General features: G+C 33.2%; 4 protein-coding genes and 2 long non-coding RNA genes across 7 annotated transcripts in view; 3 read left to right on the forward strand and 3 right to left on the reverse strand.

The window, feature by feature from the left end:
• The window catches only part of LOC131661452 (ras-related protein RABH1e-like), a 4388-nt gene extending 2232 nt beyond the window's left edge, over positions 1-2156 (forward strand). The window contains exons 4-6 of the mRNA XM_058930993.1: positions 654-765; positions 1369-1459; positions 1742-2156. Of these exons, the coding sequence (XP_058786976.1) occupies positions 654-765; positions 1369-1459; positions 1742-1885 (347 nt within the window). The 3' untranslated portion in view covers positions 1886-2156. The remainder of the gene's footprint in view (positions 1-653; positions 766-1368; positions 1460-1741) is intronic.
• Positions 2157-3525: 1369 nt separating this feature from the next.
• LOC131661453 (uncharacterized) lies at positions 3526-7213 on the reverse strand. Of its 2 annotated transcripts, none has more exons than XM_058930994.1 (7): positions 6975-7213; positions 6365-6479; positions 6229-6287; positions 5436-5720; positions 5196-5274; positions 4388-4496; positions 3526-3871 (listed from the first exon to the last, which is right to left on the reverse strand). In XM_058930994.1, the coding sequence occupies exons 1-7, from the start codon at positions 7005-7007 to the stop codon at positions 3793-3795; spliced, it is 759 nt and encodes a 252-aa protein (XP_058786977.1). In that variant the 5' UTR covers positions 7008-7213; the 3' UTR covers positions 3526-3792. The 2 variants fall into 2 exon arrangements, with proteins under 2 accessions (XP_058786977.1, XP_058786978.1); XM_058930995.1 differs by lacking the exon at positions 6975-7213 and adding an exon at positions 6616-6912.
• An 11167-nt stretch (positions 7214-18380) lies between these two features.
• On the forward strand, positions 18381-19301 carry LOC131655750 (uncharacterized). Its single transcript, XR_009299873.1, has 3 exons — positions 18381-18557; positions 18749-18827; positions 18957-19301. It is a non-coding gene; the product is annotated as an uncharacterized LOC131655750 (long non-coding RNA).
• A 7280-nt stretch (positions 19302-26581) lies between these two features.
• LOC131661454 (ubiquitin carboxyl-terminal hydrolase 4-like) lies at positions 26582-31653 on the reverse strand. The gene is made up of 6 exons (XM_058930997.1): positions 31291-31653; positions 30554-30670; positions 29494-29592; positions 28484-28675; positions 28117-28298; positions 26582-27696 (listed from the first exon to the last, which is right to left on the reverse strand). The coding sequence occupies exons 1-6, from the start codon at positions 31405-31407 to the stop codon at positions 27300-27302; spliced, it is 1104 nt and encodes a 367-aa protein (XP_058786980.1). The 5' UTR covers positions 31408-31653; the 3' UTR covers positions 26582-27299.
• An 8374-nt stretch (positions 31654-40027) lies between these two features.
• LOC131655751 (uncharacterized) lies at positions 40028-41670 on the reverse strand. The gene is made up of 4 exons (XR_009299874.1): positions 41525-41670; positions 41319-41390; positions 40557-41013; positions 40028-40285 (listed from the first exon to the last, which is right to left on the reverse strand). It is a non-coding gene; the product is annotated as an uncharacterized LOC131655751 (long non-coding RNA).
• Positions 41671-42651: 981 nt separating this feature from the next.
• On the forward strand, positions 42652-44130 carry LOC131655752 (zinc finger protein STOP1 homolog). Its single transcript, XM_058925560.1, has one exon. The coding sequence runs from the start codon at positions 42797-42799 to the stop codon at positions 43772-43774; it is 978 nt and encodes a 325-aa protein (XP_058781543.1). The 5' UTR covers positions 42652-42796; the 3' UTR covers positions 43775-44130.
• Positions 44131-72089: the final 27959 nt, after the last annotated feature.

Consider the following 72089-nt stretch of genomic DNA (forward strand, 5'->3'; position numbering starts at 1 on the left):
ATTTTCCCATAGTTAACACTTCTTTCAGGAAAAAAAGAAAAAGAACATGAACTACAAAGTCGTATTAGAAGAGAGTTTGACCATCCAACATATGGTTTTACTTATGAATAGCTTAGTATAGGGAAAATGATAATAAGGATAGTCAAGTTAACATATCCAAAGTGAGAATACAGAAAATCTCTTTATGACTATAGGTGTGCTCCAAGAATCAAATCTTGTATTTCTATGTTGATTCTGGATATGCTTACTGAACACATCCAAGCGACAGTGTCATTGTGCTTTATTGTGTGTGGATAATTAGTTGGAGACTCAAGAAGAAATTGATAGGATGTCAGTGATATGGAGTCAGTATTAGAAACACAAGGCTTCCTCCAAAGTTAAAATAAGTTTATGGCATACAAGTTTAGCAAGAAGAGGCATGAGTCTAGCTTAATGTGAAAATTGGAGAAAATAAAATACTTTAAGTCTCACTATAAGTATCAGAAAACCGTTGAAAACGTCAGCTCCCCAGTCTCTACCTCTCTTACCATGTTTTCTCTTGTACACCCTTTCTTTATGATTAGTTTACTTGTGATATCAGATGTGCTTAGCTTTTTTAGCTGCATAAATCAAATTATAATCATTAAATTTCTCAGCAAGTTGTTCTGATGCAGACCGGCAATCATTTCTTAACACTAGCAAGTGGGTTGAGGAGGTACGTACAGAACGAGGCAGTGATGTTGTTATCGTTTTGGTTGGAAACAAAACTGATCTTGTTGAAAAAAGGTGAGCAGGGTGTCTACCAGTCTGGTCTTTGTGTTTTTCTTGTAAGTTACATATCAGCCGGTTTGTTAATGCTAACTTGACTTGATTTTTTAGACAGCTTTTTCTTAATAATGTTAAGACACTTGATTTATATCTTACTGTTTCCATAATGTGTTTGTAATAATTCTTGTTTGTTTTTTGAAATTTTTGGAAAAAAAATTTGTTAATTTTGGAAATAATTTTTATTCTGTTTGCATACTATTTTGCTAGTAAATAGATTATGTAACACTCAAAACTAGGACAAGTTTATCCAAATTGTCCTACCTTGAAGTTGTTTTATTCAAAAACCATGTTTAAAAGGCAAATTTATAGGTACATGATGATAAAATTTCTTTATTGTGTAAATGACATTTCCAATTAACTTACACATGATGTTTGCAATTTTCCTTAGACTAGATCTCCACTTATGTTGTTAGGAAATTACAATGTTTGTCTTTTCTTTCACTTTTCTTCTCATCATATTGTCTTTTTTCTCCTCTTCTGTCACATGTCCATACAATTTTTCTAATACTAAATGACAATGTTTTTATTACACTCATAATTCAATTATAATGCTTTAAATAGGCAAGTCTCTATAGAGGAAGGAGATGCCAAGTCACGCGAGAGCGGTATCATGTTTATCGAAACCAGTGCAAAAGCAGGATTTAACATCAAGGTGAGATTTGATTAATTCTCCAAGTCACCCCGTAATTTTTACTATTGGTTGCTTTTGAATTCTGAGCTATGTCTTCTAAACATATATATCATTCTGAGAAAAACCTAGAATGGTTCGCTGCTGCATTTTCATAAAATGCAAAAGCACTCCATTCAGGGATTTCAAATTTGTAGTTGGCTGGCTGTCTTTCTCTTTGACAAGTTTGTCTCATTTCACATATTTAGTTAGTTCTTGTCATAGTTTATCGTGTCCATATTAACACAAGTGAATAAAATGTCGCAGCCTTTATTTCGTAAGATTGCTTCCGCTCTGCCCGGGATGGAAACTCTTTCTTCAACAAAGCAAGAAGATATGGTTGATGTAAATTTAAAATCCACCGTGAATTCATCCCACACAGAGCAGCAGGGAGGAGGTTGCGCGTGCTAAACAAGTGCGCCATTCATAAGGCCAATATTAGTCTCTGTTCATTTGGCCCAATTATTGGTTTGGCTACTAAAATGGAAAGATGCATCTAGGCAAAACGTGTTTTTGTATTAAGTTTAGTTTGGTAGGGGCTAGCATTTCAGCAGTAACGGTTTCCATGTAAGATAAAAAAAGAATTTGGTAATTACTTGCTGTATTTTATTTTCTTATACAGTTAGTCCTTTTATGTAAGAATGCAGATAATAAAAGGATTTAAACATTATTTACCAGTTGACATGGAGGAAAAACAGAGTTTTAAAACCCGGACCGGACCGGCCGGTCGAACCGGTCCGACCGAAAACCGGTGACATGAGCGGTTTGATCAAAGTATAAGACCTTAAACCGGTATAACCGGCCGGTTTTTATCAAACCAGTGAACCGGTCAGACCATTAGCTTGTTACTACTTCAATATTTAATTAAAAAATTTAAAAGCCCAACAGAGAATCGAACACACTACCTGTCTTTCATATGTCAAGGTTTCAACAGTTTGGTCAATAATATTTCTTTGTTTAGAATAAGATAATTTATATATAATTTCATATCCGAAAATATATACCATATATAATACTATATAAAAAAATAATAGTAGTATACTATTTTGCTTTTCTTTTTTATATATAGACATATAAAATAATATTTTAGTTAAATCTAATATATTAAAATATAATATTATTTTTAAATAAATTATAATATAGCATACATGTATATTTATAAATATAAGTATTAAATTTAAATATATTAAGATACTATATAGATCAATTATATTTTGAATTAATTATTATTAAGTTTAATATGTTTAAATTGTATATGCACATGTTTTATTATTTTAATTTTTTAAAGAGACCGGTCAATAAACATGCGGGTTAATTAGTGACCCGCTGGTTCGACCACTAACCCAGTGACCCAGTGCATTGTCCGGGTCAATCACCGGTTCGGGTTTTAAAACACCGGAGGAAAGGCATCATTAATTTCTGAGGTACTGGATGTTTAGATAAAGCTTCAAATTGTCCGAAGCATTTTAACATCTAAACGATTACATGCTTGTTGTAGAAACAGTATTTGTACTGACATTATATACAATCTTGTTTTCTTTTTTGGATTAGAAAAAAAAAACTATTTTGTACTAACAAATTCCCTTTTAAATTACACACCAATTTGTTTCAACTAATTTTTGTTATATAAAGTAATTATTACTTTAATATTTAGCTTGTATTTTTAAGAAAAAAAATTTCTTATTTTCTTTATCATGGTTTCATCAAGGCGAGTTTCAATTTCAATAAAGGATGGCCGCACGCCGTTCATTCCTTCTTGCACCTCAAGTCCGAATAAAGGTTGTCTTTTTTTGGGTAGGTTTCCATTTAATGATCCAGGCATGAATCCCTACTCTACTATAAATCAATAGATTGTCTAGCTTGGCGGGAAATTTATTACACATGCTTGTCTGTCGTTTGCAATTATGTACACTTTTCAGGTAAAAAGAGTTTAAGGGTAATTTTAAGAATAATTTTTGGTGTCACTTGTAATGATAAAATAATTTTCATTGACCAAAATACTTGTTAGTATAATACTAGTTAGTATTAGGCAAAGTCTTGATGAAAAAATATAAGTAGTAATATTTTGTTAGTATATTAAAATTATACAATTTAGAATATGAAACCACTTAATACAAAAAATGACACTGAAGGAGTAAATAACATAAGGAGCTTTAGGATAAACGTAATCTACATTTATGTGCCAAATAGCAGCATTTCCCAAATCCAATCTTCAACATCAGAAGGAGCTCTATTACAATTCAAGCATGCTAAAATTAAACAACCGTAGAAACGTAGAAGTATACACTTAAAGACACAAGGCGGCGATGACTGAGCCTTTAAACAAGAACAAACCCATCAGCCTTTTGTCTGACCCTCAATGTCAGATATATCAATACCAATGTTCCCAAACTTGACCTGCAGAGTAATTGATCTATTTAGTAAATTCGTCAAATCTAGAAAAAAATTAAGAATGCCCATCTTAAACAAAATCAGAAAATAGACACTGGAGAAACATGGCAACAGTATGTTTTTATTGCTGTTTCATTTTCTTGCAAACTTTCTTCTAAGATGAATATTTTAGTTAGGACTAAGCACACAGGTAAAGTTGATGCGATCCTTTTATAAAATAATAAAGATTTAAGTGGTATGTTCTTGGTGTAAAACTTTATTACGTATGCATTCAATCAAATCTCTTCATATAGATATTTACCCAGATATTTTAGAAATTACCATAACAAAGTGGCATTATCATATGATTTGATTGAATGTTTTGCAAAACAATTTTATACTATCGATGCATAATAATTAATTTCAAATAATAATAGTAAAGTAAAATAGACAATAACTAAGATAAAATGTGGATGGTACTATGGGAGTGTGTATAGCTATGCGCATATGACAAGCTTTACTTTTTGATCTGCTGTAACTTACAATATTGAAAACAGGAGAGCAACTTTTCTAGAATCGAATGAGGTAGAGCGCTTATATCTTCTCCATTTGTTACTCGGCAAATCATGTAACTTTTCAGTGACTGGTTTATCTGTGAAATAAGAAATTTAATTAAAAATGTAACTAGATCCCAAACCTGCTTGGTTCTGGACACAATTATGAGCACAAGTCAAGAAAAAGAAGATAACAAATGATATTTTAATTGGGGCAAAATGAATTCAAGATAAAATATAAAGAATTATCATAAAATAGCATGTTAGGTAATGAAGTCTTATCAATGGGATTAGCAATGGAAAACAAACAGATAATGGTGGACAATTTGAATTTTGATTGGAAGATACCCTTCTCTTCAAGTTCAAATAAACCATTCTACTACAAGTATTTCATACGCTTTATCTATTGCATTAGCCAATGCAAGAACAAAACCTACTTATAATACTTTTGAAAATGCGAAGAAACCAGAAATATTATAGTTGATTAACAGGACCGGACAGAAATTATCCAATTAGCTAAAAACATGCTTTAATTCTTTAATATGACATAGAGCAGAAGGTTAGCTATTCCTCATCTATATTTCTTTTAGCTGTTTGTAATGGTTGGACAATATTTCTTTCATCTATATTTCTTTTAGCTGTTTGTAATGGTTGGACAATATTTCTTTCATCTATAAACTATTCTAATAGCTTAGTGAAAATAAACATCTCCCAACTATCTAGTCGATTCCAGTAAAGAGAACTACTTAGGCTTATCGGAATTGAAAAATATTAAGAAACCCAAGAGCATTAAATACCTCTGGGATTGTTGAAGCTCCCTAGACTCTGCATAAGTTTTGCCCCTACTTTTAGACTTGTTTCTCTGCACAGTACGCTCTGCAATGTTGCAAAATATCAGCCCTCGTATAAGGATAACGACACACATACATAGAGATTAGAGAGACATAGACATGTATGTTATCCGCAGTTAGCGAAATCTATCCTGTACACGATATCTCTAAAAACTACAGTGAGGAAGGTGAACTTATGAGACTTACTGTTGGCGAGTTCCCAGTTTTAAAACTTTCAACTCCTTCCTCATAGGATTCAGGGGAAACTGAGTTTCCATTCACACTAGGTATATCAATTATGCACTGGGTATAAATAGCTTTGCTCTTCATTTGAAAATCACTGTTGTTTTGACAATTAATATGAGTGTCTAAACACATCCCGCTTTTAGCTTGACTAGGAACCTCTACAACGCTTAAGCAGGCTAGTGGTGAAGCACTGTTTGCCTTTTCAGCTTCCTCTGGTACTACTGAAACACTATAAACATCTTGGACCTGTAAAAAAGGAAAGCATACCACTTTCAGAAAACATATTTTGAGGTAATTCCAAATAATCATTTATGTCAAAAAAAGGTTCAACCAGTTAAAATAAGAAATTCGATTCAAATAAGAACCACTGAAAAAAAACATTTTATATATGTCCCTTATCCCCTCAAGCTTATGGTTCTAGTCATCAGTAACATAAACCATTGAAATGCAATACCAGAAGACACACCGATTATAAAATAATTACCAACCGTTACCATTAAGAACACACAACATGCAATCTACTAGATAAAAAATTCAAAGAATAAACAGAAAGAGTTAGGTCATGGTATGGAAATCAATGTTGTCAAATAGCGACGCCACAGTTTTAACAACCCGATGTTGTTCCATAGTCTACAATTTAGTGCACAGTGTTGTCAAAAAGACGCTGTAGCACTATTGCATATGAAAAATTTGAACAAATTTCTATTTTTTCAATGATCTGCAATTCACAACAATGATGGAAAGAAGAACTAACCTGTGAACCATGCAATCCGTCTGGAAACGAAGTTTCTTCAACCAGAATTGGCGGCATATCTGATCGAAAAACCAAACAAAGAAATCAGCTCCAGCTTCCAAGAGCCGTAAATACCAAGTTAATTAAATTAAATTACCAAGAGGAAGCTGTGAGTTCAGATCATGAACATTTGATTTATTTAACTTCAAGCAAGAACAACCGACAGGTACGTTTCTATTCCCCTCTAGAAACTCCTGAATTTGATGTTGTTTCTGCAGTGAAACCGCAAAATCAAAACAGGTTTAAAAAACTAATCACAAAATACAAATAAGCTAAATAATTGAGAATACAAACACTAACATTAAATAAATAAAAAATGCAACTGATCAACTAGTAAAAACTTTCAACCTATTGTGATCTACAATAACGTATCCTCAATCTTCAATCCGTGCATCTTATACAAAATTCTAAGTAAATCAACTTGAATTTCGAACTATAAAGAAAGAAAAAAAAATCGTGTGGTTTCAGTTTCAGTTTCACTTCCACACACATGACTCTCGTTCAGATTTTTTTCCAGCTGTTTTTGTTTTCTTTCACGGCATTACACATAAACGTCGATTTCATCACTCACAAGTCACAACGCAAGTTGTTAAAAGAAAGAGAGGAAAAAACAATAAACAAGTTGAGATTCCGATTCGGTTGAAAGTAAATTGGGAATGTGGATAAGAATAACTGAAGATGAGGTTGAAGGAAAGAAAGAATGTTACCTGACAGGAGGAAGAATCGACGGCCATTGTCATGGAGGAAGGAGTGAGTATTCGGCGGAGAGAATCACGAAATGCGACGGAGATGGCCGCGGCGGAATTAGAACGTTAGGACATCGGAGAAGAGTGAAGAGATGAAAGTTTTTGTAGTTTAGTTTAGTTTTGCTAATAACTGTAATTAAAAAGTACTACACCTATAACTACAGTTCAGTTGCTGGGTTCTGAATATGACTTCGACTATCACGACAAACCCTTCTATTCATCCGTGACCAAAACCACCTTTCCTTTTCACCTCTTTTTATTTATTTATTATTTTAGGAAAGAATATATAATTATTTGATATCTTCTATTCGAGGCCTTTAGTTAATAATAGTAGTTATAGTAAATAAATTTAATTTAGTGGTTTTTAATTTTTTATCGATAAAATGACATGCATTAAAAAATAATAATTCAAGTCTGACTGGGCTGTTGTCTCTGCCAAAATAAATTAATAGTATTAATAATGGTATTAAATTTTAGAAACAGATGAATAAAATAATGAAATGACGAATGAGGACTAAAGAGTTGTGTTGGTTGGCAACAAAATGGAAGGGTAAAATGGGAATATCAGTGTTTGTTTGTTGGAAAATGAATAAGGATGTAATGCATGTGAAGAAGGAAGAGGGTGTTAGGGTGCTAGGGACAACGAGACAAAAGTGAGTAGAAAAGATAGGTCACAAGCTTGTTAACTATTCCAACATAACATCAGTTTCTGCATGCCCGTGGGTAGATTCTCTTTTCAACGAATAAAAAAAGGTGCTTGTAGTCTTGTACTAAGATTTACAGTTCACACAAATTAAAATTTAAAAACGAAAATTAAATTAAAACAAAAATGTTCTTAGAAATTCGATAATTATAAAGAAATAGAATAAGTTTTTTACGAAAATTAATCAGACCTCTCAATTATAATTGTTTTATGTGTTGTTTTATACACATTAATGATAATTGAATTCTTCAAACTACCATTTGAAGTTTGTTTCATAATGAAAAAACGTTATTTGAAATTTTAAATTAATTAAGATTAATTGTCTTGTCGGTGGTACCACTGACAAAAGTTGGCGATTGCACCGCTATTTATCTAGGCCCATTATTTAAATACCTGAACTTTAAGTACTAGGCCCGTTCTATCGCTTTACAGTATATAGGATAAAAAATGCATCCTACAATGGAGTATACATGTAATGTACTAGTAAATAACTAAAATGGATATATTAAAAGTTCAAAAAACACTTTTAATCAATTATAATGATCAAATAATAAAATAAAATAATTTAATATATATATATAATTGTTGGAACAATTAGGGATATAGGAACAAGAAAGAAAAAGAGAAAAGGGGATAAGAGATTATACTGCATATTGAGAAAAAAATATCATTTAAGGGAAGTTGATATGTCTACGACATAACATGCTTATTTATAGGCAATCAAACTCAAAACATATAAATTATACTTTGACACAACAACTATATGTTGTATTCAACTCTAACGAATACAACTAACTCTATTCAGCTCAATTCGACTAGGTCGAACACATTATAGTTGAACACAGACTTGAAACACTGAATTATTAGCTTCTAACACACCCCCGAATTCATGCTTTCAAGGTTTCTCATCTCGATGCTCCTCTTCAACTTATTTAATTGGATTTTCTTCAGAGCCTTGGTGAGTATGTCAGCTAGTTCTCATTTTGTCTTGTGATGCTCAAGTTCAATATTTCATTTATTTACTTGATCCCTAAGGAAATGATATCTCATCTCTATGTGCTTACTTTGACATTCACATACATGATGGTTGACTAGGTCGATAGCTGACTTATTATCTACAAACAACTTCATTTTCTTAGGTTTCATGATCTCGAGTTCTTATAATAACATCTCTATCCATACTACTTGACATGTTGCATATGATGCAGCCACATATTCATTTTCACATGATAAAGCCACAATGTTTTGTTTTCTTGAGCTCCAAGAGATTGGAGCACCTCGAATCATGAATATGTGCCATGCAGTACTCTTATTCTCGTTTTGATCTCTACTGAAATTTAAATCGATGTAACCACGTACTTCCGAATCTATGCCAATATTCTTTTTCCTCGACATCAGCACACCATGATCAATACTACCTCTTATGTATCTTAACACCCTATTGACTATAGTGAGATGACATTCTTGTAGCTTCTCCAAAAATCTGCTCAACAGCCCGACACTTTAACAAATATCTGGATTTGTATTAAAAAGATACCTCAAGGATCCAATAATTTATTTGTATAATGTTGCACTTATGAACTCGTCATTTGTATCATTCCTCAACTTTGCTCCAGTTTCTAATGGAGTGGCAGCTGCATTACAGTTGCTCATCTTGAACCTTTTCAAAATATATTGGGCATACTTCTTTTAGTGCAGGAACACTCCTTCACATGTGTCTTTGAACTCCATCCCTAAGAAATATGACAAATTTTCAAGGTCATACATTTCAAATTTCTACATCAGCTTTGACTTGACTCTTCGCATCTTTACTTCATCTACACATGTGATAAACAAATCATCCACAAACAAACATAAAATGATATAACTAAACCTGTCTACATCATTGACATATACTCCTTGTTCAGAGACACACTTTGTAAAACCTGCTTCAATCAGGAAGTTATCTATTCTCTTATTCCAAAGCCCTCAGGGCTTACTTCAACCCATATAGATCCTTCCTCAATTTGTACACCTTCTGCTCTTGGCATTTGATTTCGAATCTCGGTGGTTGAGTGAAATAAACCTCTTATTCCAATGGTACATTAAAAATGTTAACTTTACATCTAATAGATGTATCTTCCATCCTTTGTATGTTGCGGTCGACACAATAATTCAAATGGTTTTGAGCCTTGTAACAGGTGCATAGACTTCATTAAAGTCGATACCAGGTTTTTTCAGAAAACCTTTCGCCACTAGTCTTGCCTTATACTTGGAAATTTCACCACTTGGCCTCAGTTTCAACTTGAACACCCACTTCACATCAATTGCCTTCTTACTAGATATTTCGACAAGCTCCCATGTCTTGTTATTTTCAATTTCCTTGAGTTCTTCCTTCATGGATGCCAACAAATTCGAATCACTCATGGCTTGATCCAAATCAATTGGCTATCATCACCGCTTCTTCTATGAGATCACCATCTGCATCAATTGCTTGATCTCGAAATCCTTCATATCCAGCTATCCTTGTCAACTCAATTCTCGTTCTAGTCAATCTTCTAACATTCTGCTCAGGTAGTTCTTCATTTAGATTGGTTATGACTTTGGTTTGTTGGTCTTCTTCTTCAAGCACAGCTAAGATTGTCTCTTGCTTATGTCGAACCGACTCCTGAGTCCAATTCCAACCTTTGGTTTTGTCCACCATAACATATCTATTAATCAATAGTTTATCATCATTTGGCAACTACAATTTGTATACACTAGTTGAATGATAACCTATGAGTATCATGGTCTGACTTTGATCCAAAAACTCTAAGATGACTAACATTTGGCTTCATTCCCGTCCAAGCCTTATAAGGTGTCTTGTCGACTATCTTTTTGGTTGGACATATATTGAGTACATACAATGTTGTTGAAACTACTTCTCCCTAAAATCTCTTTGGCATTTCTTAACTTTCAACATACTCCTAGCCATGTTCAATATACTCTGATTTTTTTCTCTCAGCTATACCATTATGTTGTGGTGTATAAGGTGCAATGACCTCATGCTCTATACCTTCCTCATTGCAAAATCTAGCAAATTCTGAAGAGGTGTATTCACATCCACCACCTGTTCTCAATTTCTTTAGTTTGCATTCACTTTGCTTCACGACATGCAATTTAAACTTCTTGAACTGTATGAATACATCCTCTTTCTTTTCAATAAGATAAACCATATATATCTGGTGAGTTCATCTATGAAAGTTAGGAAATAACAGTTATCTCTATTCGTCCTTACTTCAAAAGGGTCACACATATTAGAGTGAACTAGGTCTAACTTTTCCTTTGACCTCATGGGCAAGTCATGACACACTGGACTTTGTTCCTCCACATGAGGTAATTCATACACCATCTTACTAAGGTGGAACATACCTAAACTTCTGAAGTTTAGATGTCAATACATGTGATGTTACTGCCAGTTTTTGTCTTCTTCTACAGTAAAAACAAGACATTTTTGATCAACTGTGTTGATCTCTACTTTAATGGTATTGTTGTTTGCCAATGGTGCTTTTAGAATGATCCTTCCTTCTCCATAGGGATGGCAGGTAGACTCAAACCCACAGGGCCCACCCACACCCGAACCCGAGTCAACGGATAAAAACCCGACTTGACTGGGCTCGAGTTCGGGTGCCACCTGATATTTCGGGTGTGGGTTTGGGTAGTGTGAAACCCGCACCCGAAACCCGAAACCACACCCGCTTAGACTTGAAATTACATAAGTGTCCCTAAATATATATAAGTGTAACATACTTGATGGAAAGTTTTAGACTTTAATTTAAATTTTAATGTTGATGGAAAATTGTAGTAAAATTGATGGAAAATTGTAATGTTATTGTTGGAAAGTTATAGGAAAATTGATGGAAAATTTCAATATTGTTGTTATATTTTATGTATTTTATTGCGGGTTCGGGTAAAAAAAACCGAACCCAACGGTGTGGGCGTGAGTGTTATTTTGCCACCCGAATAGTTTTTAGGTTTGGGTTCGGGTGGTGATTTCGAGTGAAACTCACACTCGACCCTACCCGTTTCCATCCTTACTTCACCATCACACACCTCTATCGAATTCTTTTCAAGCTTTATGTTGTACCCTTTTGTAAGTAATTGGCATGTGCTTATGAAATTACTTGTCATTGAATATACATACGACACATACGTGATACTGAATCTTCAACCATCCTTTATAACCACAAATATGTTTCCTCTTCCTCCTGATGTGATGTGCATGCCATATGTAAACTTGATCATTTTCTTGACTGATTCATCTAACTTGGTGAACAAGTTTTTATTACCAGTCATGTGGTCACTGCATCCTGAATCCATATACCACATATTGGCTTGTTCATTGCTCTACTAAGTATTGGCCATGAGTAGCACATCATCAGAGTCACTGTCTCTAACATGAGTATATTTCACTTCATCATTATATTTTGCTCTTGCTTCCTTCTTTCTTCAACAGTCTCGAGTATATTGGCCAAATCCTAACAGTTGTAACACTGCACCTCCTTCATGTCAACTTTATTCCCTGAATACTTGTTGCTCACGCCTTTCATGGTTGAATCATAGTGATTCTTCGAGTTCTTGCTTTACTTCTCATTACTAAAAAGATTCTTTCTATGATTCGACTTTTCTTTTCCAGACTTCTTGATGAATATTGCTTGTAGTGCTTACTCAACCACCTTCTCCCTTTATGAGTTCATTTGCTTCAACCTCATCTCATTAGCCTATAATGAAGCTTGAAGTTCTTATAACTTCATCTTAACTAGGTTCCTAGACTCTTCAATAGATACTAAAAGTTAATCAAAATTTGCAGTTAGAGATCTCAGCACTTTCTCAATCTTCTGCAAGTTGTTGTTGACTCACCACACTCCTTCATCTGGTTCTTGAGAAGAAACCAACAACCAATTCATATTTTTTTCACCTGTGTTATCTCAAACTGCTTTCTCAGTATCTGCAACTTTACCCTTTTTCAGTTTTTCATCTCTGTCATACAATTTCTACAACTTGTCTCATGCTCCTTTGGACGATTCCTCTTCAATGATCTTCTCGAACACATTAGGACCCACTCATTGATGAATCAAGAATAGAGCTTTTCCCTTGCAACACCCGACACATTATTGAAAGACGCCAAATGTTCAAACCTCTTCAAGTCCATGTTGTAATTATCAGAAGACAATTGAGTTAATACGAGTATGTTATAAATAAGCCATGATGACCACTCCCTTAAATTAAGAAGGTCTCTATGGTTGAGTGAAACCACAAATGAGGAGCCTATTCTATATCTCCTTCAAATGACACATTAAAAGTCATTTAGAAGTGATCAAAGAGGACTAAACTACATTCAGTGACACTAAACCACACACATATCGACATAACACTTTGTGCTTGTGAAATTCCAGGAAAATCCTTCTCTAATTGTTCAGACCCATACGCTGCACCACGTTAGGCTCTAGTTAAATCTTCCTCTGATTGTTCAAGTCTGAATGTTCTCCTTATTTTCCTCTGATTGTCCCATGTGAACAAGACTCCGTAGAAAACTCCCTGGCCTAACCCTTCATCATTATAACTAAGTCTCCACTATCCACTTCTTCAGTCTAACAACTAAGGAGGCAACTTTTTGGATTGTGCCTAAGGCCAATCCATCATATAACAATCCACAAATCAACCCTTATCTTCAACAGTCAACGAACACTAGGGTGAAGACAAAAGACTCGACTCTAGGTAAAGATCCCAAAGACCATCAATTATCATAACTTTGATTTCCTCAAAACATCTATATAAATAGTTCCTCAAAACATCTATATAAATGTCCTGAAAACCAAAGTGAAAGGTATACGACACTATATCTCACTTATTTTTCGCTTATTTATTTGAGTGTTAAAGTGTTATTCAAATACTACCTTTTGTAGATAATCAATCCAAAGTATTAGCCGGTTTGCTCACTGCCTTCAAGAATCATTTATAGAAATCTAGTGTATAAATACATTTTTTTTTATTGTTGATGGACTTTGATCCTTATTTACCTACATATTATTAATATACTTTGTACTGTACCTAGTAGATCCGGTTTCAATATTTACCTACCAATTATTAATATTGTCATCACTCATATGTTTACAATGATCATTAAAATTAAGTGATTGAATTCCCGCAACTAACAAACTTTAACTAAAAATGAATTGTTCAAAAGAGCCTAAATTTAAAATTTGATTTATATATTGGTGAAATTTTATTTATTTTTTTTACCAAATTTTCCATATTACTAAACCTCCTTCCTCTAAAATCGAAGGATTAAGAAGAGAAAAAAAAAAAACACAATGATCTTGAAAATATTGTCTTGCTAACAACATTAATAGCATCTAGCAATACCAAACAATGAAATTAAACTAATCTCATTTCAGTCAAAACAAAAAACAAACAATTAAGGTCCTAAACTTGAACTACCGCATTATCTAAGTGTTGGTTTGACGTATTAAAATGCAGGTTTGAGGTAATCTATCTAGTAATAGCCTCATACTGCTATATATGAATATGACCAATCACCTATGTGAGTTTTCATGTCACCAGATGATAATAATTGATTTTTGGAATGCTATTTTAATGAAGGTGGTGGTGTCTCTAAACCGATTTACTACAATAATACACATCCCACTCGACGAGTATCAATTTACAAAATGCTTTTAGTAGTCACGTTTCAATATCAATCTCTTTCTCCATTAATTTCATTAGGATAATTGTCTTACCAGCTGGATTAACTAACCAAAATTTAATACTCAATAGTCACAATAAATATAAATCCATAATATATAGTCGGTTGTAACTGTCACACTATAAGTTTTACTGGATAGAGGGAAATAAATTCAGTCACGATATATGAACTACAATTTGAATAGTAATATTTATTTAAAAATGACAGCTGCTAAAGACTACTAATTGAATATGAATATAATTGTTTTTCGTGATCTGTGTGACTGTTTGTTGTGTGTACTCGTTCATTCTCAATCTCATATTTCAGATGCGAAGAAAACAAGAAATCTCATATTGTTCACTCAATTATTTTCATCTAGTATAGTTAAAATCTAATTATTCTTAGAGTGAATAACAGCTTATAAAATATTAAATTTAAATATAATATGATACAATTATCACATATTATCTCAAATTTACCCGTTCGTAACTAACTTCCTTAAATTACTGAATCAAGAATGTTTAGACTTTAGAAGCGAATACAAAGATATGTCATAGTCGATCCAATCAATCATCGTTTTAAAACGAAGAGAACTCTCCAAAGCAACAGAAGAAAGGATCCTAGATCCACATCTAGATCTACACTAGAGAATAAAATCAAATTCCTCAAAAATCATGTCGCTTATACTTCTCGCCGCTAACGTGGTACTTACCGGTGCGACGTCGAAGATACGACAATTTCATATTTAATGTCGTATCAAATAGAATGAGTTAATAGTTAACGTCGGGTGTGAATCTGGTACTAAAGCTCCTTCTATAGGTACCAAAGAATCTTCAGGTGACGAATAAAGACATCTTCAAGCCGGATCCAGCAAGTCGTGATGAAGATCGCATCACAACTAAAGCTACAACATCACGGCAAAGCAAAGCAGGTGTTTGTCACAAAATTGTTCACAATTGAGCACGTTGATTCCGTTACATCATTTCCTTATCGCTCGAGTCAATTAACTAGCAAAGGTTCATAAAGCACACTCAAGGGAAGGCAACCCGGTCTCTAGCGGCGCAAAAATTGGTAAGCAGTTACCTCCGATCTCCGCTTGGCTTTGCCATTCCAAAGGAAAGACTAGACGGGAAGAAAAATCCAAGTTCCAACAACAGAGGTCGGTGAGACGAGTCTCTCAAGGAACATCGTTTATATTCGACCATCCTCTTGGGTCCAGGGGAGCCGACCACGAGGACGAATCTCATATAAGCAGATCGTTAGCCACCTGTTAACCGTATGAGGTAGATATCCACTCTAGAGTAAGACGCGAACCAGGATGTTTCTATCGCGATGATTAGAAAGCGCCTCATCGAAGCATTTGATAAAGGCAATTCCATAATCCTAAGGTTTCAACGGTCATCCTCAAGCTACATCCTCGACAAAGCCAACCATTCAATTATAGCCAGCAGGCAGAGATAGGGTGGGATGCTTTGACATCTTGTCCAACCGAAGGAGATACTGTAAAAAAACACACCTTCTAGAGCCTCAAAAAAGGAAATGTACCAAAAACTCGGGACGTCGCTCGTCCACAATAGGGTTACTATTGAAGGCCTATTTATATAGTCATTCCATTGTTTTCTTGTAAAAAGTCTCATTTATTATTAGTATAAATATTTGTATATTTTCTCGTTGTTTCTCTGTTGCGTGTGGATGAACAATTTACTAGCAAATGTACTAACATTGTTACCGAAGTAATTAAAATAAATTCGTCTCCAAAGGAATTATGAATTTAGAACAAGGCAAGTTGTGCTATGTAAGTAAAAACAGTAAACGAGAGGTTTTTCAGGTTGCTTGGTCGAAAACGCAAGAGATAAGATTTTATAAAAACGATGATAAAGGCAATCAGGTCTTATTATCAGAATCCTCTATTTCTACTTGATTGATGAAACACACGTTAAAAGACATGCAATGACTATAGAGTTACACGATAGACTAACTCTACTACTACACCCAATCCCTTGTTGTGCAGCTCATTAGCCTAAGCGCCAATTCCCCGATCCCTCGGGTCAAATATACCGTCAAACTAGGCAACAAGGCTCGTTAATCCCTAGGTCACAATTCCTAATTATACTATCCCTAGTCAATTAAAGAATTCAACAATTAAAGTAGTTCAGATAAATAGCCCTAGAGTGTGTTGTCACTACTTATTCAAATCAAATCGAATGTCATAACAAACAATAGGCATTGAGCACAACCAATAATTGAATAATAACAAAGAGTAAAGACAATTACTTTAACGTCATTCGACCATATGTCCCAATCAAATAAAAATAAGTTCATCATCGAATAATACCTAACCTAATAGGAATTTATTTACTCACGTTGAAATAAATTAATACCAAAAGTAAAGATTCGAATATCATAATGAATCACCGAAGAAAAAGCTCTCCAATAACTCTAATGGCCTCCAAAAGCTCATAAATTAAAATATGTCATTTTATCTCTAGAGAATCAAACCCATTTTTCTTCTCATATTTTTTCCTTTTAAAGCCAGCAAAAGCGTGCCAGACACGTGTCCTAACATGGTCGCGCTGAAGAGCAACGCAGGCGCGCTGCGTAATGATGTTGAAAACGCGATCGCGTTATGAAGTGGCACGGACGTGTAAAATCCAGTGGAATCAACATGTTTTTCTTCCTTTTTTTCATCAATTTTAACACTAAGTCCTTTTCTTCACCCTTTGTCACTTTTCGATGCTTTTTCTACTCTTTAGCTTCTAACTTGATCATTTTAAGTCTGATTTGTCTTCTTTTTTGCTAAATGATGCGCAATGACAACATGTCATCGCATGCCTCTCCCTCTCTCTCTCTCTCTCTCTCTCTCTCTCTCTCTCTCTCCCCCTCTTTTAGAGCTCTCAAGACATGGATAACAACAAACACTCGCATTTCTTTGTAGACAAAGATTACATGTATTTTTGCATACACAAATATTACACGCATTTCTACATATCTGGCGCACTCCCTTCTGATCTAATCAAACCAAGGATGTTATGCGATAAATCCCAGAGATGTTCACCTCGATACGAGCCAAGCCTCAAGGATAGAGACAAAGATCCCACCCTTGGTCGGGGAACGGTCCTCTGTGACACGAAGCAAAGTACAAATATACTACCACATCATATCAATATGGCCAATTCTAATCCTCACCTTGAGGAACACAAACAACACGATAAATACAACACATGAACTAATACGTTACTACAGCAAACACCATATACAACGAACAAATATAGCAACTACAAATGGAAGCTAGCATCATTCAATGACCTACATCGTAAATCACAAAGGCAAAGGGGTTCGAGGAGAACATCGACCACTTCGTTGCAATGAAATGCATGATTTCCCTCATAAAGCAGGCTAATAGGGTTATCACACCTAAAGCAGACAGCACATCGCTGCCAAGGAACACCGATGATCCCACATAGTCTAGAAAACTTTCCATTGTAGGGTAAAATAGCAAGCATTGGCGTTAAGCAACTTGCAAACAACCAAATATGCAACATAATAACATTAATAAAATGGAGCTAAGTGCATGGCCTTAAGCTAAATAATACCCAAATAATTTAGGTAAAAGCATGTTTATAAATATTAATAGTTGTTATACCCAAGGTGCAAATCCTGGGAAATGTTATCTATAATATAAGAAAATTAGATGTTCTGGAAAACACCTAATTAACCTTCTCTCTTTGCCCTCCACATCATCATTTTAGGGGTATTTTGTGTCCAAAAATTACTTTTTGCAACCAAATTGTACTTTTAGTTTTAAGTTAAATATACTTACTTTGTTTTGTGTACAAATTGCAAAAACATTTGGTCTTCATAGTTCACTTACAACTACATGCTAACTGAAAAAGTAATTTATTTGAATTCAAAATCACTTTATTTCTCTCTCTCCCTCTTTCTCTCATTTCCACTGCATCTCTCTCTTTCTTCCATCTCTCTCTCTCTCACTCTTTTTCTCTTTCTACTACATCTCTCTCTTCATTGTCTAATATCATCTCTTGGATTTTGGATTTACAGGTTAATGCAAAGACAATCAATGGAGAAAAAGAACAATCTTCTTGGGCTCTATTACAACCTTTTTGACATTTGAATGGAGGTAATATTTTTTACATTTTATGATTTCATTTTCATTTTCGTTTTCTTGTTTTTTTTTTTCAAGTTGTAGTTATATTGATACTATGATGGAAATTGATAGTAAAACAACATTAAAATTGTAAGTTTGAACATAAGATTTGTTTTCTCTTTTTCATGGTCTTAATATTTTTTTCACTTCTTTTATTTTTTCAGACTGTATAAAAACACGAAAAATGGGTAATAAAACAACTTCAATAATGTTCGTGAAATATAAAATCTGGTGGTAAACAAGGTCACTAAATCCTTTTTATTTGTTGTTATTGGTCTATATTTGTTCAATTTCCATTTTGTATTCTCATATATGTGTTGTTCTGTTTCAATTTCACAATATGTTTTGAAACTATGATGTCTTCTGGCACAGGTTTTACCAAGTTAATAACTTTTGTATATGGGAGATTCAATAGTTCAGCATGAGAAGACTCAGTCATTATAAGCACTTGAAGAAAGACTGATGAAGAAGTGATGCAACTACTATTTTTGGACATGTTTGACAATTCATTTATTTTTTATCCACTTTGAACAAACATATGTGAGGATGAATTCTAACATATTTATCACAGTGACTAAGAGATGGTACCATATCATCTTCTATTTTGTTTTGGTTGAATGTTTGTATTATTAAGATAAGTTGTTATGTCTCTTTTTTATATATGTATTAAACCTTGTGGTGTTCTCACTGTCATCTTTATTTTAAATTTGGATCTTACATGAATTAGATAAAGAGATCAAATGTAATATGCATTTCAACTTAGGTGCAATTTTATAACGAATCTACAATCATCTTCATAACTATGCTTTGAACTATAACTTGTTTTGGAATTGTGATCTATAATGGGTGTTTAATACATGTTCTATTTATAACCAGTTTTCAATCATCTTCGTAGCAGCCACTAATGGACAACTAAAGTTGAAATATGCTTACACAACTAGCTATATAAATTGTTTTACACACTTTATCAACACAAAGTGCAAATTAAAAAACTTAACAAAATGAATTTACTCATTATCTCACTTAAAAAGGAAGATAACATAAAGTAACCATAACAATATTATATCATATTTATTACAGAAAACTTCCATTCCGATGAAAACTCATCATGTTCAATGGGTCAAATCCCCAACATTTAATTAAATTGCTCTTAATATATTAAGTTTGTTAGCTTCCTCTCATTTTTATATTGATTTCTTGTAGTAGGACGTACTTAACACTATTTACTACAAGTTACAGCTATATCATGTCAATGCAAGTGCAGTCTTTAGCCATATCCTGTCAAATATTGAGCAGTCTCATCTCATTTATTGCTTAGCTACAGCTATTTTGCATATATAATACCTTCCAAATTGTAGTTATATTTTCTACCCCTCTAAGCCAATATTTTATAGCAAAATAATCAACTAACTAGGAGAAATTCATATTTAACTATACCATGCTGAAAGAACCTCAATATCTGTCATCATTGCACTCTCTACCTTTGGAATTTATGTCATTTATAACATTTACTTTATGCTATACCATATAAATTCATTGCTAAATCACACTGTTCATTAGGAAGCACATTACTCAAACAAATGCAGACCTTTTATAATAGTAGAAATCTATTTATACATGAATGTATAATATTTTATTCTCAACATGTCTTACCTTATTCTTAAGATCGAACTGACACATAGTATAAAAAATGATAAATGAAATTCCTATTACAATGAAACAACCAATTAATAGATTTAATTAAAAAATTAGAAAGTTAATTTTAAATAAAACCAATATCAAATGAAAATAGAAAATTATGATTATTTTTTTAAAAGAAACTTAATCATAATCAATATTCAATTTTAAATTTAAGTTACTATTAGTGGTGTTGTTTATACCATAGAATCACTATGTGTATACTAATAATTATTAATTATGTATTATATATTATTATTATTTTAATAACCTATTATTCATCTAAAGATTTTAATATACGAGAAATAATATTTATGATCAAATATTTTTCATCTAAAAAAGATATATGGGAAAAAATTTATTATTGATCTAAATATTTTTATATACGAAAATTTAATATTAATCCAAATATTTTTGTAAATGATACCTAAACAAAAATAATATTTGTATACGAAAAAAACTATTATTTACGAAAAATGGTATTTATGATCCAAATATTTTTTATTCAAAAATGTATACGGGAAAAAATCTACTGTTGAACTAAGTAATTTTATACACGAAATGTACTATTAATCCAAATATTTTTGTAAATGATACCTAAACAAAAATGAAGTGTATATACGGGAAAAAATGTATTAATGATCTATATATTTTTATATACGAAAAATGGTATTTATGATCCAGATATTTTTTATTCAAAAATAGTAACGGAAAAATTTATTCAAAAAATCAATTATTGATCTAAATATGTTTATATACGAAAACTTAATATTGATCCTATTATTTTTTTAAACGATACCTAAGCAAAAATAATATTTGTATACGAAAAAAATATATTATTTACGAAAAATGGTATTTATGATCCGAATATTTTTTTATTCAAACATGGTATACGGGAAAAAATCTATTATTGATTTAAATATTTTTATATACAAAATAATTAATTATTTATCTAAATATTTTTTTATATTTTATTTAAAATAAATGATGTATTCAAATGCGCGTAACAGAACAGAACCCGTGCGTATGCACGGGTTTGTTACTAGTTGGGAATAAAAATTATACGAAGAAAAATGAAAAAATCAAGCCGAAGCTTTTGGAGCCGAGGTACTAAGATTATCCTCTATAGTCACCCCGGAAGCAGCCTGGAACAGGTTCAGTGCCTCAATCGAGAATATGGCATTGGGACATAACCTCCTCACTTGCTCCACGACCTGGTCACAAACCCCGTACACGATTTATATGTACAGCTGAAGGGAATCATTGAGCTTCTCCTTCCGATCGGCAACCTCATCTTCAAGAATTTTCAAGGCATTGGCATGAGCCTCGGCCTCTAGAAGAAGATTCTTCTGGTCCTCCTTTGCTTGACGAGTCTTCTTAGTAACAGTGTTAGAGTCATCCTGATACTGCTTCTCCATACTCTTAAAATCAGCCTCCAGCTCAATTACCCGGGTAACCAATCTAAAAGGGGAGTCGTGAGTCTTCGCCTCCTCTTGTAAAGAGTTTGCATGGTTTACCTTCTCCTGCAATGCAATAAACTTCTCCTAGGGATTAGATCACATTTGTTCCATAACTTCACATTTCCTTTTCCAATTGTCCCTTTCTTGGAGGGATTTGTAGGAGTCAAGACAGCCCCTACCAACGGTGGCAAGAGAAAACAAGGAAGATGCCTAGTACACATTATAAGTGATCTCGAAGAGAATGACCAACTTCTCCGCAAGAGATAAATTCTAGACGAAGGATAAATCTGATGTTGAAACAGTAGCGACGAACTCCTCAAGAGTGTGAGCAAGCCGGGAAGAAAAAGATACCTAGCATCCACATGAAGGGAGTCACCTCCCCTAAAGTATCGTCCCTGGCAAGATGAATTTTTTTTGGAGAACCATCTTCTAGAGAGAATGTTGATCTTCATTTTAGGCCCTTTTCATTGAAATTGGAAGCAGGGATGCATATCTCATGGTCAAGGTAACTGCAGTGGTGACCAGCTGGTCGACACTGGAGGCAATAGTAGTAGTCTCAATGGTTGAGACAAGAGAAACAGAAGCGGCATCAATTGTAATATGAGGAAGAGATATCACAATCTGGTCTGAAGAGCTAGCCTTTACGCCTTGGGCATTGGCAAAATCAATAAATATTGTCAGCTATTCCACTTTTTCCATGTTATCTGCAAAATACAATCATACATGTTAAAAAAATCAAAGACTATATCCTCACCAAATAACTCTTTCCTCTCCTCTAGGTTAATTGCATTCACAATAGCGTAAGTGTCAATTCGCCTTTTTCTCACCTTGGTAGGGGGCATTTCACCATGGTTGAACCATTCCTCATATAGTTGAGCCCTTTAAACCAAGAATGCTCGTCTTCCTTCATCACCGTCTCATTAGGTGAAAGAGGACCTAACCTGGTGCGGTAGGAGTTGGCGTCCCGATTAAAGTGAAGAGAAGACTAATACTTTGAAAATGAACCCCGACAAAAGCAAAGAGAATCAGCAGAGAGGTAGCAAAAAGTGAGGGGCTTTACCAGCAAAAGGCACCCCAAAAAATGGCCTTAATCTAGGATGAAGTGGTCGAACCAAGGATTGTCCATATGGAGGCTAATGAGCCTTTAGTCCCGGAAGTTATCCTGAGAGGATGCATCAAATGCAACATACTAAAGAATAACTCAAGGGAAGGCTCTCGAGACTTATATTCAACACACAATCGAAATATCCTCATGTAACCCAAAATTTCAGATGGAGTTGGGAGGCGCAACTTTTAAGTGCTTCAGGACGGCTTAACTATTGCTTAGAACAGATGGAGTGTCTGCTACTTTTGCATACACCTAGCCATGCTTCGCGGCATCCAACCGATCTTGAAGATCCAAGTAGGCATTCACATCAGCGTCACTTGATTCACAATTATTGGTTCTAAAAAAAATTTGAATATAATTCTTAGTGCATTTTCTCATATTCCGGCTCGCTTGTTTCTTCCTCGGTTTAGATGGAAGGGGCATAGGGATCTCAACGTGATTAACTCATCTGCCAACATTTGATAAAAGGGACCTTTAATGAGTCGGATGAAGAAGTCTCTTCTATTATAGAGTCCCCAAATACCCTTTCCAAATAAGAATCACTCACTAGGTTAACGACATTATCACTCATCAAGTCTAGAAAACAGGAAAGGTTGAAAGAAAAGCTAAATGAGGAAGGTACCTAATTGTGAGATATTGACAAAACGGAGAAGAGGAAGAAAGACAAAGACTTTGAGCAAGGCATCGTTGATTGCTTCGATAAATACTCTCAAGGAAGAGGGAACAAAGACTTTTTTTGGGAAAGTGATTATAAGTTTGAATGCCAAAGACTTTGCAGTTACTCTTGCATTTTTCTTATTATGTTTTTGTTATGATGTGTAAAACCAAACATTGAGTTCTTCCCAAATTTTGACCGAAATTTTAATTTTTGTTGAAGAGTTTTGATCTTAAAGAGCGATCGGGAATAGTATATAGAGATGAAGGGAGGATTGTTTGAGGACAGAAAGTTCGGAATAATGTGACAAGAAGAGGTTTGTTTAAACACCCTTGGTTCCCTAAAAGAAATACGAGTCTAACGTGTAGATTTGCACCATAGTACTTGTCTCCTGAGAAGTACTCCTCGAGTAGTTTATTGATACAGTCTGGCATAATTCAGATTCACATGCATGATGACTGGTTGAGAAAAAAAATTGATAAAGTTGACACCAGATGATGAAAAGGAGGTAAAAGGCAACCGGTTCGCTAAGTTGGGTAACCCTCACCCGGTTATTCAGCCCAAAGGAGGTTGATCCCCAAACGTCGTCCAAAAAGGACAATATATAACTGCAAAGTTTGAAAATTTCATCGGTAATTAAAAGAAGCAAATGTTGCTCGTTTGGTGCCAGAAAAAGAAAATAAAAAGTCTTGATTCGTCTCATGCATGTGATGATCATTATAAGAAATGCAGTGCCTTAATGTGATTGTCCGAATGAAAGAGGAGGAAAATCGAAAAGAGACTTAAGTGCAAAGCATAGTTGGAGAGGTATCCGAAAGGGGAGCTTAAGGTTTAATGTTCTAGCAGAAACTCGTCACGTCATGTGAATACCGGACCAACTGTTTCTTGATCAATACAAACGGATATCTCACGTATGAGTACCGGTATGCTGTGATGTTCATTTTCTCTTGTAATTGTCGCTTGAGGTCAAGCAACGGTTTAAGTTTGGGGGAGTTTGATCAGTGGTTTTTACACGCTTATTTACCGTTGATTTTAGTCATCTTTGCCTTATATTGTCAAGCGTTTTGCTTCATTCTTCTACATTTTATGCTTTGGTTGTGTATTGTACTGTTTGCAGGCTCAAAGGAATAAATCGAGAAAAATCAATGCAAAAAAGTACAAAAAGGGGAGTTTCGAAGGAAGTGAAAAATCATGCTACATGAAGTTTGACATGACCACTTGTGTCAACTGAAATAGGCCGTGTTAGGATGAAGTGTGGCCAAGAAAATTCAACAGAGATGAAAGTCAGGGGGCTGATACGGCCTGTGTTAGCAAGTGTGAGATCTGGAAATTTTCAGCATGTTTTTCATCGTGACAGGCGTGTAGTATTTTGATCATAACTAGAGCTTCGTAACTCCGAATGATGCGGTTCCGGTGGCAAAATTTCGCTAACGAAAAGGGCTACAACTTTGATGTTGAAGTCAAAGCCAAATTCTGAAGTCAGAGGCTGACACGGGCAGACCGTGTCAACCTGCGCGTCAGATTTTAGAAATTCAGCATTTTGTGATTTTTAAAGAACCAGAGGGAAGTTTTGGTATTTTACCTAGACTAGGAAACCTATGAGGATAAATAAGTGATTTGGAGAAGGAAAAAAAGACTTTTTGGCTAAGAGAAGACACGATTGAAGATTGGAGAAAACAAGGGTTTGGGAGAGAAGAAGGTTTTCATGAACGGAAGCGATTGAAGATCAACTTTCATCTCAATTCTTGTAATGTCTCTATTTTACATTTTGTTTTCTTTGAACAATATGAGTAACTAAACCCCAATGCTAGGGGGTGTCCCTAATTTGATTATGTAATGATTTTGAATTCCTGAGTTCATCAATAGATTTGTTTTCTTATTTAATTTAATTGTACAAGGTTTTTATGCTTTCTTTGTCGGACCAACAAGATTGATTTACGATTAACAATCAGCTGGACAGCGGTTGTTAAGGTTTTTGTACGATTAGACTATAGTAGATATCACCTAGGACTAGGGATACCCTATAGTTACCGATTAACTCTTGATAACATAAAGGCTTGATTTCATCATAATTCTCTAAGGACTTAGGATTTAGGATGAATGTTCAAAGGTTTTCCCACTAAGGACTTAGGGGAAAATAATCTAAAGGGCGGTAATTAAAGGTTATGAACTTATTGAAGAAATCAAAATTCAAGGTTATTACAGGGCAAATCATACACTTTACCCTAGCATACTCTCATATTTGTTAAAATCACTTAGTCAATTTTCTGACATTTTTATTTATTGTTAATTTATAATTGCAAATCAAAACTCCAAATATAGTTTTTGTTTAATTGAACCATTATTTAAACTCGATATTAACGTGCAGTCCTTGAGATCGACATTCGAAGAATTTCCCTATTATTACTACAGAGGCAAAATAGTACACTTGCTATTTTACCGATCACTCAACTCCTCGTATTTATAAACATCTGCAGTTGAAGGATTCAAACCAGCTAGAGAAAGAAGTTCCAAGATCAATAGCTAGATTTCTTCTTGTTTATACACGCAAACTCGAGCGCACTCAAGTGCACTATAAATCACGTCATGCCCTAGCCTGTCGCGTCAATACACATTTCAAAAGAAGATTGAAACATTTTGATGATGAGACTGAATTTAATGTGCTTGTTCTCCACTACTTTTTCAACCAGACATTTCAGTGCTATTTCACATTGGAACAACATCCTAGAGGTCGGCCAACATCACTTAAAGGCTTTTCCCGACTCCTTCATTGTCTGACATAGCCTTGAGAGAAATATTTTGTCTCAGCCTTAAGGCCCTCTCTACTTGATGGATAAAGAGGCAAAAGGCCCGGATCATTTCAAATCCTCTCTACTTAATGGATTAAGAGGCAAGCACACACGTCTATAAAAGAAACCCAAGGCCATTGCTAAACTTTGTCTAATTTTCTTAGGCAAATGTTAATATGAATATTTGATATTATTATTGCTGTATTAATTTTATCTCTTCAGAACTCTTTTCTTATACTCATCATTGATATTATCTTTATATAGTTATATCCATATCTCGATAAAAGTTGGTGGTCTAATTTTGACCCCAGAATTTCAAGTTAACCCGGCGATCACAACAAACTAAATAATTAGCTTCTCCTTTTGTACAATACTTCGATTCTATGGACTTCCCAGTTATAATTCGATTTTATTCCAGATGGATAAATTCATTCTTTAACTTGAGTTCTGAATAACTTCAACATAAGTAGCTACTGAATCCTACTAGTTCAGTCACCTTAGAATATACACAACAAAAGAATATAAATCTATTTGAGTTTCAATTTCAAGCAACTACAACTGGCATTAATCACTTTAGAAACAATGCTCCATGATTCAATACATTAATCACTTTGTGAATGCTTTTGTTCATCACACTTCCCAGCAAGCTCTTGTAAAACAAAATGTAGAAAATAATTCATGTCCCTTTTATATAACGATCTTCTGTGAGTGCAAAAAGGTGCTTAAAAGTAACTACCATTGCATTGTGTTTCTAACTATAATTGAACATTTAACACTTAACCATGAATGCATTGTGGTGTATCTGTTATGCGAAAAGTTTTTTAAAAAAATCAGTGCTTTCACTATCAGCTGTACATGCCAACCACCTAGTATACATTTTCACAACTGTATGCTGTCTTGAAGGTATCACACCTCAAGCAGATTGATTAAGGAAAATCGTAAAGAGAAAATAATTGATAACCAAACAGATGAACAAGGAAAGTCTAAAATATTCAAGTACCTAAAACTGGTAAGGCTCTACTCTGTTTAGTTTCTGTTAACGCTCTCGTAGAACAAAATATAACCATGGTCTGTATTATTGTTGAATTCTTGAGTTGACCCAAAGAATGTTTGAACAGCAGCTTCATCAACCGCCTCAACAGTTTCGTCGTCAAAACATAACCAGTGGTTATGGTTTTTTACAAGGCAAACATAATGCCCATGATTAGGCCCACTCCCAACATGGACAACTACAGCAAATAGAGAATACTCAATATCTGCTTCTTCATCTGTATCACTCAACCTGAGCTCAAGGGGAAAAACCACACGGTAAGACAGTTTCTTGTAGCGGCCCAGTTGTTCCATGTACTTAAACCGCTTAAGATGAATGACTAAAACACGAGGCGGTCTCTTTATCTTCATCCTCTTTTGAGCTTCTTGCAAACTAATCAAAAGAAAGTTTGCATCTCGGTTAATAACAGAACATGAAAAGTAAAACAGATGAGTACAGGCATTATATTCCGGATTAAATTGACACGAGCCACACGACCATAATAACCCTTTCAGGAAATAGATGAAAAAAATGTCTATCAATGGAATGTAAACCTATTAAGGTTCCTGCTTATGACATGACAAATGGCAACAAACATAACAGTGAAGCCACTTAACACCTTTGACTCATCATAAAAAAATCATCTTAATAAAGAAGTGGTAAAACAGGTCAGCTACAAAAACAATTTAAAAAAGTAGAACTGGCCCTTTATCATCCAAAAATAGTACTGATGAAGTACATGCAGCTGATGCCGCAAAAATAATGTTTAGATAATTATGAGATAAAAATTTGTGGCCAGGAAATGCTATATACCTGCAGCACTTGTCACAAAAAAATTTGTCTTCAGCATTCAATGTCTCCGTTGAACTGAAATTTTTCAAGCAACTTGTAATGGAACTGTTTTGTTCAATATCAAGACTCAAGTCGAAAAATGTTTCATCCCTAGCCGTTACTGTTTCACATTGCAAGCACCTTGTCTCATTGGTAAGTATTCCCTGATCAAAGCAATTTACAACAATGAGATTCCATTATGTAAAAAATATTGTTTTTGTGATCATGATGGAGTGCAAGTAGTATCCCCCTACACTGATTGATCAAATAACAAGTTCACAGTGTATGGTTACTCCAAGCTTTGCTGCAAGCAACATGCTAAAATAGAAACAATGAATTGCCAAATCACCTGGAAATTTTTGTGCACCCAAGTAGCTAAAGGCGGCTCTTTTTTAGCACCATTAGATAAACCATTTTTTGGTCCATTCGCAATCTTCTCTGAAGGTAGTAATGTCTCTCGATTGTCTTTTGCAATCTGGGCCTCTTTTTCCAGAATGTCAACAAGTTCATTTAACAAATAGTTTAAGAATTCATGGGCGTCCTACCAAAAATTAGAAGATTCAAAATGACAGTGTTGCTTTTTAATCTTTATACAGATTATTTTTTAAAGAAATACATTAATAAGAGACATCATACAACAAACAGAAGATTTGAATAATAAGGAATAACATTCACTTGTGAAACAACCTCAGGTGAGGAAAGAGACATCTAGTAAACAAATAGAGATTATATAAAGAACAACATTGTTTGAACTAAAAAAAAATATTATTCAACCTCACTGTAGGCGTTAAAGAAAAATAGGTTTTAAAAGATTGCATTTCAAAAAAATCAATAAAAAACACTGTCTAATGTCTCATTTCGGATAGAGAGATCTTAATATACTCATATAGAAGATCAATACACCATGATCTTATGAAACAGTTATAAAGAATTTCTTTGCACTAAAATATGTTGAGCTCAAGGGAATGGATTGCAACCTTGATATATTGACCACCCAGCTGGCGGACCATCGTCCTAACTATGATATCAAATTTAACTGTGCTCAAAACCATTTTGCTCTCGGGTGTAAGTGTGACAGTGATACAACAACAGTTTCTTGGACGAGACCAATTATATACCAATTACAAAAATTGACTTTGCAAGCATCTCTAGCTAAGTTTTATAATGAAACCAATTGCAACTGAGAAACAACTAAGCAGGGATATTCAGAAAAGATGCCTGTATGTATAAACATATCCAAACACTTTACATGTGTACAAACTAATATTCTATTCATTACTCTCAAAGGAAAGTTGATAATTTATAGAACAACCCCGTCTTTTACTTTTGTGCACATGCTAGTCAAGTTTAAACATGTACCTGGTGCATATAGCTACGGAAGAGTTCATTCTGTTTTTTCAACCTCTGTACAAATCGTTTGGGAGCAATTACACCTGTTTTCCTCTTCTGGGAACTTATCTACATTCAAAAGAAGTAACATGGTAAATTCAAAATCATGAAAGTAATAAACAACCAGGTGAGTGCATTAACTGGACATCTGAAGCAATATATTATTCAGAACGTTGAAGATATACAAAATATAGATACTCAAACCCGCAACAATCATATTTAGGCAAGCATACAATCACCTCTGTATCTCAAAAAGATAATCACAGAGAAGAAAAAAGCAATAAAAATAGGTATTTATAAAAAGCACGCGCATATACTTTGAAGCAATTTTTCAAAAGAGAAATAATTTAAAAAATGTATACTCGAGTATAGTTTATTGATGATTTAGACATGGATGCAATCATCAGTGTTTGTGAATCCCTCATTCGAGGGAAACAAAAAAGAACAAAACACAACAGCTAACAAGAAGTAACATAAACCAAGGGAACATACTTTATGCCCTACAGTATCTAGTCATGTTTTAATAAACTTCACAAATAGCCTACAAAATTTTCAGGTTACAATTTAGAGAGAAAAGAAAAGGCTTCGACAGAAACGTATAAATTGAATTATGGGTGTTTGCCAAGTTACCGTGTAACATTTTACACTACTATAAGAGGTGTCTAAATCAAGACTATACACAATGCTATGGTGATAGTCTAGAGAAATGGATATAAGTAAATGCATGTTCTTAGCTACAATGTACAAATTATCATATGTTATTTTTGGATGTCGCAAGGTCTACTTGATAAACTTTCGGGCATTCTTGTAGTTATTTTAACATGACATCTGGGACAATAATTATTTGGTCTAAGTATGGTTGATAAGTTACTAATTTGGTGAACTGGGTTCTTTCATCCATAACATGTAACATCACACCATGTTATATATATTAAATTCTATAATGATAAATAACAATTTAGTCGATCAAATATGAATAGGTGTCTCATGCAAGAAACGCCAAGAATTTTTCTAATTGTAGATTTGTTACCTGCGAAAATAAGTCAGCTAGGCAAGTCAAAAGATTTTCCTCTGCATCCGGCATGTTTTTGTTTTTTCCATAATACTGTAGCAATTGTTCTCGAAATGGAACACAAAAGTATAGAGCCTATAGAACAAGAAAGAACATTGTTAGTAAAAAAAACCCACAAATTTAGTTACAGGGTTTACAAACTAACACACTCAAAAGATTTCTGGTATCAAAACACATTTGTTTAGGGTTGAAACGTAAAAGTACTCCACAAAACAAGTTCGACAGATTCAGTGATCATTATCAACATATTTTGAATAAGCAATAGCTAATAACATGGATTCTAGTATCCTTTCCAGTACTGAGAATCAAACCCTAACTTTGCTAATAATTGGTCAGACCTAATAAACAGGGCAAAACAAAAGTATTCACATTTGATTCAATACCCGAATCAATAAAATATGCAAAACATTTTTTCAATCAATTAAATCAAATTACTTTCTCAAAGTCTCAAATGCAACACGTTATCACTAAAATTTTCCTTCATTGTTTAATACAGCATTTCAAAATTCAGCAAAATACAAACAACAAGTTCCTATCCTAACAGATTCGCATTAAGAGAAGTAATCAAATCAACGATAAACCTATCAACAAAACTACAAAGAACAACAAGAAAGCGCAACAGTTAAGTGACAATTTTCTAAATAACCAGATCAAAATCTGAATCTGGAAGAAACAGAAATAAGATTGACGAAAACCTGCAAAACGCTGTTGCAATAACAGGTATTGCCAAAATTCTCAAGGCCGAAGTAATGTTCTCCTTCAGGAAAATTATCACCGAGAGCCTTCTCAAGTTTGGAACCAGAACCACCCATAAGCGCGTTAAATCGTTCACACTGACTCAGATCTTTCTCCGGTTCAACTCAGTGAATTGAATCGGAGTTCATTATTCTCTCTGAGGGGAAATTGAAGGTGATTTTGATTTTTTGGATTGAAAGTAACAAGGAAAGAAGTAAACAAGGGTTTCGTTAGAGGAAAGAAAATGCACGTGGAGAGTAGAATAGAATGCAGAAAATGGAGAAGAGAACGGCGTTTTGTAAAGAGAGAAAATGTTATTATGTTACCCACAGATATATGCGTTTAAAAGTGATTACGGAGAATCCACTATTTTCCTACGGGTTCGCCACAATATCCGAGACAGATCGTGTGAAACGGTTTCTACTTTTCTTACAATTCATTTTCAATTTTTCTTTTTTATCTCAATTGCATTACTTGACAAACTAATTCTATTTTTGTAATAAAAAAATGATATTTTAATGCACAAATAAATAAGCCATGTAAAATACTACGTATATGCGAATCTTTTACAAATAGTAATGCGGATTTTTGTACTTAAGTACTTAACTCTATATTTATGTAAAAAGATTTGTTGTTTTGACACAAGTTTTAATATCTACACCTTATATTAGTATCTTCAAATACACGATATTATTTTTAGGCTTAAATGCACTTTTGGTCTCTGTAAGTTAACGAGTTTTTGATTTTCGTCCCTGTAAGTTTTTTTCTGGGTCTGAGTCCCTATATTTCACTTTCGCGTTTGTTTTAGTCCCTAAAATCAAAATCCGCAGGAAAATTCGCAGAAAACCTGCAGATTTTCCTGCGGATTTTGGCTTTAGGGACTAAACCGCAAGTAAAAAGTATGATATAGGGACTCATACCAACAAAAAAACTTACAGGGACGAAAATAACAAACTCGCTAACTTACAGGGACCAGAGGTGCATTTAAGCCTTATTTTTATTATTAATAGCAGAGGTTGGTTAATGAGTTTTTAGATAAAAACTAAAGTAGATTACAAGTAAAATAAGTTTGGTTAATTGTGTATTGATATTGTTCAAAAAGTTAGTTAATGCACGGACATAAAAAAAAAAAGTAAATTATAAATAAAACAAAATTGATTATTTTAAAAAAAAAAAGATTAATACAAGTCGGACGTTGGTTAATAAATTTTCAAACATAAAACACACTAAAGTTTTTTTATAATGAAGCTTTATTTGAAGCTATAAAAATATACACTGAAAAATTATTGATAAACTTGAATTATTGAATATAATTCCCTATGAAGAATGGAGTAATACTTAAAAATAATGTCAAAACCAACCCAATTTATCAACTTTCAAAGATTTCATCCTATCATCATAACTTTGACTAAAATCAAGTATAGAGGTAAACAATTGAGTTTTGTTTAAATGCGCACCATAAAGGTTGAAATTAAATGGTATAAGTTGAGACTATTGAGCTTTGTTTGATGAGGAAAAAAGAGAGGATGATTTTGGTTTGATGAAAAAAAGATAGAACAATTTTATTATCGTAGAAAATAATCATTTGTTTGATGAAGAGAGATGATTTTTGTCTAATGAAAAGAAAATAGATTAATTTTGTTTTGATATAAGAGAAGAAAGAGTTGCAAGTTCCAATAGAGAAAGAAAACGCGTGGTTGTGATGGATGTAGGGATGACAATGGTATCCATGAGCAAATGCCCTAGTCCCCCGCTACTGTTACATTGAGATTTTTAGCAAAGAGAAAATCAACGAAAATGGTCATAATGGAGGAACATTCAGTGGTAAGAGCATTAATGTCAAGTGTTTTAGGACGCTAATGATACAACATCAACGAAGCGTCGACCAGAGAGCTAGCTGATGTGACATTTATAGTTTGGAAGAATCGCAAGAACAGATCCAAAAGATTATGATCAGCTAGAAACATGTCCAAAATCTCGAAAAAGACAGTCGACATGACCATGAGTTGACAAAGCTACAAAAAGGCTAAAGGCGTGGAAATTCTCCAAAATTGAGTTGTCGAGGAAGACGATGTTGATAGTAAGTTAGCAGATGTGATCAAGAGTTCGTGGAGAAGTTTGAAACAGTTTCATTCAATGTGGGTTACAACAAAAAATCGTGTGTGACACGTGGACGCGCTAGTGAGAACTTGAAGATCAAAAATGGGGTGAAACATAGCACCCCCTAGTGGTTGGAACCGTCGTCGACAATTATTTATAAATAGAATAAATAAGATACTCATGCATTGTAATAGAGGTCACAACATTTATACATTTTCTCCATACGACTGGAGTACCCTAGTCAGAGAGCGAAATAGTTCGCGATAAACATGTATGTGTCTGCGCCTAATCTTTTCATCGTTTTCTTGTTTCTTTAAATGAAACATTTACATTTTCAGTCTTTTATCTTCACTTTTGTTTAATGTCATTTATTGCATTTAATCTTGTCATTTATCAAAGCTTGTCTTCATTTAAAGTTTGTCTTTATGTTGTCTTTGTACGAACAACTACATTCAATTTACACGCACGTGTTTACGTACAATTTATTTGCCCAAATTGTTTTGGAGAATTTTCGAGTTAATCTCACTTGCTTAAATAAACTCGTGATTGGTTACCAAAAATACCAGTAAACAACTATCTGTCTCATTTAATAAACATGATACTAGTACCCACCCTATACACGTTCGAGTATTTGTGGATTTTGAGATACCCGCAAGTATTTGCGGATATCCATGAATACTATTATTTAAAGGAAAATGCTAACCAGTGCCCTCAGGGCAATGGTTAAGAATTTAAAATAGTAAATTTATCTCAGTAATTTGCGTATTTAATGCCTCAAAAATTGAAATATTAAATTTTCTATAAAATATTTTCTTTCTTTGGAATGCTTAACCATTGCCCTAAGGGTACTGGTTAGCAAGACCCTTATTTAAATATTTTTAATATATATCTTATATATAAAAGTTGTTAGGTCTCTTAAACATTTTTTGGATTGTGTTCTGAATTGTGTTTCGGACTGGGCATGTGACTCGCCCAGCGTCGACCCTAACCAATCCACACCTATATCGAGGACGGCTTAAAGTGCTGACCCAATCCATTGGGGCTAGCAAAGGGGAACTTTCTCCACGTGCTCCCCACTCGAGGACATGTCATTAACTGATACCTTCTCTTCGCATGGACGAAGAAACCGTCTTTCCCTCCATAATGGGCAGGTCCACCCACAACCAGGGGATCACGGGGCAGTTGACCTAGCATGATGAGCATGTGTTGCTCATCAATACTCACGTGGAAATCCTGCAAGTCATGCGTTATGGGCTTGGACTTTACTCCCATAACGGAGACCATTGGCCCAACGCTTGGGGCTCACTATAAATACCCTCCTCTGCAAGAGGGTCATGTTTTCTATTCTACTCTAACCTTTACTCATCACCATTTCAACCATTCTTACTTGAGCTTCAGGGTGTCTGCAGGTACACCCCTTCCTCCATTGATTCCATCAAGTCCACGACGTCCATCAGTCACACTTACATTCAAATCCCAGTAAAATCATTGGCGTCGTCTGTGAGAACTGTTGTTTCCCCATTTTTCTTTCCCTGAAACCGAAAGAGAAAAATAAAATATCGGTATCCGATCATGGCCAGTCAAGACAGTAACAACATCGATGGTTCCGCAACCGTCCTCTCTCACGTCCGTAACCCCAATAAAGGCAATGAGATGCCATGTGCAGAGGAAGGCTCCCCAAAAAGGAAGGATGGGACAACCGTTTCCCTCTCATCTGACGACAAAGCCCTCCAATTCATAGAAACTCGTAAGGGTCCAGAGAAGACACTAGAGAAGTTTCACCGAATTCTGGTGCCGCCCAATGTTGACCTGACTATGGTGGTCTTATTCGCAACACTCAACCAGACCAACGATATAATCTACTAGCAGAATGAAAGGATCGGAGCACTAGAGAAGGACCGCCGTTCACGCTCTCCCCCGCGGAGACAACAACAACACGACTCCCAAAGCCTTTCGCCTTGACGATCGGGCCGTCACCGGTGTTAGAAAGGCCGCAACCTGTAATGACCAAAAATACAACCGTTCTCCTCCCTGCGAGGATCAACACTCCCTGGAGGTCAAGAAAAACAATGTCGGTCGATAAGGTGAAAACCGTCACTCATCCCCTGTCAAAACAAAGGGTCGACCAAGGAACTCATCGCCACGCCACGACGACAACCCTCAATGAGTAAGGCACGGCCTCTCCCCGTCACGTCCGCCTTTTCTGGAGTGATGAAGATGACCCCCACGTCTCGTTATCTCGAGCTATCATGGACGCTCTCCTTCCCAAGAGGCAGGAAAAAGCGTCTAATTTGGGAACGTACGACGACACGACTGATCCAAATGAGCATCTCGAAAACATCAATGCTTTGCTCGATTATCGCAACGTTAGAGGCGTTATCACATGCAGGTTGTTCCCCACCAATTTTAGGAAGGGTGACATGGCCTGATACAAAAGCCTCACCGACGAGTCCATCACCTCCTAGAAAGACCTAGGAAAGACCAAGGAAAACTTTTATGGCCTCCTCATTGAAACTTGTTATGTATTTGCGCAAAGATTCAAAAGAACCCTGACGTACGTTAAACAAACCGGAGTTTGACACATTTCTGTGCTTGTTGGCCGCGAAACACTGCACCATTTTGCATGTTAAGTCTTGGTACCTGACGATCGAGGACATCGGCAGACTCATGTACCAGTGTAGAGCGACATCTTTGAACGTTCCTGCCATCAGCTTACAATTCAACGAGGATGAGGTGCTGGTTGTGGCCATCTGGCTATTGACAGAAATATTGTGTTCATGGGAGTCGCTTTTGCCATCAAAGGATGTCAAGGGTGGCAACTTGAAAGTCTCCGGTACCCCATCTTCCCAAACAGCTTCTGCCAAAGGCTGGAGGTCCAAGGGCTCCTCCTCAAAACCGTCATCACGCACTATTTGGGTTTGTAGTGTTTGGACATTATCTTGTAGGTTCTCATTCTCCTATCTCAAGGCTTCCACCATGTCCAGTATTTGGGTCAAATCCGATGGAGGATCCTTACTAACCGGTGACGCCTCAGACATGACTAGAGAATAAGAAAGGGGTGTGTAGTAGTGTGGCATGAGAAATTTTTACTTTAGGCCCCACGGTGGGTACCAAATTTTCCTGCAAAACACATTTAGATCACCTCCCATAAGCTAATCCAGTGAGGTTGCAACTGTATTGTAAAAAACTGAGAGGGTGACTGGATGAACTAAGGGATTTGAGTTGCACGATAGTGGTACGCGTAAACTCAAGAGTGAATGTCTTGCTTATCCCTCATATATGAGCCCTTATTTATACCTCTGCACTAATGACCTGAAGCCTTTATGGAATAACTATTGGAGACCCCCAATAATGACAACAATCTAACTTCCACCATAATCTTTATGAAGCATAATGCTCTGCATAACGGCCTTGGCACCCTTTCACATTTGTAATCGTCGCCGTCGACAAGGGATATCAGGCAACTTAGGTGCTGATTCACTGCTCCCTCTGACTTGGCCTATGCACCAACTTGGGGTGATGCTCAGGCGTACTCGACTGCGTGCTACAAGTCGGGTTTTTTGCCATAGCTCCTAATCTTTGAATCCCAGTTCCTAAATCGACCTAAGTATTTTTGGTATGTATATAACTAATTTATTATATTATATTATATCATTAAACTCTAAATTGAATTAAAGTAAAATATAATTAGTATATTTTGTCTTTTGCCATATACATTAATCAAACCTTTTAAATTTAATTAAATTTATTAAATTTTATTATTTTTAATTCTTATAAAATGTTCTTCATTTAATTTACTCCCTTCGTTCTGAAATTTAAGAAAAAATATATATTTTTCTTGTCCCAAAATATAAGAGAAAAAAATTAACTTTCATCTTTTTTAAAATAAAATTAAATACGAATTGCATTTAATTTACACTCTCTCTCATCTTTTTTTATAACCAACAACTAGGGATGAAAATATGCTAGGTCGGACTTTAGAAGGCATGAGTCTGGCCTACGATAAATTTAAAAGACATAAGCCTGACATATGGCTTATCATAGGGTCAATTTTTTAGCTTGACTTTTTTAAAAGTCTGGTCTGAAAGCCTATTTAAAATTATATATATATAAGCCTCTACTTTTTAATTAATCCATATTACTTAAAAAGCCTTATAGACCGACCTATATATGTATATATAAGCCGATCTATTTAGCCTCTGTTCTAATATATATGCATACATAGGCTAGCCTATTTAGTATTTTTTTCCTAATATATATATATATATATATATATATATATATATATATATATATATATATATATATATATATATATATATATATATATATATATATACTAGTAGAAGACCCGTGCGTCCGCACGGGTGCTTTCATTTGTATCTTATAAAGTTTGATCACTTCAAAAAAATAAGTATTATGGTGATAGCGGGTTCCTTCATTTATATTTTAGATTATTCGATAATATTTGATCACTTCAAAAAATTAAATATTATGGTGATAGTGACTCGTGCATCCGCTCAGAAAAATTCATTCATATTCTATGATCATTTGATAAAGGAACCAATGAGATGGAGAAAGAAAAAAATTTGAAATTTATTAAAATATAATAAGTATTGTGTTGAAAGTGACCCGTAAGATTAAACATTTTACTATCATATTCATTTTGTGTAATTGAATAGTAATTGTTTGATATTATTTTTTTTCCTAATAATTTTGAAAGGAAAATTATAAACTATTCTTTTAAAAGAATATATAAAGTGACATTTTTTGTCTTATAATACTCAAAGATAGTATAATAAATTATAGACGTGTTCAACGTTTCATATAATAAAATATTTTCAAAACAATTTATGTGTTCACAATTTTTTTATGTCTCTAATAAATATTCATTTTGTAATTAATTAGTCAACAAATGACAAAAAAAATAGTAATTGTTTCAAATATAATTCATTTTTATGATAACTTAGCATTATTCCAAACTTAAATTTATTATGCACCAACCTCAGTAAGCGATGTGAAACATGGCATTTTAAAGCTAAAAAACCAAAGGTATCTCACATGTATATTTTACACAATTTATAACTCTACCACAGTATGATAAAACCTTCATACTTGAGGTCAACTACCTACATTAAAAGAATGTAGTAATAGTTAAACCAGTTTCCTGGTTTTCTGTTTACAAATAGTCAAGGAGCTATTTAAACTTCATGTGATATCTTAGTACATCTTGTATAATTGTAAGATAGATTTAATTATATTAAATAATCATACACAAAAGAAGAAAAAAAACAATTGTGAGATAGAGACAAAAATAATATTTAAAAAAAAATGTCTCTTAAATTGAAATATTGATTGATTAAACTAAAATAAACATTGTCTTGTTAGTGACCCGCGAGATAAAAACATTTTTAATGTTAATATATTAAAAAATACATTATACTATCAAGCAATTGATATGGTATAAAATTATTTAAATACAAGTAAATTTGAAATGAATTTAATTATTAAATAATTATATAAAAGAAAAATATTGACCCATGAGACGAAAAGAGAATAAAAAGAATTTTCACATTTGAAAAAATAAATAAAATATGTATTCGGTTGATAGTGACCCGTAAAATACAGCCTAATAACATGTAAATTAATTTAATATAATATAAAATAGATTTAGAATTATATAAATTTAAAGTGAATGATTTAATTATAAATGAATAATAACCATAAAAATTCAACTATATTAAATAACCATAAAAAAAACATATAAGTTGGAAAAAAAATAAAATTTAACAAATAGAAACGTAAAATTTTAAATATAAATGCGAAATTTGAAATGATTAATTTATTTGTAAAATTTTAGATATATTATAATGTACAATACAAAGAAATTTCGAACAGAAGAGTCAATAAAATCTGACACAGTGCAACTTCCTATTTTCAAGAGATCATTATTATATTATTTTAAAAGCTAATAAAATCATATTAAGTATCAATTTTCAAAAGACCAAAAACAAACAATAAAAAATATTAAAATAAAATATACTCAATGTAGAAGATGAAAACGCAAGAAAAAAACAGAGCACAAAAATGAAAAATAGAGCGGCGGGTTAAAGTAATTTTGTAAGATATATTTGTACTTAAATATATATTGAGAATAATGTTTATGCCTTTTTTTTTTCTGAATATAATAGATTGTGTCTAGTAGTGATATTGTTAAAATTGGATAAAAATAGTAATAAACTTTTTCTCATTTTTAATTTGTAAAAAAATATTTCTTTTTCTTTAAAACTCATTATTATCTTTATTATATAATAAATAAATTATAATAATGATTATTAAGTAGTGTTTATTTTGTATTAATGACCAGTAATCAGTGTTTAAACATTGTAGTGACAATAACTCTGCTATGTAGTGAAAGTAACATAGCCATACCTTAATTCAAAAACACCAATGAGGACACACTATGAAGGAGGTACTGAAACACTATATGGTCATGTTTGAAACAATAACATTTTCATAGTGAGCCATTGATGGTTCCTTTTTATCGAAAACACACTGTTACTACACAATATATCAGCACTGAATGACAACAATTCACATTTGCAATTTGTTTCAAATTCAATATAAGAAAATTGAAGTGTTGCCAATCAAAAGGGAATTCATGGATGGATAATAAGCAGATAATAAAGCCAACACACTAAGAATACAATGCAACTTAGTTGTCTGTGTTATCGCTAGTTCATTATCGAAAATGCTTAAAGTACTACCATGTTCCACAAAGCGTTGGACTTCGTCCTTGTTGAATTTTGATACTATAGGATCAAACAAATCACATGTACAATTCCTTTCATGAAGCTGCCAAGATTAAACAAAACACGAATAACATTAAGTTATGTCTGAAAGTAATAAATAGTTGAAATAGTTTGGATATGCAACAAAATGTTCGTTCACTGCATTGTCATATTTTTGGAGAATATATTAGTGACACTACTCTTGGACAGCAAAAAGACAGTTGAGACAAAACCTCAATCAAAACAAAAATCATGAGTTAGTTCATTACAATAAAGGCTCATGAATAATTTTTGTATCTAGTGCCATTAAAACCAAATGAAGAGAAGAGAGGTACCTCTAAATATGCTGCAACATTCTCAGAATGTTTCTCATTTGTCCTTGCAATAAAAATATCCCAGAATACAGACCACCACTAAAAAAGAAAATCTCCAAGAGCATCAATTGCTGCATTTTCAGTGTTAGCTATAATCAATTGTATTATAATCATCTGGCAAATCAAGGGCTTGGATTAGATACATGGTTTCTCTTCTACTTCCTTTCACCGAATCGGTTAAAAATTCAAACTTTTTTTCACCACAAAAACAAAAATCAAAGCTGCATCAATATGTTCAATCAAGCTATAGTTTTTCACAATATAAATTCCAAGAGTTCTAATATTCCGAGTAGCACAACAACCACAAAAAATCAGCACAATGCATCAGCACCACATAAACATGAAACAATTGAGCAAAACCCTCTGATACTAAATTTAGTTGTTCAGCTTCCATTGTTGCTGTGCTTATTCCCGACTACTGAAAAATATACAAAAGATGCATGAGTAGCCTACCTTTCCTATTTTGTGGATAGATTTCTCAAGATTTATAAATACCAAAATAAAATAGTGCAAACAGAAGCAGCAATCCATCTTGGTGTTTGATGAGGTCTTTAAAGAAAAAGATGAAGAATTTAATTTGATGATTCTAAATCAGCTTCTCTCATAGCATCAGCAAAATCAGGTAAATTTAGACATGAAAATTTTACAAAACAAATACAAAAAACACATTTAAGAACAAAGAATCACAGGTAAAAGAAAAATAGAGATTGAAAAATAACGTACCATTTAGGTAAATTCTCTCGTAATTGTCTGGACACCATCTATGTCATATCATTCCTCTAGCAATAATCAGATCTACATATAAAATAGAAAAAATATGGAAAAAGAAATCAAATAACACAACAATAAATTTGTTATGAACAAAATTTGCTATGAACACAAGAAAAAGATATGAATGAAAGAGAAATAGAAGAGTGAATAAAATATACCTTTTGAGAGTTGCAGAGGAAGGAGAAACGAAGATGGGGGCGGCCACAAATTTAGGGTTTGAGGAGATAGAAAGCTTGAGAGAGAAAATAGAAGGGAAAAGAATTGGAACATGAAAATAGAAATGAGAGAGAGAAAACAAAAGATATGGTAAGTATTTCGGACCAATGAGAGTATAAGTGTTTTGGTAAAGTACAAAAATTGAATAAATTGACCAATTGAAGGTGAACAAATGGCATGGATGAATATTGAATTTGTTAATTACATGAAAGACCTTTTGGTAGTGTAAAATATATTTGTTGTAAGGACAAAGTAGTAAATTTGGGCTACATTTTAGTATTGGGTAGATAGTTGATATATATATATATATATATGAGCCAACATATTTCGCATATCTGAAAAATATAGGTCGGCCTATAAGACTTCATAGGTTTTTCTTAATAACCTGAGGCTAACCTATTTAATAAAATAGACTTAAAAAAACCTATGTCTGATCTCTTTATTAAATAGGCCTGGTGTGACCCGACCTTAAGCAGGCTAGTCTATAGACTCCTGTAGGTCGTCCTGACCTATTTCCACCCCTACCAACAACAAATAAAAATTCTTTTTACATCTTCTTATGGAGATTATTTCGAAAAAATCACAACTCAAATTATTATAAGGGATTTTTATTTTTTTTTCTTATACTTTGAAAAGGGGAAGTAAAATCCAATTTATTTAATTATTTTTAAACTTTTTGACTTTGTCAAATATTATATATAAGTTTTAAATGACTTTTGAATTTATATGTAGAATATTATAAAAGTTTATTTACTAAAATTATATATATTTTACAAATGTCAAAATTTTAAATAAAGAAATTAATTAGTATTTATTGTCGTGAATAATTCTTTACACCGTTTGTATAACATAACTATTTATAAATATTATTTAATAAATATTAAAATAAAAGTTAAATTTCAATAAACATTTAAAAATTACATACCAATTAAATACTTAAATAAAATACCAAAATTGGGATATGTAATCGAAATTTAAAATTGATTTTGTACAAATAAAGTTTTTAATATTTTAATGACTTCTATATCACTCAAAAATACATTTAATCTATAAATAAAATTATGGCCGGCCACTAGTTAAGTCTCGAACTGAGTGCGCATTCCCTGAGGCGGGGATACCTTCTTAACCTTCTCTGTATCAATCATCTCCATTTTCTTTCCATTTCTTTCCTTGCGACTCCTTTGAATATTCTTAGCCTATCACTTACCATAAACATGTTTAATCCGAACCTAGATTCCCATCACCCGCACCAAGATCCAAATAGCAACTCCGACCCTCAGGTTCCGCTTCGGAACCTATCCCTGGTTCAGACCAGAATCGATTCTCTACGAACATTTCTCTCCCAATCCATCAACACCAACACTCCATTCACCAACGATCAAATAACCGTCGTCTCCAACCAGATCGCCTCCGCCATCAACAACACCATAGTCAACGCCGCCGCACTCGTCTCTTACTCTCAAAACCTCACCGTTCCCGCCGCCCCCGTCCTCCCACCGACGAATCTCAGCCTCAGACCAGAACCACCTGACAACAACTACCTCACCGTGGATGACTCAGACGAAGATCACGAAATCGTGGAGCTCGACGCCGTGGAATTACTCGCGGAGCATCTCCATTTCTGCGAGATTTGCGGGAAAGGCTTCAAGCGCGACGCGAATCTCCGGATGCACATGCGAGCGCACGGGAACAGATTCAAGACGCCGGAAGCTTTAGCGAAGCCTTTAGACGACAGTGCACGCCGCGGTTCAACGCGGTTCTCGTGTCCGTTTGAAGGATGCAACAGAAACAAGAAGCATAGAAAATTCAAGGCGTTGAAATCGGTGATATGTGTTAAGAATCATTTCAAACGGAGTCATTGTCCGAAGATGTATTCGTGTGATCGGTGTCATAAGAAGAAGTATTCGGTGCTTTCGGATTTGAAGAGCCATATGAGACAGTGTGGTGGAGAGTGTAGGTGGAAGTGTTCATGTGGGACCACGTTTTCTAGGAAGGATAAGTTGTTTGGACATATTGGTCTGTTTGAGGGTCACATGCCTGCTGTTGTTTTGGAAAATGAGGAGGAGAAAGGGAAACAAGTTGTGGTTGAGGAGAGTGAAGATCCTATGGATATGGATGAAGAGTTCTTTGATGATTTTGGGTTTATTGATGACTATTGTTTGAGGGAAGTTTTGGGGTTTTCTGATAGTTAGCTAGTTTCATGGAATGATTTCTTGGGGGGGTTTTGTTACATTGGGTTGAGACATTACACAATTTGGGTATATTTTGTATTCTATTAGGATATTTGACATTTGTATCTATGTCTTGGTTAGCTTTTGGTTCTACCATGGCCAAAATTGATTTGGATGGATTATGTCTTTATGACTTTATGTTAATGTTGGATTTGTCGATCACAGCAAGTCCCATCGCTTTTCCAGTTATAGGTTGGGCATGATCACACTGAATAGCAGATGTGATTAGACGCAATAGAAATATTTTAGAGTCTTGTTCAAGAGGGGTCCATTTTGTAAATTGATTAGTAATTTTAGTAAAAAGCGAGTTTATAGCATGTTGTTTAATTTTGTTAAACATACTTGGAGCCATCTCAATGCAGCCAGATCATATATATTTGAGTTTTTTATATGAGACAGTGTAATTTTTTTATATTATTATATATTATTTAATTATTTAGACAATTTATCTACATTTTCTTAAATATACATATAACTATCAAAAACTTAAAAATAGGTCATACTAAACCCCATTATAAAGAATTAATTTAAATATATCAAAATACAACACACCTTCAAAATAATACATGACACAAATAATTCATCAAAATTATATTATAAAAGAAAAAAATACATAAACGCAAAAATACATCACTAACACAAAATATAAGAAAAATATAAATTTTAAAAAAATTTAATTAATGTTATTCACATGCCCAAAATGTTGTCATATGTGTTCTATCAAGTCTGGTTGAAGACGCCGATGAATTTGTTTATCACGAACATCAAATATTCTACGTAGGAAATCTTGAAAATCAATACTAGAATCATTCAACAACGTCGTCATGTCATTGGCTAAATGATTTTAAGAAAAATCAAAGTTTCCACCATACGTGGAACGTTCGTCTTCAACAATCATGATGAGTAATATGATACACATATCTATTATACGCTGGAGTGCATCTAAGTGCCAAGATCAAGTCGGGTTACGTACGATTGCAGATTGCAATTGGAGAACCCCAAATGCACTTTCATATACTTTCTTGCTCATTCTTGATGTTGGGCTACCAATTTTCTCTTATCTCCTTGCGACATTGAGATACTTTTCACAAATGTGTCTCATTCAAGATAAATGCCATATGATAAATAATAGTCCATGTTGTAATCAATATAATTGATTGTATAATGAATCTCGAGAGCTCTCCCTCGCAGAACATCGTTGTTGAAGATATTGTATTGGTTCAACACATTAATATCATTATTTGAACTCGCTAACCCAAAGAATGCATGTCAAATTCATAAGTCTTGTGTAGTTACTGCTTCAAGCATAATACTGGGTTTTCCATGACCGTCTCGAATATACTGGCCTTCCAATTAGGGGTGGCAAAACGGGCCGCCCACCCCGTCCTGCCCTGCCCACCTTAAGCCCGTCAAGTGGAAATGAGCATAAAAATCTAGCCTGCCCCGCCAAGGTGGCGGATTGGCGGACTTACCCGCCTATTTTTTTATTTTGTATTTATTTTTTTAATAAATTAATAGTTTTTTACCTTTCAATTAGATTTTTCCTTATTTTTTTTTTAAATTTATAAAGCAACTTTTTAACAAATTTTACTTTAAAAAATTACATATATTCATAATTAAAAGTATAAAATATAATCATAAAAAATTGGAAATACTAGAATTAGATAAAAAAGGGGCGGACTTAAAGCGGGACGAGCTGAACGAATAGACAAGACAGACTTTGGCGGGCGGCGTTTTTTGGCGGGGCAAACTTTGGTGGAGTGGCGGGCTCAAAATCCCAATCCAACCCGACATTTTTTTTTGCGGGTGCACGGACTGGCCCGACGGGCCACGACATGATTTGCCACCCCTACTTTCAATGCAACAGGACAATTTTTTTATTCTCAATGCATACAATCAATGCTACCTAGCATACATGGAAAGCCTTGTGCCTCCCCCATACGAAGTAAGTGTTGAATGTCTTTAGAGTTTAGCCTTCGCCAATATTATGCTCCGAATACGCTGATCACACCTCTTGTAAACTTATCAAAATATTTTAGTGTCCTAGTTTCACTGAATCTCAAATAGTCATCCACACTATCAATAGACGTTCCATATGCCAATATACGAATAACAACAATGAATTTTTGCAGCGGTGAAAAACTTGATTTACCAGTTGCATCAACCATTATTCAGAAATACTTATAATGTTGACTGGGAGCTTCCACAATACGAAGGAACACATGCTTATGCATTCAGTATCTTCGAGAAAATTGCTCATTTGTGAATACTAGAGTTTCTAAAAAATAATCATTGAACAATTGATCACGTATCTCTTTAGAATTCGTCTCTACATTCTTTGAAGGAAATTTTTGGAGGGACAAAAAATTTAAATATGAGATATTTTTAGGAGGACTAAAAACATATTTAATCCATAATTGTTTTAGTTGTCTGATGCAAAAAAATAAGTTTGGGGTTGCTTTTGGAAGTTAGCAATAAATAAGTTTTGGTTTGGGGTACTAGAGAAATTGATAAAAAGGAAAAAGAAAGAAAAACAATAAAAGTTAAAATAGCTTATTTAAAAAAATTTGAAAAATAGGACCAACAATATGCATATTCTCTAGTACCAAGTGAATTACAAAAGCATGATATAAAAGGAATTAGAAAACATCGGGAAAATTAGGTATCAAACTCCAACGGTTTAAGCCCATTATCCTAAATTATCCTACCCTAACATAAGTCACGTTACAACTTTTAAAAGACCTAAAAAATGTGTGTTTAAATATGACTTTGTTTGATTCGATTAGAAAATTTCTAAATTCATTATTAAATGCTTTTATATGTTGATTGAGTGATTACTCTATCAAATTGAGTGCATATATGTGAGATGAGAGATAGGTTGAGTAGTTGCATATTTGGAAGAACTTTTTCGAGTTGATTGGATTGAAGCAAGAAACAACAATGTTGATAAAAAAACATAAAGCTGACATTCACGGGTAAGGATAAGTGTCATACCCCAAAATTTGCCCATCATATTTCAAATAATTTGGCTCAAGCACTGAGGAATAAGCTCACTTACCAACAACCCCCACAACTAGGGTTTTGCTTCTCTCAAGGTAAAATCAGGTTCTGAATACCCCAAGTGGACTTCTTGGCTTCTCATATTCCTCAAAGAATCCTCACACCAAGTTTCAAGCTCTGACTCACAAGATTGCTCAGTAAACTGCTCGAATAATCAACAGTCGACTGATTTGAACTAAAAGTCAACTGTGGTCAAAATACAGTCAAAATTCTTGATTTTTGGTCAACATCAATATTTTGAAGTAACATTCATCACTTGATCAAGGGTTGATCATGATTCATCAAGAAAATTTCAGAAATCAACAAAACTCAAAGTTTCTAAATTAGGGTTTTTGACCTAAAAGTCAACTGAACTTTGACCAGCCATAACTTTCACATGGAACATCATCAATATTCCAACCAAAGCCTATTAAGGAGGAAATTTAATTATCTACAACTTTGTCTCTCTAATGCCAAGGCTAAAAATGCTTCATTTAAGAGATATGGTCCAAAAGATTATAGGTCCTTTTTGAAAGTCAACCAAAAGCAGTTTTTTGTCAAAGCCCATATCATCAAGATAAAATCCTTAAATGGAAAAAGGTTCCAAAGTGGCTTGTAGAGGACATCTTTAGGTTTCCAAAAAGTACTAGAACTCTTCTATATCTTTAATATTGAGAGAGATATGCCTTGTCAAAGTTGGACAAATTTGGATGGAAAATGTGAAACAAATATGGTTCAAAAGGAGTTTTCTTACAAATGGGCCCAATATTTTTGATTCAATCTTGATCCTCAATTTATCCAAGACTTCAAATCCAATTGCCACAAATTTATGGAATTTATTTGATTTATTATGAATTGTTTATTCATTTAAAAGGGATTAAATTCAAATAAATCAAGTAAAAATCAAATATTTGGTTAGAGTTATGAAATTGATCAAATCCAATCACCAATTATACCTCATATTCAATATAAATTCGTGTTCCCCAAGATTGATGGAAAAATATTGAAATTTGGCCAATTTAGAAAGATTGAAAATCATACTCCAATCAAATTTCCAATGATTGATTCATAAGGATTTTGTCCAGTTTTTGTTACCCTAATCCTTCTCCTATAAGTACTAAAGTTATTCAGATGCAAAGGGAACGCAAATTCTGCCTCCAAGAACCATATTCAAGCTCACAAAAGTTCAAGAAAATCCAAGTTCGATTTTGGAGTTAGGAGAGGTTTCAAAGAATTTCAAGCATTTCTACACGTTCCTGGGACGTCCTTGAAGCTTTTCCAATCACTCCCAGGCCACGCCGCTTCGTGAATTACCACCAATTTACTCACGGTTTGCAAATTTTAATTTGGTTTCATTTTCATTGATTCATTGCATATAAACGCATTTTGATTGCATATTGTTGATTGTCGTAAAGTTCTGAATGTTTCTGGGTAGTTAATTCTTTGTTTTCGTTCATAAATTGCAATATGCCATTGCTAGCGATTAGGGTTTCGTTTCAGGGCTTTTTGACACAGGGACCATTAGGTTAAATTGAAGGTGCCATTAAGATCGTAGGAACAAGGCGAGTTCATCCATGGTTTCGTTTTTGATTTTTGCGTTTGTATGAGGATTTTACAAGTTGACAGGTGTAATAAACATAGGTTTTTATAGCTAGCCTATAAGAAGCGCTGTAAAAGGCTCATGTACAGGTTGTAATGAAGAAGATGATGGGCTGTCATCATCTCATTGGCCGGTTTGAAATTCGCACGCGTTTCTCCATTAATGTTCCCAGCGTCATATTTTATTTAATGAAACGCGTATATTAAACAGATGAACGGTTTGGTTGAGTTGGCAAAGGCTTCAGTTGAGACTGGGGGCGTGGGTTCGATCCCTCGCTTCCCTATATATTTTTGGTGAATAACTCAAGTCCCATATCCCACGCGCGCTACTTGAGGAAGGCCTATGGTACGCCTTCACATCCAGACCCTTGAAGGGGCTTCAATGATGAATCCAACGCTCCCACGTGCGCGTTCCACCATGCTACCTCACAGGTCATCCACACTGGATTACTCGCCCAGGTTTTTTAATCCTTTTATTATTTTTAATTTATTACTATTTTCTTCATTTTCTTTTTAACTAAACTTTTTTAATTAATTCTTTTGAAAAACTTAACCTTTTTTTTAACCAAATTTATTTATTCTTAATTAATAGAATTAGCCTTTTTTTAATTTAATAATTAAATTAGTTAATAAATTAACTTTTGTTTTTTAATTAAGTTTAGTTTAAATTAGGTTTATTAATTTAATAAATTAGATTTTATTTTAATTTAGGTTAAACAATTTAGGCTAACTAAATTAGGTTTAGATAATTTAATCAGATTAGGTTTTTTTAAGGTTTGTGATCAAAATAAATTTTAAAACACTAACCCTAGTTTAGGTTTTTAACCTGCTTCGTTCTATTAACCATGGTTAACTTGTCCCCGTTCGGGGTTTGCCTTTTGCCTTGCCTTTTTATTTGTTTGCCTAAATTATTCATATGCTGCAAGTTTACAATTTTAATTTTTGATCTGTTTATTATTGTATCTGCCCCAAAGCCATGTAATAGTTTAGGGTTTTATTTTCTTGCCTTTAATTTTTGCCTTTCCTTTCCGCATTCACGGTTTTTTGGCTATGTAATCCCCCACCGAAGCCTTGTAATAGTTTAGGATTTACTTTTCCGCATTTTAATTTTCGTACAATATAACTGCATGGTTAGTAATCCTAGGGAGTGATAAGATTGTTAATTAATTTAGATCACTAATTTTACAAGATAATATACCTGAACATAATCACTTAATTGTTGCACACACACACCTTTAACGGTAACCTTCCTCTTATGCTGCCTTTTCGATTAAATAGTCAAGTCCCTCGAATACGAGGATACCTTAGCCAGCTGCCTACGAATAAAATCATCATATGAGATCTAGTCCCTCTATGTTGCTTCGGTAAATTGATGATAGTCCCTTCGAATGCTATGGTATCCTTATTGTTGCCTTAAAATGACTATTATATCCTTCCCTAAAGAATACCTGCCCTCTTTATGGTAAGAACAATTTTATGGCGAACGATAAGCCTCGATGACCCTTTTCAAATACAATGAAAGGACTACCTGCCCTCCTTATGGTATGGATAGCCCTTTCAAACGAAAGACTTAAAGAACAAGAAAGATCCACTCTTAGGGTAGGTACTCTTAAATGCTTGCTCAATATTCAATTCAAATTCAAAATACTTTTCACACCTCTTTTTCAAACAATTTCCAAAAGGCTACACTTATTTACAAGTTAAATCCTTATTCAAATCTTTTACTATACACACACCACACTTTTCAAACAAACAAACAAAGTGAGCTAAGCAATTAAGAGCCCATGGATAACCAAGGATATAAAGGGTGCTTACACCTTCCCTTTGTATAACCTACCCCCCGAACTCAAAATCTTTCAAAGGTCTTTCCTGTTCTTTTAGCCTTTCCAATTGGATAAAATAAAAGTCGGTGGCGACTCTTGCTATCCGCAACATTTCTAAAAGTCAGTTCTCCCACCGTATTACAATAAGCATTTTAATTCAGATAAATATTCAGTGAGAAGACACGTTACTCGAGGAAAAATAACAAATTAAGTTTGGGGTTATGATGACAATAGTCATTACGATATTTTTATGACAAAATTTGGATGAATTCAGAAGAATATTGAGCAAAAACAATGCCAAAGTGTGAATAAATGACCAAAAATTCACCACAAGGAAGAAATAAAAACTTACTAAAAATATTGAAGAAAAGGAGAAGAAAATAAGTAGTGTACCCTAGATTTATCGGACACACAAGGCATCCCATGATGGCGTGATGAGGCCTATAATGCAGCGCGGTACAACAACATCATGACGCGATGACGCACTTTTTGCTAAAAAGCAAAATTTCTATTTAAAGAACTTTTTGCCAACTTTTTGAGGAGTTCTAAAACCTAGAGATAAAGTAAAAACTAGGGATATTTAAGAGGCGAATTTTGAGAACATTGGAGTCATTGGGGAGCTATTCTTTCATAGATTTTGATGATGAAGATTTATTAACTCATGGTATTTATTAAAATATCAATGAGTAGCTAAGTTTCTCTAGATTAGGTCTTTTTGAGATGAACCTTATCATTACTCTTGTTGGATCATATGTCTGTTTGAAATTTATTTAACACTATTCTTATTATTATCTTATTTAAATTGTTCTTGAGTTTAATGATTTTTGTTTGTTTATGAGCGTGCAAATTGATACAGATACGTAGGGATTCTGACACTTAGTCTACTTATATGATATAGGACATTTATTTGACTTTGTAATTAATCAGGGATATGTAATTAGAAGTCGTTGCTTTTAAATTAACTCACTTAAAACACGTAATTTAACTTTGAATTGGCCTAAGGAATTAGATGATTAACGTATAATGGTCTTGTTTGTTCCCAGTGAGATGATAATTTAATTGAAATTCAATTAGTACCCAATTCACCAACAGATAAAATAAGAGGATTCGATAGAAAAGACCTAATTGCTCTTTCTATCTTGACTTTTATTCTCTTAGTTTTCTCATTTTTGCTTTAAATTTATTTAGGTTTACTTATATGACCAAACGACAATGTTATCTTTCAATAAAATTAAATATAAGTCTATTTAAAAAATAATTATAAATGTGTACTTAATGATTAATAATAATAATAATAATAATAATAATTAAATATTCTAAACTTTTCAAAAATTTAATAATAATAATAATAATAATAATAACCTTATGATATTATTCATACTCTTATGATAATATTAGCACCACACCTTTTCTTTTTCTTTTTTTTAAAATATATATATTGTAGCGGCGGAAAATTGAGACCAAAGTCATGGAATTGACCCTAAGTCCATTGAATTAGAAGAGGAATTAGACCTCTAATCTTGCAATTCAAAGCAAACATAAAAAGAAAGAAGTAGAGGAAGAGGGAGAACCAAAAACAAGTTAAAAAGACAAAAAAAAGCATAAAATGCTGTCAGGAATTTGATTGTGTAGGCGCGGAAGCTATTATTCATGTTCCGCTCATTGAGGATGTTACTGTTGATCGACTGGTTTGGAAGGATGAAAAGGATGGTGAATATAGTGTTCGATCAGGGTACCGTGCTTGGAAAAATAGGTATAAGCTTCATGTTCGGGAGCCTAACGACGTTAATTGGAATGGGTTGTGGTCAATTCTTGCTCCTCCTCGAGTGAAACATCTTCTTTGGCGTATTTGCTCAGGATGTTTGCCCTCTCGGGTTCGGCTAAGTCAGCATCATGTCCCTTGTCCTCTTATTTGTCAGTTTTGTGGGGTGGCTGAGGAGGATGATTGGCACGTTTTTTTCGGGTGTCCGGAAACTAACTCTTGTTGGAAGGAAGCAGGTTTGTATGACACTGTTGCACCTCTTCTTCATCTTTCTAACGACATTAGATCCCTCATTCTTATTTTGTGTAGTAAGGAGGATAGGAAGGTTGCTGGGCGTTTTGCTATGATGGTAGAGACTTTATGGCACAATAGGAATGAGTTCATTTGGAACAATGAAAAGGAGGAGGCATCGAGGCTTGGGTGGTTAGCTTTCCACAAGTGGCAAGAGTGGTGGTTGGCTCAAAATTCTCAAGATGGCGAAACGACCCCCCTCCACACTCATCAATGGCTTCCACCCCCTCCGAGTTGGTTCAAGTGTAATGTCGATGCGGGTTTTAATCGTAATTGTGGTACTACTAATAGAGGTTGGTGCATTCGGGATGATTTGGGGAACTTTATTACTGCGGGTGTCGCTTGGGATGTGGGTTCTTCTTCTCCTTTAGACAAGGCCGGTTCCGACTTTTTAGAGGCCCGGGACAAACAAAAAAATGGACCCCTAACAAAAAAAATTACGTTTTACTCGGCTCCAAAATGAAGAAGAATTTCAGAGACAATATCAAAAATACGAAGTCTTGGTTGTTTCTAACTATAAGAAAAGTTTCAATGCAGATAAATAGTCATCTGCAAATTATTAAAGAACTCAAAATTGAAATATGATTAATTGAATTAAAAATGATTTTTTTTTAAATGTTGCTCCAATTTTTAGGCAACACCCACCATCTCAAAGAAATGAAAGTGACGTTTTCTCTTGCTTTAATTGTGGAAAACCAAATCGTATGGCTAAAAAAATAGGAATAGTAGCCGTAAATCATGTCCTGACCCTAATACGCAGGTTTACCTGATTGGTAAAAAGTTTATATGAAGTGATAGTGAATTTAATTTCATTTTAAAAATTTAATAATAAATGAGTTAATTGTATGATAAACTTTTAAATATGTCTCTAAAATTTATATTAAAATAAATAAAAATAAAAATAATAAGAATAACAATAAATAACCATCTAAAATAAAATTTGATTTGAAATCTCATTATAAATTGTAATTAATTATATATAAATTATTTTATAATTAAAATTTAAGAAATGTTAATTGTCACAAAAATTACATAAGAAATTCATTGCAAACCTATGTAATTAGGTGGCACAGTATAATTGACTAATTTTGCCTATTTAAATGAATAACTATACTATTCAAAAAAAAACTATTTATTGCCATCTTTATTTATTGGGTGAAAGAATGGAGTGTTCCTGTAAAAGTTAATAATTAAAAAATTTGGAAAGTGTGAAAGAATGGAGTGTTGATGTAAAAGTTAAGCCACCTTTATTAATAATTAAAAAATTTGGAAAGTGTGAAAGAATGGAGTGTTGATGTAAAAGTTAAGCCACCTTTATTTATAGTGTGAAAGAATGGAGTGTTGATGTAAAAGTTAATAATTAAAAAATTTGGAAGCCACAGGGTCTCGAACTGCTAACACTAAGGTAACAAATAAGTGGCAGAACCGCTGGGCCAAGAGCAACGAATTGTTAATAGTTCCACTGATAAATATATATTTTATAATTTTAGTATTATAATTTTCTATTTCCACCCCATTTGAGGCCCCTATTTTTTTGAGGCCCTGGGCTGCGGGCCTGCTTGCCCGGGCCCAGGGCCGGCCTTGCCTTTAGAAGCGGAGGCTTTGGCTTTGAAGGAAGCTATCCAAGGAGCTTTAGCCCTCCATCTTGATCATGTTGTTTTCTCGAGCGATTCTCAACAAGTGGTGCAAGCTATCCATTCAAATTCCATAGGAGGGTCCGAGTTCAGTTTTATTATTCGTTCTATTAAGTTGTTGTTACTTTATTCTCCAAACTTTGAGGTAGAGTTTGTTAAGCGTCAAGCGAATATGGTTGCTCATTGTTTAACAGAGGCGGCCAATTCTTGACCTCGACGTAGTTCCGTTAGTTATATACCTCGTTGTATTGAAACTATTTTAATTAATGAAAGAAGTTAAGTTTGTTTGGTAAAAAAAAAAGTTTTTATATAAAAAATTAACAAACAAAAAAATCTCTGTCTTAAATTTATATCAAAGCTAGGTGAATTAGAACAATATAAATTCATACGATAATTATCAATACTATATGACAATTTTAAATATTAACTATTAAAGAATCATTTGAGATTACCTCATTAAATACATAGATGTGAATAAAATAAATCTGTCCTAGAGAGAAGACACAACATGATTCATAAACAAGAATAAATGTAGAACATATTTAATAGCTACATTGCTACACATCATACAATGCTGGACAAAACTTTAATTCGACTAAAAATATGAACAAAATTAATAGTCATTTTAATGTCAATTAAGGTTTACAGGGAACAATTGATATTTCAAAATTTTGACGACAGAATATATGTTTCCATTTGCATCACTGCTTCGATCATCAGAGTGAATATGATTTGACTAGGAATATTCTGGCTCACGAGTGTAACGCCTCTACTCTCTCATCTCTTTTGAATAATTCCTTATTCAAATCATGACGTGTTTAATTTTAACAAAGCCAAGTCAAATGTATTTTGTAGGATCAAAACCGTTCTCCTTATGATACGCTTTCTTCTTTCTATAAATATAGTACATTTATAAATATTCAAGGTATCCTTAATTGAGTGTTATACTGAGAATCGAATGATGGTTTCTTTAGAAGCTTTGGCCATGGCAGGTGTAAATCATGTGGAATATGGCATGAGTATTGAAGAATGGGAAAGTAGAGATTTGGATCCATATCCACCACCGCATTTACTAGCTGAAGAAGACGATGAAAGTAGCATCCTTGTGTACAGAAGGTACACTCTCACCAGACAAAGTAGCATCGATGAAGAAGAAGAGTGTGGTGTCATATTCACCAATTATGAAGAAAAAAAGAAGAGAATTCTGGAAATAAGAAGGAGGGAAAAGTTCTCCAGGTCGATAAGATTAATGGCGAGAGCATTTGGAATGTTAATATCATTACCTTGTCTTATAAGAACAGGATATTAGGGTTCATATTAATTTTTCTTTTTTTTTGGATGATATAGGGTTCATATTAGTAGGATTGAATGTTAATAGTGTGTTTCTTTCAAAATTTCCAAGTAGAATTTCGGTCAAGTTGTACAAAATTTTGCTTTGACTTAAATACGTTCCAGCAAATAAATAAAAAATTTGTTATTTGTCTCATTTTGAAATCTACTTAAAATATAATTTCTGGTTATGATAATGAAGAAAACAATAAATTTTATTTATTTTTTAATTAACAAAAAAATTATAATTTATTATTTATAAAATGATTTATTATGTTTGTTTTTATCTAAATTTTTTCTCTAATTAGAACCAAAAATTACATCCTTAATTCAGATAGCATGTAGTTGTGGTCATTAAGTTATGTAGGGATGATAATGAGTAGGATCGTGTTCAGATTTCAAATTATCCAAAGCTAAAAATTAAAATTTAAAAGCTAAAAGTTTTTCGGGTGGCAAAATAACACTCACGATCATATCTGTTGGATTCAAGTTTTTTCACTCGAGCCCGTAACAAAACACATAAAATACAACACTAACATTGAAATTTTCCATAATTTTCCTACAAAACATTACAATTTTCCATCAATTTTACTACAACTTTCCAACATAAACATTACAATTTTCCATCAACATTGAAATTTAAATTAAAGTCTAAAACTTTCTATCAAGTTTGTTACACTTTTATATATATATATATATATATATATATATATATATATATATATATATATATATATATATATATATATATATATATATATATATATATATATATATATATATATATATATATATATATATATATATATATAGTGGCACTTATGTAATTTTAAATTTAAGTGGGTGTGGTTTTAGTTACGGGTTTCACACTATCCAAATCCGCACCATAAATATTGAATGACACCCGAATCCAAATCTAATCAACTCGAATTTTCACTCATTCACTCGGGTTCAGGTGCAGATGAACCCCACAAGTTTGGATCTGTCATCCTAAAGTTATGAGATTTTGGTTTTAATTATTTTCAATAATTAATTAGAGATTTTTATATTTAACATTTATCTTGTTTTTGAATGTTTTGTCTCTTATTAATATTTTATGTTAATTTTGTTTGCACGGATAACCTTAAAATATCATAATCATTCAATCCAAATCAATCACATAAGTTTAGAGTTTAAAGAAAATGATTTAAAAATTATTAAGAATATATTTCTCTTTAATATGATTGAGTTATTATATTTTAAAAAAATTATTACGAGAATATTTGATGTCTCTAGATGATTATTAATTGAGTTGGTTTAACGAAATTGTTTTTAATTATGAATAATATAAATGTTCAATATTGTTATCCATTTATCTCTCAATATTCTCTCTCCTTTAAATGTACATTTCTTAATATTTATTATCATATTGTCCTAATATATATATATATATATATATATATATATATATATATATATATATATATATATATATATATATATATATATATATATATATATATATATATATAATTTATGTTATTGTGTAACTTGACACTAATGAAAATCATAATACAAATATTTAATTTATCTATCTAACTTTTATCTTTTACTTGATTTATTTCATATCATATTGTCTGCACGAAACTATATCATATGAATATTGACAAATTTTAAGATTAGAATTCATATGTTTTTTTATAATTTTTATTTTTGTTTCAGATAAATTTTTTTATATCAATGATTTTTCTTAACATATAAATTTTGTTGAGCAATTTTTTTTTTGTTTTTTTAATAGCAAAGCACGAACTATATATTAATAATAAAAAGTTAACAAATATACAAAAAGGTAAATAAGGGCACCACCACCTGAAATAGCAAAAAAGCTCAAATAGAGATATAAACCCCCTAGAAAATTGCACAAAGAGAGCATCCCAACATCAACACAAACCCAATTCAAAGGATTTTCTTGTTTCAAACTCATATGGATACTAATCTCCTCCGTTGGATACTCATTCACCAACACAGAAAGACTCCCCAAAAGACACAATCTAATCCAAGTTCTCCATCTAACATCAAACCTAAATATCACAAGCAGGTAATCCAAGAAAGACCTACTAACCGAGTTATAAGCCTTCTCAAAACCCACTTTAAACATAAAACACTCCTTTTTTGACCTCTTAGCAAGATCTAAAACCTCAGTCAAAGCAACCACCCCATTTATCAATTGGCTTCCTTTAACAAAGGCTTTCTCCTTAGAAAAAAAATTAAATTTCCCAAACCCTACCAACATAGAAGCCAAAAATTGCCTTCCCTTAACATAATGCTAATATGTATGCAATGCGACAACACCTCAACTCTATATTCATGCGGTACCAATTTTGAACATCAAAGGTTTGTTACTGATATTGTCCATTCAACGACAGTTCCTCTTCGAATCAGGTTCCTCTTTGAACTTGAAATTCATCATTGATACCCTCTTCTTAATCAGAAACTCGTCACGTCCCAATAATAACACATATGATGCAATTATAATGCAACAACAACATCCAGGTGTAATAATCACTAGTGGTTCGACTTTGAACCCTACACAATCCACTTTAACAACTCATCTTTCCATGGACACTTCTCCATGCAAATTAACATTAATTATTAAAATCCTTATAAAATAATTAATAACACATCAATCAACATCAAAACAGTACCCAACAATACTAATCAGTACTAAACAGGTGCAAACATTCTTCAAAATAGAACGCTAACGAAAATCGAGTAAAAAAACGTACAACTCTGCACTTTCATGAGTAAATTATGGTATTTACGACTTAAGAACATTTAATCTCTTTAGACATTACCATGAGGTATTCATATGTGTTAGCTTTCTAACGCTTCAAACTGCATCTAAATCGGAGTCACAAAACTCAAGTTATGTCATTTTTAATCAACACTGTGTTGTCAGCCTCGTCAGGCGACCATTAAGCTCGTTGGGCGAGCTCTTGCTAAGTGACCATCCTACACAGCTGTTGAAACACTTTTGATAGGGTAAGTATTTGCTTTATCGTTTCCATAGGGATGAATGCGATATTACCGCTGTTCTATGGTTAATATTGTTTTGAGTAAGGGTTTTAAAAAGGTTTTGGTATCGAAAAGTAACGATAGCATGAAATTTAGTTAACAACGGCAAAAAGTTGAAGTTTTATGGATTAAAAAGCATGTCAAATTAGGTTTTGTTAACCTATTTCATATATATCTGATTAATCAAGCATATGAACTCATTCATGATTAATAAAATCATGTATGCTTTCAATAGCGTTTATGTCTAAAGCGATATCGTGAGTATTATCATATTAATTACTAGATGATGTCACATGCCAACAATCAACACAATAATATTTAGAGCTTGTTACAAGTGAATATCAAATCACAAATCTATATCTAAATTTTGTTCATTGATAGATGAATATCTCTTAGGTCGTGGTTTGAAAAATACCTCTCAATAGTTATTCAAATCAAACATATAACATTAACAATAAAGATATTCATCATATATTGATCATCAACCATGTTCTTACACAAAAGATTAAAATAAATACATAATAGCTAGTTAACTACCTCTAATCTTGACACAAAAGAGTTTAGCTACCCATAACCATGATATCTTGATCAACAAGTAACAAAGAAAGCTTTACTAGCATCAAAGTCAAAAGATTGAAGACTGATGTTAACTTATAATTAAATCTCAATAAAAATTATATTAATACTAACAGAGTAAAATTATTACTCATTAAAACTCAATTTTCTCAACAACTCATAAAATTGCTCAGAACATATCAACAGAATAATAATAATTATTATTTTATACTTGCAACTCATCAAAAGAGTGACAATTTTCATCTTTAACTCAACAGAGTTCTCAAACTGAACTCTAAACAACTCTATAGAAATCTCCATAACTCTTAAATAACTCTAATGTGCTCAATTGACAACCTTTGCTTGAGTGATAACTCAACTGGACTCTATTAATTGGCGGCCTGACTCAAATAATATTGGAAACATTTCTGAGATAAAAAATTTATTCTCAAACTTATCAAAAAGGTAACAAAAAGTCACATAACTCAAAAACTGCTCGAAACCCGTCGAACTAGACTTCGAACCCGAAAACGTCAAACCGTCGTCCGACTTAACCCATGAACCATCGCCGTCTGACTTGACCCACCACCCAGCGGACGTATGGTTGTCGCCTGCTCGACTCTGATGGCCCCGCCGCCCGCAACGATACTCGAATTTTTTTCGGCAGTTTTTTCCACCTTCGGCCTCCGACATCGTGGCTTCGCAGCAAGACTTTCTTGATCCAGCGTCACCGCAGTGGCTTCTCAGGCGGAACAATTATATGAGGCTGGGGCCATTACCAAGGCCACTGTAACATCCCTATTTTTATTAATATTTTATTAATTATATTAGTAATTATATTATTTGGTGTTTTTAATAATTACTTATTTATTTAGTTATTATGTGATATAATAATTATTTAAGTATTTAATTATTTGAGTGTTTGTGTTGTTTGGCTTAATTGAGTTATTAGAGCGATATAACTAAATGGGCCTAAGTGATAGAAACATAATGGTTAAGGTTTTAGAGCTGGAGTTTCATAACTCATTTTGGGGGAGAAAGAAGAGAGAAGAGAATGAAGGGGGGAGCACTTGAGAGAAGAAGAAAAATTATGGAGGAAGCCTCACTACAACACGGAAGACAAACAAAAGCGCTTTTTTTGGCCTTTAACAGCGCTTTAAAGCGCTGCCAAAGCCAGCGCTGGCGTAGGCTACGAAAGCGCTTTTAAAAGCGCTCTGGTAGACCCCCCTATAAGAGCGCTTTTTCCAAAAAAAGCGCTCTGGTAGACCCCCCTATAAGAGCGCTTTTTCAGAAAAGCGCTTTCGTAGCCTCCTCTATAGCAGCGCTTTTTCTAGAAAAGCGCTCTCGTAGCACCCCTATAGCAGCGCTTTCTTAGGCCTACTTTCACTAAAAAAATGTGGCTGATTTGCGGGGTTTTTTAGCCTTTTTGTGGGGGTTTTTAACCTCCCTTATATATTGTAAATATGTAAAAAAAAGAATACTCAAAATTTTATTATTTTTCTTTACTTGTGAATATTGTGTTGAACATGAATGTAAATTCCTTTATTGAAACAATACTAGTTACAAATTCCAAGTACTTTTCTCCCTGTTGTTAAATATATAATATAATATTTTTATGATGTTAGATTCCCAGTCTTCATCTATATGCTATGCTTTATAATACATTTGCAAAACTTTAGAAACTCTAATTATTCAGCATCAGGCTGCTGCTCATATTCAACTTTCAAATTCCTTCAATCTAATTGTTCATCTTCTGCGTTCACACCTTACATGCTCTGTGCAAATTCAAAAAATTGGATAAGTCAGTAAATTGGAACTCTGCATAAAAGGCTGAGGTGTAACATCAAATTAAATCAAGTAAATTTGTAATAGTGTAATGAGATATGGATTTCAATGACAAACTTATCACAACCAATTTTCTCATGTTCTATATAACATGTAACAATTTGAAAAAATAATCACTTCTATAAACTTTAGTAACATCTAATCAAATAAATTAAGCTTGTAATAGTGTAATGAGATATGGATTTCAAAGACAAACTTATCACAACCCATTTATTAATATTCTAAGTAGCAAGTGAAATCTTACCAATCCACCTTCATAATCATCAAATTTGCAGATTTTGCAATTGTATCTTAACTTCCTACATGATCTCTAACAGATGAAACCTGAGATTGATGGAATATGCAAAACTAAATAAAGATTACTTATTGTAAAACTATAATCCAATTAATGGGTAGATCTTTGCACACTGAATTGGCAGAGTTCGTAGCATCTATTCAACAATTTTTCAGGAACTTCATGATTCAATTGCTATCTAGCATCTATTCGATAATAAAATTTCTATTTCAATTCAAATAATTAAAGGGAGAAGCTACAAATTAACCATCACATACCCATTACAAAATCAATGAAAGTAAGCAGCAAACATCATAGAATAGAATCCCGTCCCTAAATGGCGTTGAGAAGAAATACTTTGTGTTAGATATATGTCAAACAGAAAGTGGAAATGACATAGTCTTAATCTCGTGGCTCGAAATCTCAAATAGAGAAAAACTTGCAGTCATGTTCACTAGTGACATTAATACTAATCGGTAGGAGCCAAAAGTATACCTACACACAGATATGACACCTCTAAGCCCACAAAAAATATCCTTACAATTAGTAGTTACTCCTTCACCACATTTTCTTAAGATATCTTAGTAACATCCACAACTACATATTGAAACCAACAAACCCTTAATTAGTGTAATATATCATAGTTTAAGATTAACAAAAACATTAATTTCATATCCTAATTGTGAGAATGAAAATAAATTGATCCTATGATATCAAAATCAAACAACATGGTTACTTCAACAAATTTGAGTCTATTGCAAAGCAAATGCATGAGGGTAATAATTACCGACATAGCTGCATTTTGATACTCCTTAAGGAGGGTAATAATACTGCAGTGGTGAAAAGAAAAACAAAACGAATTTTGTTCACAAAAACTAAAAAATCAATAGCCAATGAACCTTGCTTACTTGTGTCATAGGCTGATTAGAAGCTCTTCTATCCGCCTCTTTCCGTCCTTCCACATAAGCTACAGTGTGCAATGAAATCCACTGTGAAGAATCATACGTACAATATCAATGTCCACTTTAAAAAGAAGAACATGATCTAAACAAAAGATTTCAGTAAATCTACAATAGCCAGAGATAAAATCAATTGCACAAATTGAGAATGATAATTGAGAAACAGAATTAAACCCTTCTCCCCCAAACTAAAACCTAAAAGTGTTCCCAAACATAAATAAATTGCACTGCAAAACCATTCTCAGATTTGACCAAATCCAGTTTAACAAAACCATAAGCGAAATCACACTAACACCACACGAAGGGTCGATATTCAGAAAAAAGTGGAAGAAGCGAAGGGAACTGAAGTGTAAAGAAAGATTGAATCGTACCCTTCGGTTTTCTTTCAACAATCTGCACTTCGTGCTTCTTGTATGTTTCCGAGCCCTATCCATCTTCATCTCTTCCTTCTGTTCTTGACACTATGACATAAGCTTGGATTCTCTGAACCAGTCCCCCATGGTTATTACTCAAGAAGCTCCGAGATTTTCGTTCAATTTCAGATTTAGGTTAGGGTTTTCTGTGATGTTACCAAATTAGAGAGAAGAGTGAGATTGTGTTGAGGTCTATATTGAGGATGGAAACGAGATGGAGGTTACGAAGGAAGGGTGGCGTTTCGAAGACGTTTCTGGTGAGCTCAGGAAGCGCGTCGCTTCATCGTTTGAGAGGAAGAAGAACTTCATAAATCCAATCGACACATTATAACCCTAGTCCCCTTTTCTTTTATTTTTTAATTAATTTGTTTTAAAAAAATTAATTTGAAAATGAGCTACGCCAGCGCTTTTCAGAAAGCGCTCTCGTACCCCCCCTCTTTACCAGCGCTTTTTAGAAAGCGCTTTCGTACCCCCCCTTTACCAGCGCTTTTTAGAAAGCGCTCTCGTACCCCCCTTTTACCAGCGCTTTTTTTCCTTGTTTTTTTGTTTTATTTTTTGCGCAACCTATAGCAGCGCTTTTCCCAAAAGCGCTTTCGTAGATGCGCTGCTAAAAGACACATTTGTTGTAGTGCCTCAATTTTCGCAGCAAGTTTCAGCATAAAGTCACCTTGGCCAAACGGGCGTATCTCTCAATCCAACCGTTGGATTGTTGCGGTACTTGGACACAACGTTCCTGACCCATAGAGGTAAGTTTTGACCGGAGCGACTTTGATTTTGAGGGTTTTAAGTTCGTCTGATAAGCTGATTCACAAACTAGTTTTTAGGTGTGTCTCCAAATAATGTTAGAAATGATTTCTTTTGGAGAAAAGCTTAGAGCTATGGTGAAAGAGTACATATTTACCAAGGTAAGGGTGGGTTTCTTTCATAATAAAAGGGTGTATGATAGTATGTTATGGTGGGTAGATTCTATACTTGATATCCATGTTCTTCTATGTGCAATTTTGGGTATTTGATGGTTTGATAGAATGTGATGATATAAATGTGATAAGTTGTGAGCAATTGATAATCTATGTGCATTAGATTGTTGTGCTTGTTGTGGGTAAGCCATTGATAGTGAAATAATGGGTTTAGTTGTGGAATTGAAAATGTTAGGGTTTATGTTAGATTCTCATGAAATTGACTCTAATCATGTTTTGATATGAATTAATTATCATGTTTTCTCTTTTTTGTTGGATTAGATTTATGCTTCTTTAGATTCTTTCTGTTTTCTCTTTTTTATTAATGATACTCTTACAGTGATTTGTCTCTTTTAGTTAATGGTGTCAGCTAATTTAAATGTATAATATTTTATAAATTTTAGTATATTTTTAATTTTTTTTATGTTAATTTCGAGGTTATTTTAATTTTTAATTTAAAAATGATTTATATTGATTTTTAACTTTTTAAAATGTGTTATATTAGTTATTTTCATCTAATTAAGGATGTAAAAATTCAAAAACTCATTGTTAATTAAATAAAAAATTAAAATAATACATTTGAAAGAGTTAAAGAATTAATAAAATTATTTTTAAGTTAATGACCAAAATATATCTTGAGATTAACATAAGACAAAAAAAAAAACATATTCAACCTTTTATAAATAGAGTTTAATAGTGTAAAACAATCTTACACATATATCCAATATTAAAATATTTTAAAGTGTCAAATCATGAAAATATTTTAAAATTTACAGTCTAACTCATCAGAATACATAGTTGTCATTGGTTGACAGTGTAAAAATAATTGACACTTTCAGTGCACCATCCCTTTTCTCTTATAAATATCTATATTAATCCTTTTGTAAATATCTTTCTTTGAAGATGCCAATTCAAAAAGAATTACATGTATATTGTATATATTGCATGTGATGAAAGATATGTCAAAATTTTCTCATTTACCTATTTTAGTCAGACAATTATTTTGCCATTTGAATTAGTACTAGTAATTTTTGTATTTGTCTTGGTCGTCACTCCATACTCCATAGTTAGTCATCCATGTCCGTTGCTAGAAATTAACGCTCGTGCGATATGAGAGTCAGAGAGTTGAACCTGAATCAAAGTCCAAAGCCTTTAGTTCTCCCATTTATAAATTCTTGATTACACCAAAAAAAAAAAAAAAACCAAAGCCTAATCTAAAGAATTTCAATTTTTTTTTCATTTCCAGATTCACAAAAAGCCCGTGAACACATTATAACTAACCTTTCAGCAGCCAAAACAGAACTTTACGTTATAACAATCTCCTATTACTATAAATACATACAATGCACGTACACTAATGTTTTGTACCAAAAACACTTCATTTGTTTATTTCTGTGTGTTGTATAGAAATATGTCAGTTGAAGCACTTGCAATGGCTGGTGTTGATTACAGGGAAATGGAACATAGGTTTAAACAGATAATAACAGAGTCACCAAAGGGTAAACGTGAGAATGATGAGGTTAGGTTGAGTAGTGATGGGGTGAATGGCAGGGATGATGATGAGTGGGTTAAACTGAAGATGCGGGAATGGGCTACAGCTGTTGCATCAAACAATGATAGAAATGCTAATCGTAGAGTTTCAGAGATTCTTCTTATCATCAATAATCATCGTCACAATCACATGAGAGGGAATTAAGCGAGATGCTTGTTCTTCATTTTTGTTGTAATTTTATTTGTTCTTTTCTGGATATCATCGTCCATATATTCTTTTTTTTTGTTTACTTTCTGTTACTCATTGTTTATTTATTCTTATTCATCATGTAATGTATTAAATTCTCATCGCTAATATTTATTTAAATTTTATTTGTTAATGCTTTTTTGAGCTATAAGGTTGGTCCAAAGCCAAAGCAACTTAAGTTAGGGGATTACGCCCAAAAATAATTTGAGTTTAATAAAAAGAGTTACATTCAAGTCAATGAGTAACAAAAACTCTTAGCCGAGCCATGTTTCCATAAAACAGAGACCTCTAACTAACTTTTTGAATACCACATGCAGAGCTTTATACATATTTCTCATGTTGAACTTATGCATCTTACCCCATGGTTACTATATGGGTTGACTTCCTTTTATCCTATGTAAAAAATAAAGTCGAGATTCCAATTTTATAAAATTATAACTTAGACCTCAATAGAGATCAATCAACCATAAGATAGTCACACCAGTTGAATTACAATATTTTTGTTTATTAAATTCAAACATATTTAGATGCTATTAGAAAATCAAAATTTTAAATCACAAACCACAAATAAATTTACTATGAGCTCAAATATATTTTTATAATATGGGTTTCTTAAAGATTTGGATTGTTTTGTTTATATGGGTCAAATTCCTCTTTCTTCTCTCCGATGTTCAAGCTTTAACTTGGATTTGCATTCTACCATCATCGTCATCTTTATGGTGGTCGGTGTTCTTCAAGTTTCGACAAGGGTCGGGTATGTTGTGTTGCTCCAAATCTTTTTAGATGGTTGTGGCGATTCAGTTTCTATTGAATGTTTCTGATTTTCTACTCCGGGTCAGTATGATCACTACTACAAAGAATATATACAACAATGTTAAATTTACAATGGTATTCTATACATCGTTGCAATATTTTAAATTGAAGCGCCCGATGATTATAAAAAGTAATTTAATGACGGTTGTTCCTAAAACCGTGGTGATAAATTATGTGTCACAAGTTTTGATTCCCGACAACTACATTTTCCCATTATTTTTTGTAAATTAGGGTCCGTTTGGTGCACATGATAAGAGACAAAATATGATATTTGTTTCATATCCTATCTCAATTTAGTGTTTGCTAACACAACGGGATATGATAAGTTAATCCTAAAAGTTATCATATCTTGTCTCACTAATTCAAATTATTATCTTGAATATAAGCTGAGTTAGAATCCGACGGGATAGAATAACAAAATGATTTACTAGTTTACTTCTATAAAATACAATTCAAAATAAAAAATTAAATATGATAAAATATAAATAAAAATTAATTTCATATTAAATTAAAAATATTAATAAATAATTTTAAAAAAATATGTATGATTGTTGGATAATTTTTTAACTTAATAAAATATAAAAATTAGAATTTTTAAAAATAAAATAATTATTAAAAATTTAAAAATATGAATACTAATTTTATTTTTTATCAAATTAAATATATACTTCTGCAAGAGTAATTTAGTCATTTGCATATTATATATATATATATATATATATATATATATATATATATATATATATATATATATATATATATATATATATATATATATATATATATATATATATATATATACACACATACACGTACTAGAATTCATGATATTTTTTAAGAAAAGTTAAAATTATTTACTCAATAGTGTCAATGAATTTTCTTTAATTATAGAAAAATATTTTTTTACCAGTTTATAAATTTAAAAATATTTTACAAAATAATTTTAAAAAAATATTGTTATTTTATAAGGTATATGAACCAAACACACGATAAGATAAGTCTTATCTTGTCTGTATCATATCCTATCTTTATCCTGCTTGATATCCTATCATGTCTCTATCATATCCTGCGCACCAAACGGGCCCTTAGGGCGTGTGTCACTTAAGTCCATTATTGAAAACATAAATTGAGAATGATTTAACAGCGGTGCATTGACTCAATCGTTGTTAGATTATTTAAATTTCCACTACGGTTGAATTGTACAATTGTGTTTAAAGGTTTTACTGATAAATTAAAACAAAACTTATTATGCATTTTTTTCATAAGATGCCCTAGGCGAACAAGCGAACCAGAGACGACAGCGGTAACACAGTCTGTATCGTTATCATATTCATTCATTTGGAACTCAAATCTTCATCTTCTTCGTTCATTTGAATCGGAAATTTTCAACATCTTCATTCTTCGTCTTGTCCTTGTCATCGAAGTACGATACTCTTCATCTTCAGTTTTCATTCCTTTTTTCTGGGCACAAGTTGCTTGCTACATATTTTGTTCAATGTTGTATATTGTTCTTGGCTCGTAATTAATGTTTGTTTGTTGTTCTACTTGTGTTCGTGTTGTATATTGTACATGTTTCATATGCTTTAGGTTTTCCTGTTTGCTACATATTTCGTTCAATGTTGTATATTGTGGTGGATATGCATATGCTTTTAGAGTTATATTTTTGTTATGAATATGCTTTAGTTTTTGGATATGTTTTTGGTTTAGATTTTGGTGTGTCATTCACATTTTTATTCGCGTATAAATTTTAAAAGTTGTTATGGATCGTAGTTGGATGAGAGCCGGTAGATTATGTTCAGTTTATGAGAATGGAGTTCTTGAATTCCTTGAATACGATGATCTAAAATGTCTCGACAATAATGGTATCTTTTATTGTCCTTGTGTTAACTGTGTGAGTATCCTTAAAGGTACAAAAGATGAAATATTTCATCATCTATATTGAGATGGTATATGTCAAAATTATACAATATGGACGTGGCATGGTAAGGTGGATAAAGAGGAAAGTGGGGCGTCACAAAGTCAAAATGTGGATGAAGATGAATATATGGATGATCGACTAGAGGATATGTTGCGTGATATTGGAGATTCTTCTTTTAAGATTGCTCTCGTATTTATGATACTTGATGTAGTGATAAAGACACACATTTATATAAGGGCAGGGCCGACCTTGGGCCAGGGCAAGCAGGCCCACAGCCCAGGGCCTCAAAAACATGAAGGCCTCAATTTTGGGGGTATACTTAAAAAATTATAATACTGAAATTATAAAATATATACTTTTCCCAAAATCAATAAACAACTAAGTGCTTACAGCCCAGTGGCGCAATAAATGCCATGAGAGCTAGCTGTATAAATTTTAGAGACTATTTATATGTTATAATAACTAAGATTTAATATTTTTTATCTTGTCTATGAGATTTTTTTTTTATTTTAGAGGCGTGTAAAAAGGGGCCCATTTTTTTATTTGTCCTAGGCCTTTAAAAAGTCGGGACCGACCCTATATAAGGGATGCACAAGTTTTACATGATTGTCTGCGGTGTTAAGGTTGTTTAATCTAAAGGAAAACATGAATGGTCGGATAAAAGTTTCACGGAATCACTTGATTGCTAAAGCAAATGTTACCAGAAGATAACAATTTGTCGGATCGTTGTTATGAGGTCAAAAAGATATCGTTTCCAATGAGTTTGGAGTGTATCAAAATACATGCATGCCCTAATGATTGCATATTATACATAAACGAGTGTGAAGACTTGTAAATATGGTGTGTCGCGTTACAAGATGACTATGACAATGTTAGATGGCATGCAAGATTTAAGATTTAAGATACTTTTTCAAGATTTAAGATACTTTTTGCTAAAGTGCTATGATACTTGTCAACTATTTCAAGATTTAAGATACTTTTTGCTAATTCAAATAACGCAAAGAATATTAGATGGCATGCAGATGAAATAAAACATATAATGGAAACATTTGCCAAGTAGCTTATTTGTTGCAATGGAAGAAAATTGACTCGTTGTTTCCAAATTTTAGAATGGAGCCAAGAAACCTTAGGCTCGGGCTTACCACTGATAGAATAAACCCCTTTGATAATTTAAGCACTAATCATTCTTCATGGTCTGTTCTTCTCACTATTTATAACCTATCTCCTTGGTTGTGCATGAAGCGCAAGTAGATATTGTTAAGTATGATGATTTCTAGGCCACGACAACTTGGTAACGACATATATGTTTATCTAAGTCCATTAATTGACATTATGGTTCACTTACTTGTTCATCTAGTCAGGGAAATTAGATTTTGTGGTCCAGTTTATTTAAGGTGGATGTATCCAATAGAGCGATATATGAAGATCTTTAAAGGAAATACGAAGTATCATCACTGACCGGAAGCTTTGATTGTTGAAAGGTACATAACATAAAAAGTTGTTGAGTTTTGTACAAACTATTTGTCGAAAGTAGATTCTATAGGAATTCCAAAGTCTCATCATGCTGACACAGACAGAAGAGGTATTCAAGGTCTAAATGTTAAGTCAATGGCTCGGGATGTTGTTATTCAAGCACGTTTCTATATATTGAAAAATATTAATGGAGTTCAACCTTACATAGATACTCACAAAACAATTTTAAATAAAAAATATCCTTGAATGAGTGACAAGTTGTTGTTGATAAAACATAACAAGAGATTCATGGATTGGTTTTATGAAATCATCATACATGTGTTTACCAGTGATTTCTGACAAACAATCGCTAGTCCTCCAAAATGTCTAAACAATCTGGTTACTCGTAGGATCGACTAGATTGATCCTAGGACATAGTCAAATAGTGTTTCAGTGATTTGATTCATATTCAATAATCTTTCTAGTTTGTGAATACATACAACTTCAAATTGCAATAAGTAAATGACTTTGAAATGAAATAAAGTACATGCATAAATAACATAAACTTCAACTTAAAATATAACTTTGCATTAAAAAAATAACACGAAATTTAAATATGATGTTCTTCACACATACATTGTTTCAGCAAAGACTCTTTTCTCTCACGCTAGTACTTCGAGTATTTTTGTGAATTTTCTGTATATTGATTCGAACATCTCAATCTAAACAATAGCACTCTTATTTATACTATTTCGAACCTAACGGTCTCTACATAGATTTCTGCCACGCTCGATATTTCGAACGCTTACTTCGTTTCAAATGTTCCCACGCGTCCCCTAGACAAAGTCGTTCCATTTGAATTTCAAATCTTCCCGCTTTAGCATTTCGACTATGCTAGCGCTTCCGTCGAAGGATAATTGTAAAAGATTATAATAATTACTCTTGGTCGAATAACATTTCTTCTAGAGAGAAAAAACCCTTAAATAACTCTATGAAGACCATTTCTTCCTCATACTTTAATACTTTAAAGCATTACAATCCTTCAGTCAAAATTCCCAGCTAACAACATGGAATCTACATCTCTACGTGCCATAGCGGGAGAAGCATAATCGAAGGGGTCTCTGGGAATAAAATGCATGTAGTAAATTTGTCGCATGACTTGCTTGGGAAGATGTGGATGCATGATCAGAAGTTACCTACAAGCCAATCATCTAGAATAGAAGGCTATGTCGTTCAAGGGACGTGTCGTATGGTGATCAGTGTACGGTTGGTAGTGTATATATTTGGCTACCAAGTGATAAAGATACACTTTGAAGCATGACTCCCTCTAAGAGGACAAATGCAGGAGCACGTGGCATGTCCTTAGTGTTGGCCGGGTGTCTCAACATGTACCGGTGGGGCTTTTGGGGCATCAAGAGGTGAGACCTGCCTCTTATGGGAAAACAAAGGCGGAGATGCATGAGCCTCAAAAGTTGTCGTCTCCACATCAATCGAATTAGAACTGGCCAGTTCTTGTGATGGTTGGGCTTTTTTCCTCTAAACCGATGCATGTTGCGCAACTCTGTTGACCTCAATATATCTTGGTTATCAGTCATAATACCTATAATTAAACCACACAAGCATTATGTAGATGAAACACAATGAAATGAAGTCAAATAATGCAGACAGAAAAAAAATCCGAAAATGCATCTCCGGATTCTGGAAAGCAAAATGTTGAAAAAATACGGAGACACATTTCTGTAATGTTCTGCAACTCAGAGAAGAATGAAAAAAGGCATAAATGCAGTCGAATCTAACATCAAAAAAATGCATTGCTCATTTAAACAGCCTATCAAACACAATGTTCGTTTAAATAACATATCTAAATTACCTATTATATAACCTAATGCTCAATTTCTACAAATGTACATAGAGATAAAAAAAAATTATGGAGAAATAAATAATTACCAAATGTGAGTTTAATGTTGAGCTCTTTGATCGATTAGATGTTGATAGTAAAAACTTGGAAGTGAGTTGAATTGAGAGTTTGTGAGTTGAGAGAGTTTGAGAGTTTGAGGTTTTGAGAGTTTGGAGAGTTTGTGTGTTGTGAGAGTAAAGAAGAGAGGAAAAAAAGACTATGTTGCATATTTGATTATGAATAGGTCCGGAGATGCATATTCATATGTTATACGGATATGCATCTTTGCAGATTATGTGGAGATACATTTCTGTTTTTTTCCTGACATAACCTTAAAGTCTGACTCAAAAACGATTGTGAATGAGGTGCAACCGAAGTTACATTTTTGTATTTTTTAAATAGTTTTTATTTTTCACTAGAGTGGAAGAGTAATGCTTAGGGTGAGAAAAACAATTCTGTTCTATAAATTGACGTGTTTCTCTCCTTAATTTATACCTATTTACAATTAAGTAAAAAAGAAATCATAAGTATTTGCTTTTTAAATTGGATTGCCATGGATTTAAGTTCATAATTATATGTGAAAGACGTTGTCTGATATTTGTTTTTGTGAAATGACATTCTCGTTTTAGTGCCTCAAGCTATTTCGAAAATGATCACATTTTAAATTAAGATTCAATGTTCAAACGTCAAACACAGCCTGATAATTATCAATCACGGGTATTTTGAACATGTTTCTTGCATGCATAATTGCATACATATGCAGCTCATATATATACAGTTATGAGGTACTTGCTGAGCTAAATAACAATGTAACGTGCTAATGCAACATCCGTGAACTGTTTTTTTTCCTATACTAGAATTTCCCTAAACGCGTGCAACTACTTGTTTTGGTTGAAACTTATGGTTCCTTCTCTTCTTCCACCCG

Source organism: Vicia villosa, linkage group LG3, assembly GCF_029867415.1.
Source record: "Vicia villosa cultivar HV-30 ecotype Madison, WI linkage group LG3, Vvil1.0, whole genome shotgun sequence".
In the NCBI taxonomy this organism is placed as follows: Eukaryota; Viridiplantae; Streptophyta; class Magnoliopsida; order Fabales; family Fabaceae; genus Vicia; species Vicia villosa.

Coding starts and splice junctions, on each gene's coding strand:
- LOC131661453 (XM_058930994.1), bottom strand. CDS start 7,007: ATGACAATGGCCGTCGATTCTTCCTCCTGTCAG. Junction 4,497..5,195: donor GAGCTTCAACAATCCCAGAG/GTATTTAATGCT, acceptor CTTATTTCACAG/ATAAACCAGTCACTGAAAAG. Junction 3,872..4,387: donor GCTCTCCTGTTTTCAATATT/GTAAGTTACAGC, acceptor ATTACTCTGCAG/GTCAAGTTTGGGAACATTGG.
- LOC131661454 (XM_058930997.1), bottom strand. CDS start 31,407: ATGGGTGGTTCTGGTTCCAAACTTGAGAAGGCTCTCGGTGATAATTTT. Junction 28,676..29,493: donor TCCGTAGCTATATGCACCAG/GTACATGTTTAA, acceptor AATTTTTGGTAG/GACGCCCATGAATTCTTAAA. Junction 28,299..28,483: donor GGGTGCACAAAAATTTCCAG/GTGATTTGGCAA, acceptor TGCTTTGATCAG/GGAATACTTACCAATGAGAC.
- LOC131655752 (XM_058925560.1), top strand. CDS start 42,797: ATGTTTAATCCGAACCTAGATTCCCATCACCCGCACCAAGATCCAAAT.